The sequence below is a fragment of the Rhinopithecus roxellana genome, chromosome 21 (genome assembly GCF_007565055.1).
Source record: "Rhinopithecus roxellana isolate Shanxi Qingling chromosome 21, ASM756505v1, whole genome shotgun sequence".
Taxonomy (NCBI): Eukaryota; Metazoa; Chordata; class Mammalia; order Primates; family Cercopithecidae; genus Rhinopithecus; species Rhinopithecus roxellana.
Window position 1 is genome coordinate 31498013 of NC_044569.1, and position 72089 is coordinate 31570101.

The 72089-nt window shown below is 35.9% G+C and overlaps 1 long non-coding RNA gene across 1 annotated transcript; it reads right to left on the reverse strand.

The window, feature by feature from the left end:
• Positions 1–25646: 25646 nt before the first annotated feature.
• On the reverse strand, positions 25647–32482 carry LOC104675957. Its single transcript, XR_749856.2, has 4 exons — positions 32338–32482; positions 28663–28699; positions 28188–28321; positions 25647–25880 (listed from the first exon to the last, which is right to left on the reverse strand). It is a non-coding gene; the product is annotated as an uncharacterized LOC104675957 (long non-coding RNA).
• Between the last annotated feature and the right edge of the window lie 39607 nt (positions 32483–72089).

Consider the following 72089-nt stretch of genomic DNA (forward strand, 5'->3'; position numbering starts at 1 on the left):
GATAAGAATGCATTTACAACTTACATGAGATTTGAACTTAGTGGTATCTTAAAAAGTAATACCTAAAATAAAAAAAAAAAGAAAAATTTCCAACAAAATTGTAGTGCCCAACTTAAACAATAAGAAGCTCACAAAATACCTTTTCTGGACAAAAAAATTTAAAAAAGTGTAAAATACAATGCAACTCCCAGGAAAATTAAATCTAATTCAAGAAGCATTTATAGAAGTACAATTACCAGAAAAATAGCAATCTTTTGCTATTCTGTCTTGCCCTTTTCATATTACACCTATTTTTCTCTAAGAAGATCTTCAGTGTAATGTGAAAACACAGAATATTTGATTTTGCTAAAGAGACCATAATCTGACAAAATTGTATAAGAGAGAAATCAGTACATTATTCTTTACAGACAACTATACCTTGCATCCAAGCCATATCCAAGTCCTGAGCATTGCATTTTTTCCTCTCTCCTATGCCTCACATTCTTTTCTATTTCCACTTTGAGCTTCAACCTCTAATCCTCCATCGTCTTTCGCCTGATTGAGCAAAAGCCTCTTTCTTATTTGATTTGTCCACATTCAGTCATCCACTCCACTTCCAATCCACTCTCCAGAGTGTAACTTCAATTACCTTCAACATTTCAAGCACATAGTATCCCCCAGCCCCTTGACACAAATCACTCAGTACTTTCCAGTTCTCCAATGAAAACAAAAACGAAAACAAAAAAATCTGTTCGTGTCCAATACAAACCTGTTAGCTTTTGAACTCTTCTTCATTTCCTGCCATTTCTTACCCTGCTCTTGGCTTTTGAATCACCTGGGTTTTATTTTAGGCACTTGAGCATTCATTGCTTCTTCCTGCCTCTGTTGGAACTCCGTTGCTCATCTGTGGCCAGAAAGTGGGTAAAAGATATACTTTCCCAGTTATTATATTTGGAATGTTTATCTGTCCATAAATGCTTGACTCATGTTGGAAGTAAATGCTGGCTGCTGCCACGTAAAAATAGCACTCAGGCAAAAGTTTTCTCAGCAAGGCAATTTATTTCTATAGACGGGTGTGTCTTGCTTGTGGATGGAGCAATGATGACAGCACACCACACAAGGGAAGGAAAGGGGGTCTTATTCCTAAAGCAGCCAGCCCCTACTGCTGTGTCTTTCCCCCATTGGCTAGGGTTGGATCACACAGTCTAAGCTAATTCTGATTGGCTATTTTAAAGGGAGCAAGGTTATGGGCTGGAGTGGCGGAGTGAGTAGTTTTGGTGGGAGGAAAGGTTACAGAAACAGGTGACTAAGGCTGCCTAAAGACGGAACAGGAGATAGAGGCTAGGAGAGGGTTGTTTACTGAAACTAGGGGCAAGGAGGGTAAAGAAAGAGGAAGTTAAACTTTAAAATGGAGAACAAAGAACAGGGAAGCTGAACATACTGACATAATGGTTCTTTGAAGAAGATCTCAGAACTTATTGTACTTAACAATTTTTCTCCCTCTTGAATTTTAAAGGAAGTTAACAGGCTAAACTTTGAAGAGGAATTTACTGTATCCTACATTTGGAACAGATGTATTCAACTTGTAGTCTTATTGAGGGACAATGCTCGCTTTTTTATTGGGGTGATTAGTTTGTTTTGCCCTTGGAATTAGCAATAAAACAAGGTTACTTTACTCTTTGAAATAAAATATGACATTTTCAAGTCTAGAACTTTCCCTCCAATGAAATTGACTCAGACTCAATCTCCCAATATCATTTTTCCATCTTCTGGTGGCTGAGATCATTACAGTTACTCTTATTAACTTAGTCCTGCTTTTTACACTATTTACAGTCAAAGACACAGAAAAGAGGGGCTGCTTTCAGTTTAGATGAACAATCATTTTGCAATAATAATAAAAAACACTGAAGACAGGACTATGATACCTATTTTAGTCAAACACTGAAGAGCTGTGAATGTCTAAAATAATTAGAGTAAAAAAAAATCTAAAATTATTTTCCAGTTTTTCTAACGAGATAATTGGTGAGGGTCTCACCTGATGAATCTTTGTTACTTCTCGCCGCTGTAAAGTTCCTCCCCACTCCCTGGCCTTTTGGAAGGAAATTGCTGTCTTCAGTCTTCACCTAAAGAATGTTGAAGTTATGCTCCACCTACCTGAGGAAAACCTCGCTCCCCTTCCATTTATGTATTTCTTTTATTATTTGTTTAGACATATCGGGATGCATAAGTATTTATTTTATAGATTGAATTATTCAATATTTATTTATTATGTTGCTCATATTATGGCAGACTTGGCCATTGGGAACTCTATGTTGGATCCTATGTTCTTTTGAAGTAGTCTCATTCTTTTCTTGTTACATATTTGTGTGGAGATTTTTTTCCGAGTATTTCCTGCTTTTTGCCACTACAAGATAGTCCAAAGTTACCGTGTTCATTTCCAGTCCCAATTCTAGAGTCATCCATTTCCTGATGGAGCTGTGGTTACTTTAATTGAAGACTGCTATTTGAATTCAAAATCTGGTTACCAGGTATACTCATTGCCACTGGCATGCCATTTTTTAAGGTCCTTACAGCCATCAGAGCAAGGAAGTATATGCTTGTATACTAACCTATTTATATACGTATTTCTATATGGAGCCGTTGAAAAATTTCCACATTGTATCAAGATTCTATGTGTGATCCTCCAAATCCAACCATTGACAAAATCCAACCATTGACGGTTACAATGGCTTTTCCTGGCAGGCATTATGATGGGGGTGGGGAATTGCACTCTCTACACTAGGCTAAGTGTACAGCCAGTACACTGCAGTTTTCTCAAAGAAGTTGCAGTCAAGGACTCAGGACTCCCTGGGCCAGCCATGCTCATATATAGAACTGCCTTCTGAATCCAGGTGTTTCCATAGGAGGCCTTCTTAGGAGCTGAAGCTGACTCACTTTTCTTGACTTTGACAAAATATGTTTCCTCTGCTAGTCGTTTCCCCTTTTCAATCTCATGGTCCACAGCCCACAAAGAATCAGGAGTCCTTTGTCTGGAGCTCCTCAGCAGGGAGAAGAGCTTCTTTCTCATCTGTGCTGATCCATGGGGAGAAACGTGCACTGGGGAGCCACCACCTGCTCCTCTGACTCTTGCTTGTTCTGTCACATTAAGTGAATAGAGGCTTAGTTGTCACTCTCAGTTTGGCTCTTTGTCCTAATTTACCACCCCACCCTGATTCACTGACTGTATCTATACAAAGATAAACATGAGTTTATACTGACATTTAGAACTCTTACCCATTACTACATAGAAGATTGTAGCCTCTTCCCCTTGACTATATGTCAACTCCCACTCAACAGTGAGAAACCTGGCTGTCACCATCTGCCATTTACTTACTTAATTGCACATTTCCAGTATACATAAGTAGCAGTATCAGAATTGTTAAACTGCACGCCCATGGAGGCAGTGTTATTAACTAAAGTGTTTACATATATGTTCTTTTGCCTTTAGCTTTACAGATGCCACTCATTTCCAGTGTTACTTAGGTCTGTTCCTTTCCCCCGGCATCCCCTTAAAAGACAGGGTTTCATACATGCCCAGTGCAGTTAGATCATTGTGTTTCATTCTGCCTTCTATGCTGGAATTACCGTCCTCCCTAATATTTTTATTTGCATACATTAAGGTTCACTCTTTATATGATAAAATTTGATGGGTTTTGACAAGTGCATAAAAGTGTCTATCATTTCATTGTCATACAGAATGATTTCACTGCCCTAAAATTACCTGTGCTTCACCTGCTCCACCATATCTCACTGCATCTCTTAACACCTGGAAAGCACTGAGATTTTTATCATCTACACAGTTTTATCTTTTCCAGAATTTCATAGTGTTAGGACTATACAGTATGTGTAGTCTTTTCAGTGTCTTCTTTTACTTACCATTACACGTTTAAGGCCTTTCACCTCTTTCAGTGGTTTGGTAGCCCATTTGTTTATCTTACTGAATAATATTCCATTTTATGTTCATATCGCATTTTGTATTTCCATTCATCCATCAAAAGGAATCTTGATTATTTTCAATTATTGATAATTATGAGCGAAACTACTATAAATGTTCACATGCAGGCTTTCATGTCAACATAGTTTTTCAGAGCAGTTGGGTAAATACCTACAAGTATGATTTCTGAATCATATGGGAACACTAAGTTTATTGTCCTCTCATGAATTATAATTTTAGTTATTTTACTTTGCAACTTTGCAATTACTCTCTGGTTCTTTTAAAAAATATTTTCTATCACATTATTGATATATATAGAACTGCCTTCTGAATCCAGGTGTTTCCATAGGAGGCCTTCTTAGGAGCTGAAGCTGACTCACTTTTCTTGACTTTGACAAAATGTTTCCTCTACTAGTCGTTTCCCCTTTTCAATCTCATGGTCCACAGCTCTATGTTTGATGAGATATTATCTTCATGTCTGCTTTTAATCCTTTAGTTTTCTTTAGCTCTTTGAGCATGTTTATAATGGCTACATTGAAGTCTGGGGCTGCTGATTTTACGACTTGGGCTTCTTCAAAGCCACTGTCTATTTCCTTTCCCAATCTATGTATGGGTCACCTGCTGCTGATTCTTTGCATGTCTTATACGTTTTGTTGAAAATTGTTCATTTTTGATAATATGTTATAGTGACTCTATTTATTGATTCTCCCTCCCCCAAGAGTATGGATGTTTTTATTGTTGTTTCTATTTGCTTAGACTTTGTCACGTGTTTAGTGACTGTCCCTGTGAGGTCTATTTTTCCTGGAGTATGCAGTTTCTGATGTTCTAAATTATTTTTCTTGTTTTTCCATTAGCCTGGCTACCTAAGCATTACTCCTACATCATCTAAACTTACTTATCAGTCAAAGGTTGTGCTTAAATCCTCTTAGCCAATTAGGTTTTGACCCTTTACCACTGTATGTACATGAGGCTTGAACACTGCGATCACAATTTAAGAAGCTTACCTTGTTTTGTCACATCCAGCAGCTACGGCTTGGATTTTCTCTTTCTGGTTACTTCTAAGAGGGCAAAGCCTGTTCACACACTTAGTAATCCACGCTGACAGGGATGTGTGTTCTTTTAATTTGTAAGCCTAGTTTCCCACGAGTTGCCCAAGCTCAGCCAGTGGTTGGTCTGAGGTTGTATTTAAACCCCTAGAGTCACTAAGAATTCTGTTGGTTTTTAAATTTGTTTTATTTTGTTGGTTGGTTTTTAACTGATCTGTGTGGAGCTTGAGAAATGTTTTAAGCTTGCCCTGTCCTTCTCTGACTCCTTTAGCATGAAGGCTCCCTGGCACTTCTGCATTATCCTCTCAACCCCTAGGGGTGACTATGACCCTGGGACTGCTGTTCCAGACTCTTTCTCTGTCTCTCTTCATTAAACTTCTGATTACTCTGTCATTTTTCTTGTTGACACTTGTGTCATGGAGCTAAGAGTACCTTTTAATTTCTCTCCAGTAAGATCGTCATTGTTTTTGACGTTATCCTTATGCATTAAACTCTCCCAGCTCTGCTGAAAATGAGTCAGTTGCTCAGGCATGGCTATGAAGCTCTTCCTTTCCCTGGTTCTCCATCCCAGACAGAAACTTCTTGCCACTTCACAAGACCAGGTGTGGAGACAGCAGCCAGCTATAGCTCTATTACCAGGTGTTAACGGGGTTGGTAACCCAAGTATTCTTGTCTTGTTTTTCCCAACATGAGCCAAAGGGCCTCAGTATTCTTGGCCTCCTGTAGCAGAGCTAGTGTTCTACTGTATGATTGAGGGGTCAGGTAGGAAAGGAAACCTCCAAACTTTTTTTTTCTTTTTTTTTTTGAGACAGAGTCTTGCACTGTTGCCCAGACTAGAGTACAGTGGCACATTCTCAGCTCACTGCAACCTCCAGCTCCAGGGTTCAAGCCATTCTCCTGCCGCAGCTTCCTGAGTAGCTGGGATTGCAGGCACCCGCCACCATACCTGATTTTTGTGTTTTTAGTAGAGACGGGTTTTACCATCTTGGCCTGGCTGGCCTTGCACTCCTGACTTCATGATCCACCCACCTCGGCCTCCCAAAATGCTGGGATTACAGGTGTGGGCCAGCATTTTGGGAGCATTTGTGCCTGGTCTCTTTTTTTTTTTTTTTTTTTTTTTTTTGAGACGGAGTCCCCCTGTGTCGCCCAGGCTAGAGTGCAATGGGATGACATCAGCTCACCTGTGCCTCTGCCTCTGCCTCCCAGGTCCAAGCCATTCTCCTGCCTCAGCCTCCCGAGTAGCTGGGACTACAGGCGTGCACCACCACATCCAGCTAATTTTTGTATTTATAGTAGAGACGGGTTGTCATTTAGTTGGCAAGAATGTTCTGGCTCCCCTGACTTCGTGATCTGCCTATCTCAGCATCCCAAAGTGCTGGGATTACAGGCATGAGCCACTGCACCCAGCATGGAACCTCCAAACTTTTGACTACCTAACTTAAATAGACAGAACATAACACTGGGGATGAGAGATGCTCATGGCCTGTTCCTCTCTCTCCACCTCCTATATAAGAAAAAGAGAGCTTGAGGGACCAGTAGCACTCTGTTCAGCTGAGCTTGGGTTGGACCTCATTCAATGCCACAGACTCTCACTGCTCCTACTAAGATTTAATTGATTTTTTTTGAATTTATGTTTCTGTATTTTCTGTATGCATTAGAACAATTTCTAGAGTCTTTATTATTGTTGTTCAAGCAATTTCTTCCAGTTAAATTATTGTTTGGGAGAGAGTCTGTCACTCTTCATTCTTCATTCCAGCAGTTAGACTCTGAATTCCCTGGTGTTTTTTTTTTGGTTTTTTTTTTTTTTTTTTGGTTAGTTTATTTTGAGTTTTCATTAGTATCAACTGATAGTGTACTACCATTTAGTATAGAGAAATCACAGCACTTTTGAGTAAACTAAGGTTTGATAAGCTGTTAGCTGCTGTATTCATATTTCAATCAAAAACATGAAGAATGTTGATATTTCACTTGTGATGCAGAGCAGAATTTGAAGCACAAAACATTAATGAAGGATAACTGGTCAATCCGAGTGATGTTTTTTCAGGTAATACAATTCAGACTGTTATTCCCAGTTCATGTACAAACTTATAAAGACCCTTTATGTGTATATTTAATGAAAATTGAAATTAGGAAAATTGAAAAGAGGAATATTGGTTTTTGACAAAAATTGAAACACAGGGAGTGCATCTCATTTTCCGGCCATGTCCTCGGATGCACTGGAGAATCCTCTCTATGCCAGAGCACAGCGCCAAGCACACAATATGCACACTAAAACTATTTGCTGAATTTAATTGTCAAGGCACATTTTAGACACTTGCTATTGGAAACACACTGACTAAAATTTGACCCTTGAGGGTGGGCAGCTGAAATAGATAGCAGATAGAAAAATTTGCTGATGTTTCAGCAGTAAGATTAAAATTCATTCCATGACCACTGTCGATGTTTTTTTTTTTTTTTTGGTTAGTAAAGAAACCAAAACAATGAGATGTAAGTTAATCTCAGAGTACTTGGGTACCCTCCTAACAATACGTATATTTGTTGAGAACTAACCGAGTACCATACTAAATAGTGCCCACATATGACCTTATGAACTTGGTCATGTTGCCGTTACCCTTTTACAGTAGAAGACATGAAGTTTATCGTCTACAGTCTGCAGTGAACAAACAGTCAACTCAAGATTTGAACAAAGCCAGTCTGTCTTCACATGCAGCATACTTTAATGATATTCAGTACTAGGAAAGACACACTTTATTAATAACTGACACAATCCCTCATTTCCAGGATAGTAGTTATCACTGGATGGGTGCATGTTCTCACAGCCCTCTTGATCAAGGACCACAGGGGTTTTGAACCATTTTTAAAAACTAATATAATTTGATTGCCTTGCTTAAGTATTTATGGGTAGATAAATAGTTGTGACCAGTGAAATAAAAGAGCTAATAAAATCCCAATGGGAAAGTTTGAAATGATGCTTAGTGTATATATGGTAAGAAAAAACTCCATTATATTAAAAATTATATTAAAGGAAAAACATCCAGCCTAACCCGCACATCTGTGGGTATGTGTTTGTGTATAATTAATTTTGGGAAAATATTTTATCTGCTTTACCAAGAATATTCTATTTAAAATTAAGGACGGCATGGTAAAATGTTTTACTAACTTATGGATACATGCAAAACGAAAGCATTTGGACCCTTTGTATACATTATTTTTACTTACTATTTTTAATAGACAATAATTACATATATTTATGGGGTATAATGTATCTGAGCTATACACATTATAGAAAAATTCATTAAAGTTAATTAATATGCCCAACATCTTGCCAGTTTCTCATGTTTTGTGATGAGAATGTAAAAAATACATTTTAGCAATTGTGAAATACACAATATGTTATTAACTGTTGTCACCATGCAGTGTAATTAAAAACAGAGTAGAAACGTCGTTATCGAAGATCTATGGGGAGAGAGAAGGATGAGGAAAAGAAAGATGTTAACCAAAGAATACAAAGTTTTAGACTGAAGGAATAAGTTTTGGTAATCTTTATATTACTCATACAAACATTTTAATGCATTTTGGAATCAACGTTCAGCCATTACCCCCAGGTAACTCTGTGATCTGTCAGCATGCTCCTATAGTTATCATATGAGACCCCATTTGGCTAAATCCTTGTTGAGTTCCCAGTTGGCAGGTGTATTATATGTTCCTAATATCATAAATAATGTAAAAGTTTAACTCAAGGTTGTTAAAATGCTTGCTGATGATATTATTTGTCCTGTGCTCATAACTAGATTACCGTATTACCTTGCACAAGGGCATTAAGAAATGAAAAACATTTGCTTAGTAAAACAGGGGATGAGTGAATTAAGCCCAGATTCTGTTTAAAGATTTTTGACCTTCTTCATGCATCTTATCAATTAGGCTTCCTATTTTTTTTCTCTAATTGTATTTACAATAGTTATCTAGGGACTAGATTCATTTGGTTATTGATATATCTGTACACGGGTTTTCAATGTCATGTGTTGCTTTGTTATGGTTTTGTTCTACTCTTTTTTCAAGACCATCCACTGGAATTTATACAGTTAGTTGATGTTCAGAATGATTTGGACATTCACTTAAATCAAAATATTTGGGAAACTCTAATAGTGAGTCAGTGAAGAGAAACCACTGTCTAGAAAACCAGTGGATATAGTAATATAGTGTTATATGACCAGATTTCCTCACCAAGATTCACAGCATTATAAATGACAGGTAACTTCACCTCTTCACATTCCTGTGACCTTCTGGAACAAATGTTATAGAATGGCACTAACCCATATATTTCACCTTGTCCCTAGATGACTGCATATAATGCTCTGATTGATGACATTTTCTGACTCATTCATGATGGCCCACAGTCCTATCAGAGTCCATTGGTAAGGCAAAGGTACACATCCAGAATCTGGAATTCACACTATGCTTAGAGGATATCTTTATTGTTCAGTTAGACGTGAAAGTATGACAATTCAGTAGGACAACACATATCCCAAAAGATGAGAATTAAATAAGGAAATTCCCAGCTGACTACCTGTTTGAGAATTGCAATGCCATTTATTTTAAAACTTAGATCTGCCATAACTGAAGAAGAAAAAATATATGTTAGCATTTGAAAGAAAAAATTAAACTCTCACAGCAGCAGTCAGCGTGTCAGAAAATGAGATTAAAGCAATTTTTATTGTATAGATCTATCATGAAACAAAAATATAAAAAATATTGCTTCAGTAAAATCTATAAAACCTACAGTTAAATTGTAAATTTAATCAGTATTGATTGAGTTAAAATTTAGAATTCTTAAAAAACTGGTTTCTATTTTTAAATAGGCATTATGACTGGGAAAATAAAAAAGATATGAAATCAGCATTGATTACTTTTCTTTGTAAAACTCATTCCCCTTAAAAAACTGTCATTAAAATATGGCTTTTTTTGCTTTCTTGTCTCTAATTGCTTTCACTGACAATTCCTATGACAGAAGTTGCACCATTTTAATGTTTTAGTTTTATTTTCACACTAGGTTTTAGTTTTATTTTCAATCCATTTCCTCACCACTTTTTCAGAGAAATAAAGACATTTGTTAAAATACAAAGATGTAATTCGAATTATTCTTCACATGCACACAACTGACACACAGGTTCCAAATATTAAAATGGAATATTAATGAGTTTTAGACACAGAGGATTACTTTAGCCTAGTAAAAATAGTTTTATCATTGTATAGTATTACTTTATTCATAATAATTCACAATTCATTACATAAAATTATATGTAAAGCATATCTTTTTTCTTTCAGTGGGTGCCATAAGATGTCAGGAATGACAGCAGATTTTCCTTTTATTAGAATTAGAAAAAAATCATTACATAGACAGTGTCTATATAGATTCAGCAATACAATTATTTCTATGAAACAGTTTAATGTAATCTACATAGCATATAAACATTTTCAAGGCAATAAAATAATTCAGGACTAATTTGTTTTTTTGAAGCTATTCACTTGGCTATTGTTTTTAGAATTCATGTACCGTGAAAGTAAATTTTTATATTCTTAAATGTAAGTGCCTATTTAAGACAGAAACAACTAGCATTTCACAAGAATCCCTGGTAGATCTATCGTATATGCAATTCGCATTCAGTAAACCAACAACAAAACAGTAAATGTTGACAGGGAATTTTTTTCTCTGCTTTCATAGTATTGAATCATTCATTCACTTTTGATTTTATTGGCTAGGAGATATTTAAGATGTTATTGTTAAATTTTATTCTATCAATGTTTAATGTAAATGCAGAGACAAATTTAACCAAACGCTAGTGGGAGTCCTTACTTCCATGGACCACATCCAAAACCCTGGGAAGGAACCCAAATAGTGTCTTCACTTGATCAGATAAATTTGAAATTTTTTAAAAAAAATCTATTTTAACTGCAATGAATTAAGGTTGTTGTCTGTTTTGTGCCCCAGATGCTACTGTATAACACATCACATGTCTGTTATGGCTGGCATTGGAGTGGCTACTGGCATTTTGGGGGGTATCTAGAAAAGATGAGAAGAGATAGATTTAGCATTTAGTGGAACACATTTTTATAGTCTTTCAGTCATATCACTGCTTAGTGTCATTATTCCTGTTTGTCCTGGTGGAATCATGGCTCTTAGGAATGCTCTTGTCCCTCACTACTTGGGAGTGAACTTTGATGTGAATGAAGCTTTCTGCTCCATGCATGGGTAGGACATGGGTCAAAGAGGAGAAACAAGATTTGAAATGCATGTAGCCAGATGGTAGTGTGGGATATTCTTCTCAACTTCAAAGCTCATTTGTAAAGGAAACTTGGTAGTAGGTGACAAAATTCCAAACATTTCATATGGAGTTGTCAATACAAATTGTGAAGCATAAACTAGTTGTTCTGAATCATCACTAATGTTGCAAAAATTAAATAACCATGTCAGAAATTAAGACTAAATATGTCCATATTCCTAATAAAAATATGTAGCAAAATATGTCCATATTCCTAATAAAAATATGTCGCAAAATAATTACCATTTTACTGTAGACCAAAAAGTATCTGAGACACATCTCAATCAACTCAAATTTTATTTTGCCAAGCTTAAGCACACATGCCTGGGACTCAGGTCTCTACCTTCCCTCTCTTTAAAGATAACTTTGAGAACCTCAATATTTAAAGTGGAAAGGGTGAATATTGAGGAAAGGGGAAGAAATTTTTTTAAAAGTCTGGGTAGCTTCAGAAGGAATGGTACCAACTCCTCCTTGTACCTCTGGTAGAATTTGGCTGTGAATCCGTCTGGTCCTGGACTTTTTTTGGTTGGTAGACTATTAATTATTGCCTCAATTTCAGAGCCTGCTATTGGTCTATTCAGGGATTGAACTTCTTCCTGATTTAGTCCTGGGAGAGGGTAAGTGTCCAGGAAATTATCCATTTCTTCTAGGTTTTCTAGTTTATTTGTGTAGAGGTGTTTATAGTATTCTCTGATGGTAGTTTGTATTTCTGTGGGGTTGGTGGTGATATCCCCTTTATCATTTTATTGCATCTATTTGATTCTTCTCTCTTTTCTTCTTTATTAGTCTTGCTAGCGGTCTGTCAATTTTGTTGATCTTTCCAAAAAACCAGCTCCTGGATTCATTGATTTTTTGGAGGGTATTTTATGTCTCTGTCTCCTTCAGTTCTGCTCTGAACTTAGTTATTTCTTGCCTTCTGTTAGCTTTTGAATGTGCTTGCTCTTGCTTCTCTAGTTCTTTTAATTGTGATGTTAGGGTGTCAATTTTAGATCTTTCCTGCTTTCTCTTGTGGGCATTTAGTGCTATAAATTTGCCTCTACACACTGCTTTAAATGTATCCCAGAGATTCTGGTATATTGTATCTTTGTTCTCATTGGTTTCAAAGAACATCTTTATTTCTACCTTCATTTCGTGATGTACCCAGTAGTCATTCAGGAGCAGGTTGTTCAGTTTCAATGAAGTTGAATGGTTTTGATTGAGTTTCTTAGTCCTGAGTTCTAGTTTGATTGCACTGTGGTCTGAGAGACAGTTTGTTATAATTTCTGTTCTTTTACATTTGCTGAAGAGTGCTTTACTTCCAACTATGTGGTCAATTTTGGAATAAGTGTGATGTGGTGCTGAGAAGAATGTATATTCTGTTGATTTGGGGTGGAGAGTTCTACAGATGTCTATTAGGTCTGCTTGGTGCAGAGATGAGTTCAATTCCTGGATATCCTTGTTAACTTTCTGTCTCGTTGATCTGTCTAATGTTGACAGCGGAGTGTTGAAGTCTCCCATTATTATTGTATGGGAGTCTAAGTCTCTTTGTAAGTCTCTAAGGACTTGCTTTATGAATCTGGGTGCTCCTGTATTGGGTGCATATATATTTAGAATAGTTAGCTCTTCCTGATGAATTGATCCCTTTACCATTATGTAATGGCCTTCTTTGTCTCTTTTGATCTTTGACAGTTTAAATTGTGTTTTATCAGAAACTAGGATTGCAATCCCTGCTTTCTTTTGTTTTCCATTTGCTTGGTAGATCTTCCTCTATCCCTTTATTTTGAGCCTATGTGTGTCTCTGCATGTGAGATGGGTCTCCTGAATACAGCAAACTGATGGGTCTTGACTCTTTATCCAATTTGCCAGTCTTTGTCTTTTAATTGGACCGTTTAGTCCATTTACATTTAATATTGTTATGTGTGAACTTGATCCTGTCATTATGATATTAGCTGGTTATTTTGCTCGCTCATTGATGCACTTTCTTCCTAGCATCAATGGACTTTACATTTTGACATGTTTTTGCAATGGCTGCTCCCTGTTGTTCCTTTTCATGTTTAGTGCTTCCTTCAGGATCTCTTGTAGGGCAGGCCTGGTGGTGACAAAATCTCTAAGCATTTACTTGTCTGTAAAAAATGTTTAAAAACTATTCCAATCAATAGAAAAAGAGGGAATCCTCCCTAACTCATTTTACGAGGCCAACATCATCCTGACACCAAAACCTGACAGAGATACAACAAAAAAAGAGAATTTTAGACCAACATTCCTGATGAACATCGATGCAAAAATCCTCAGTAAAATACTGGCAAACCGAATCCAGTAGCATATCAAAAAGCTTATCCACCATGATCAAGTGGGCTTCATCCCTGGGATACAAGGCTGGTTCAACATACGCAAATCAATAAACGTAATCCAGCATATAAACAGAACCAAAGACACAAACTGCATGATTATCTCAACAGATGCAGAAAAGGCCTTTGACAAAATTCAACAGCCCTTCATGCTAAAAACTCTCAATATATTCGGTATTGATGGAACGTATCTCAAAATAATAAGAGCTATTTATGACAAACCCACAGCCAATATCATACTGAATGGGCAAAAACTGGAAGCCTTCCCTTTGAAAACTGAAACAAGGCAGGGATGCCCTCTCTCACCACTCCTATTCAACATAGTGTTGGAAGTTCTGGCTAGGGCAATCAGGCAAGAGAAAGAAATCAAGGGTATTCAGTTAGGAAAAGAAGAAGTCAAATTGTCCCTGTTTGCAGATGATATGATTGTATATTTAGAAAACCTCATTGTCTCAGCCCAAAATCTCCTTAAGCTGATAAGCAACTTCAGCAAAGTCTCAGGATACAAAATCAATGTGCAAAAATCACAAGCATTCTTATACACCAATAACAGATGAACAGAGAGCCAAATCATGAAGGAACTCCCATTCACAATAGCTTCAAAGAGAATAAAATACCTAGGAATCCAACTTACAAGGGATGTAAAGGACCTTTTCAAGGAGAACTACAAACCACTGCTCAGTGAAATAAAAGACACAAACAAATGGAAGAACATACCATGCTCATGGATCATGCTCATGGATAGGAAGAATAAATATTGTGAAAATGCCCATACTGCCCAAGGTAATTTATAGATTCAATGCTATCCCCATCAAGCTACCAATGACTTTCTTCACAGAATTGGAAAAAACTGCTTTAAAGTTCATATGGAACCAAAAAAGAGCCTCATTGCCAAGACAATCCGAAGCCAAAAGAACAAAGCTGGAGGCATCACGCTACCTGACTTCAAACTATACTACAAGGCTACAGTAACCAAAACAACATGATACTGGTACCAAAACAGAGATATAGACCAATGGAACAGAACAGAGCCTTCAGAAATAATACCACACATCTACAGCCATCTGATCTTTGACAAACCTGAGAGAAACAAGAAATGGGGAAAGGATTCCCTATTTAATAAATGGTGCTGGAAAAATTGGCTGGCCATAAGTAGAAAGCTGAAACTGGACCCTTTCCTTACTCTTTATATGAAAATTAATTCAAGATGGATTAGAGACTTAAATGTTAGACCTAATACCATAAAAACCCTAGAAGAAAACCTAGGTAATACCATTCAGGACATAGGCATGGGCAAGGACTTCATGTCTAAAACACCAGAAGCAATGGCAACAAAAGCCAAAGTTGACAAATGGGATCTAATTAAACTAAAGAGCTTCTGCACAGCAAAAGAAACTACCATCAGAGTGAACAGGCAACCTACAGAATGGGAGAAAATTTTTGCAATCTACTCATCTGACAAAGGGCTAATATCCAGAACCTATAAAGAACTCAACCAAATTTACAAGAAAAAAACAACCCCATCAAAAAGTGGGCAAAGGATATGAACAGACACTTCTCAAAAGAAGACATTCATACAGCCAATAGACACATGAAAAAATGCTCATCATCACTCGCCATCAGAGAAATGCAAATCAAAACCACAATGAGATACCATTACCAGTTAGAATGGCAATTATTAAAAAATCAGGAAACAACAGGTGCTGGAGAGGATGTGGAGAAATAGGAACACTTTTACACTGTTGGTGGGACTGTAAAGTAGTTCAACCATTGTGGAAAACAGTGTGGCAATTCCTCAAGGATCTACAACTAGAAATACTATTTGACCCAGCCATCCCATTACTGGGGATATACCCAAAGGATTATAAGTCATGCTGCTATAAAGACACATGCACACGTATGTGTATTGTGGCACTATTCACAATAGCAAAGACTTGGAATCAACCCAAATGTACATCAATGACAGACTGGATTATGAAATGTGGCACATATACACCATGGAATACTATGCAGCCATAAAAAAGGATGGGTTTGTGTCCTTTGTAGGGACATGGATGCAGCTGGAAACCATCATTCTCAGCAAACTATCGCAGGAACAGAAAACCAAATACCGCAAGTTCTCACTCATAGTTGGAATTGAACAATGAGATCACTTGGACACAGGAAGGGGATCATCACATACCAGGTCCTATTGTGGCGAGGGGGGAGGGGGGAGGGATAGCATTAGGAGATATACCTAATGTAAATGACGAGTTAATGGGTGCAGCACACCAACATGGCACATGTATACATATGTAACAAAGCTGCATGTTGTACACATGTACCCTAGAACTTAAAGCATAATAATAATAAAAAACATATGGGTGGCTAGGAGGCAAACGGTTGCATTCTTTTGAGTCTGTGATCAGCCTTTCACTGATACACTATTTAACGTGAGAGGGGTACAGAGAAATAGTCACTTATGCCTTAACTTAGCTCAGTGAGTCTGCATTTTTATCTAAGATAAAATAGACCACAGGGGAGGGGAAGCAATCAGACATGCATTTGTCTCAGGTGAGCAGAGGGATGACTTTGAGTCCTCTCTCTTTTCCCGCACCTGTGAAGATAAGTTGTCAATTTACATTGCCAGGTGAAATTCAGCAGAATACAATGGGAGACAGGTTTGCCTGACACAGTGCCCAGCTTGACTTTTTCCTTTAACATAGTGATTCAGGGGTCCTGAGATTTATTTTCCTTTCACTATATGAAGAAGAGCTAGATACCGCAGCCAAAATAAATAAATACAAGAAAAAGACAAAAGTGTCTCATAAAAGCATGACAATTAAGTAGTATAGCTTATTCTGCTTTATCTAATTTTGCAAGATTTTTTAGAATAACATTTTAAATGTTTATGCTTTTTTTTTCAGATATTGGATTAATCTGTCTTTATAATGTTCATACTTAATTTTCTTGTTGCCTCAAAGTACTCAGATTCATGTATACGTCATATTGCTTGTACACACTTCAATTGCTGCTGGATTGTTAAAATGACTGCTTGGAGAAAAAGATAAATATTTTTAAAATATAAAAATAAATAAAGTACTTAGTTCTAGTCTCACTGTAATTATATCAATCTCTCACAGTTCCTTTCTATTATGACAAGAATAGTTTTGGAAAAATAAACAAAATAATGTTTTGGGAATATATAAATATTCTATCACAATTACAGCTGGAAACTGATGATAGTTCATTTCATATCCCAAAACATCATGTCTTTGTTATGTAAACAGACCTCTTCATTGCAATGTAAATATTTTTGGTCCAAAACAGTTGACCATGGGGGACCACCAGAGACAGCAAATATTTTTCAGTCTTAAATGACTTGCCTTAAAAAGAAAACATGGGGGACCATAGAGTCCAAACTTTGGGCAGAGGTTGCACAAGACAGTGATTCCTGAGAAGGAAAACAAAGGCAGTGAGAGCATCCCTAGGCTGCAGTGCAAAGTCCCACAGTTTCCATGAGCTGAGACGAGAGATTAGAGTTCAGCAATACTGAGGCACATAGAAACTGGAGGGCAGGGTATCAGAGACAAGTGTGACTCAGAGATAGAGAGTTCTAGATGCTTCACATCTCCAAAAACCGATCAGCTCATATGTATGAGGAAACTACATGAGGCCAGAAAACAAAAAGAAAACCTAAAAAGAGTTTGACAGAACAGTTACTGGGGCTGACAGAGGGCTGAGAAGAACTTGTGATTCTGTCTGCTAGATCAAAAAGAAATCCTAACACCAGAAATATTGAATGGGGTCTGTGGCAGGGTAGGGCCTTCTAGCTCAATCTAAGAAGTCCTATGACAACCCTCAAAAGGGTTCAAACTGTTCCCAAATGACTTAACTGAGTCCCAAAACAAAGTTTAACATGATTTAAAGATACACAAAATAATTCATCACTTAGCAAAGTGAAATTCATAAGGGTTGGATCCCAATAAAACATTACCAAGCATGCATTTAAAAAATGAACGATTCCATCAAAAACTGGGCTAAAGACATGAATAGACAATTCTCAAAAGAAGATATGCAGATGACCAACAAACTTATGAAAAAATGCTCAACATCACGAATGATGAGAAATGTAAATTAAACCACAATGCAATGCCACCTTACTCCTGCAAGAATGATTATAATAATAAAAAACAAATAATAGATGTTGGCCTGGATGCGGTGAAATGGAACACTTCTACACTGCTGGTTGGAATGTAAACTAATAAAACCACTATGGAAAACAGTGTGAAGATTCCTTAAAGAACTAAAAGTACAACTACAATTTGATCCAACAATCCCTCTACTGAGTATCAACTCAGAAGAAAAGAAGTCATTATTTGAATAAGATATTTGCACACGCATGTTTATAGCAGCACAATTCACTATTGCAAAAGTATGGAACCAGGCCAAATGTCCATCAATCAACAAGTGGATAAAGAAAATTGTGATATATATATATATAGATATCTATATTATATATATAGATGTAGATATATAGAGTTATATATATATCTTTATCTATCTATAGATAGATAGATCTATAGCTAGATAGGACAATGGAATACTACTCAGCCATAAAAAGGAACAAATTAATGGCATTTGCATCAAACCTGTAAGGAACTGGAGACTATTATTCTAAGTGAAGTAACTCAGGAATGGAAAACCAAGCATCGTAAGTTCTCACTCTTACATGGGAGCTAAGCTTTGAGGGTGCAAAGGCATAAGAATGATACAATTCACTTTGGGGACTCGGGGGAAAGGGAGGGAGGGGGTGAGGGATAAATGACTACAAATTGGGTTCAGTGTATACTGCTTGGATGATGGGTGCACCAAAATCTCACAAATCACCACTAAAGAACTTACTCATGTCATCAAATACCACCTGTTCCTGAAGAAACCTATGAAAAAAAAATATTAAACAACTTGCTATCAGATCCCAAACAAGCAGAAAATTACAATTAATAAAAAATCCATATACCAGATTTGCAGTATCGTTGAAACAATACACTAGAACATTAAAAATCAGCTGTTTCAAATACATTTAGGAAAGCAGAGCAAAATATGAGCATAATAAAGAAATACATGGATGATAAATTGAAGACCCAAATTCAACTTTAAGAAAGGAAAACTAAAATGTTCAAGATTGCAAACACAGAATGGGATTAATAGTAGATTAGACACTATGGAATGAAAGATTGATGAACTTGAACACATAGCAATATAAACTATCAAAAATGAAAAACAAAGTCTTTGATCTGAGTGTATTAGTCAGCGTTCCCTAGAGGGACAGAACAGTTAATACTATTAAATAGTATTAATTCACACAATCACAAGTCCCACAATAGGCTGTCTGCAAACTGAGGAGCAAGGAAGCCAATCTGAGTCCCAAAGCTGAACAACTTGGAGTCTGATGTTTGAGGGCAGGAAGCAGCCAGCACAGGAGAAAGATGTAGGCTGGGAGGCTAAGTCGGTCTCATCTTTTTACGCTTCTCTGTCTGCTTTATATTCTAGCCATGCTGGCAGCTGATTAGATGGTGCCCACCCAGATTAAGGGTGGGTCTCCCTTTCACAGCACAATGACTCAAATGTTAATCTCCTTTGACAACATCCTCACAGAAACACTCAGGATCAATACTTTGCATCCTTCAATCCGATCAAGTTGACACTCAGTATTAACCATCATACTGTGAGATAATATTACATGGTGTAATTTATGTTTCCTTGTAGACCCAAACGGGGGGTCAGAGGAATGTGAAAAATAATTCACATTGGTAATATTGGCTGAAAAATTCTTAATTGTATTAAGACCACAAAACCACAAGTCTAAGATGTTCAACAAAACAGAAACGTTGATGGCAACTGAGGGACCTCGGTGCTTATCTTCTTGGTTTAAAAGAATTTAAAGAGACACACAGCAGTAGAAAAGGGCAGAAATCAGTTTGTTGGAAAAGAAAAAGAACACTCTGAAAGCCAAGTGTAAAAGTGAAAGTACACTCTGAAAGACAAGTTAGAGATGGCTGATTGAGAGTCTGCAAAGACTGGCACTAGGGAGACCCCCTTTATCGGAGTCTTACCTGATTATTCCTAAGGGAGTAATAGGTGTTACTGGTAAGCATGTTGTGGGTGGTCCTCTGGGTGCACATGGACAGTAGCTGTACGTGCTTGTTCACACATTGTGTGGCTCATTAGCATCGTCAATCTCCACCCAGGGGTGTGTCTTCATTATTATAAAGAGCAAAGAGTCAGTTTGAGGACAAGAAAAAACAAAATGTGCATTCTCCCTAAAGGAGATAGATAGTAGCAGAAGTCCCTACTGAGATAGTTCAGCATAGATGAGCTTGACCGCAATGCCAGTGCTGGGGCTCTTGGTGTTGACAGTGCTATGGACGTGGTTGCCACATCCAAAGGACGTGGTTATTTCCTTGACTACCTATCCTGCCTCAGAGAAAAAAATGCAAAGAAATCACAAAAAGATATAATACATTGCTGACAAGAGTGATTAAGAGAAAGACCCCAGAGTAACCAGAGAAAAATAGTACCTTACATCCACAAGAGTGAAGAAAAAAATAACTTCAGGATCTTAGAAAATAGAAAGTGAGAAAATAAAAGAATGAACTCTCTAAAGTGTGGAAGAAAAAACAAATCAGTGAAAGTGTGCTTCAAAAATGAGACAAAATAAGTACTTTGTTTGAGACAAGCATGAAGAGAGAATTTTTTAACAGAACGAATGACAATAACTGTGGAAGGAAGTTTGGTGGGTGAAAGAAAATATTCCAGCTGAGCACTTTAAAGAAAAGACAGAAGAATGTGAAAAATAGTAAAATGGGGTAAATAGAAGACATTTTTCTCATTTTCAATTTATTTCACAAGTACCTATTGAAGCAAAAAGTATTACAGTATTTAGCAGAATTTATAGCATATCTAGAAATAAAATATGACACAAAATCATAAGATCAAGGAATCAAAGCACAACGTTGTTAAGTTCCTATATTATATTTATAATGGCATAACATAATTAAAAGTAGGCCTTCTTCGAGTAAAAATCTATATTTCAACTCCTAGAAGTTTCACTAAAAAAAAAAAAACAATGTATATATAATAACTACACATAATAGTAGATGGTGAAAATAAAAATATTCTAATAAAAAAGACAAAGAAAAGAGTAAAACAAATGTAATAAATAGGACATGAATATTCACGTTGAGTATTTCCCAAAGCTTAATAGTTATTAAAAAAATAAATGTTCTAACATTGAGTTAAAAAAACAGATTTTCAGATTGGATGTAAAAGCATCTCACAACTGTATATATGTTAACTAATTTGATGTAATAACTATTTTACAACATATAAGTGCATCAAATCATTACATTGAGCATCTGAAATATATGCAATTTTTATGTGTTCATTATATCTCAGTAAAGCTGGAAAAATAATTTTTGAAACTTTTTTTTTTAAAAGAACAAAAATACATGCAGAGGTATAACGGGCAGAATTCTGAACATGCCAAACCCAGGATTCTTATACCTTAGCAATTCAATTAAGCACTAATCTACGTAATGCTGAAGGAACTTTGCAAATATAATTAAGCATCTAGACTTTGAAATAGAAACGTCATTTTGGATTATGCTAGTGGATCCAATTTAATCACCTGAGCTCTTAGAGGCAGACTTTCTTTAGCTGGAGTCAGAGATACAATTGGCCAGGAAAGCCAAGAGGAGAGTCAAAGATTCGATTCTCAGTGCTGGCTTTGAGGTTGGAAGAAGTCGGCTGTAGGCCAAGGGTGCAGGTGGACTTGAGGATCTGAAAACGAGTTCTTACTGCAATCCAGCAAGAAATAAGGACCTCCGAACTATCACAAAATACAAATACTTAGGCTATTGTTCTGAATTTCATATAAAAATAGACTTATGAGAGTGATGATGTTTTGTGTCACAATCATGAAAAATTTATCTTAACTCTTACACATTGTCACTTTTAACCAATAATAGAAAAGTGAATGTAATCTTTAAGTTAGTGGATCAAGGAGCGTATTTGAAAGCAAAGAAGTAAACATTTTAAATATTGAAATTGATAGCATACAACATGAATGTGTTAGGATACATTTAAAAGTCTGTGTTTTGTAACTTCATGACTTTTTTGGCTTATGGATAAAATAAGCATTCATCATGGTACCTGCAGCATTTGAAAAACGCAGAAATGGACTAAGACAGAAGGGAAAGGAAGGTGTTGGATTTGGCTTAAGAAGACATGTTGAGTTTAAAATGATGGTGGAACATCCCAGAGGAAGTGTCTACTTTGCAGTTAGAGAACAAAGCAAGCAAGCAAAGAAATAAACAAGTATTGGAAAGGAGTGTTGGAAATTGCATGTTAGAACGGGCTGCGAGATATTCATTTGGAGTAATTAGTCAAGTAATAATAATGGAATACATCAGACTGAGTTCCGTGAGAAAGAAAAATAAAACTATAAAAAAGAGCAGAGAATTAAGGCTCATGACTTAGAAATTACTCACACTTTTCTCCCAGTGATTGGGTTCTGGATTTGGCCTTGCTGCTGGACTTCTTGGTCCCATATGTCTAGGGTGAGGTCTTCTCCTGGCTGCTCACCAAGTTCATCCTCACCTCCTACGTCTTTCAATGTTGCTTATTCTATGCTGGGGCTTCAGCCTCTACCCAGGTTTACACACAAGTAGCTGAACCTAAGCTAATGTTTTCGAGGCTTTTTTTCCCAACAGCTAGACCCTAGCCCAGGGTTACTTAGCTATAACTAGAATCCTAATTTAAATGAGATTAAAACTCTCTCCCCACAAATTCTCAGACTGTGCCAATTCCAGACACCTGTATTTCACCACGGCCTAGATATTTCTTCTGTTCTTTTCACACCAGACCAGATGGACTGGACACAAATGCTGGGACTCACCGATGTGATCTGCCTGCCTTACTGCACCCTGTCCCTTGCCCCATTGATGTTCATGTCCACATTTCAGACCTGCCCTGGTTTTCCTCGTATCTTTTCCCTCCGGCCCCAGTTAAACTGCTCTCTTACCTCCAAGGTAGGGGGCAAAATAGAGAATACACGATTCTTGGCATGACCTTCCTCTGGTCCTAGAGAAACGAGTCCCCACTAGGATTCTGTGAATCTGTCTGGATTATTTTATCTTCTTCCTTTTTTAAATTTGGCAGTCATCTCAGTAGCTTTTGAGAAGAACCACCTTTTTATGATGTTCCCACACAGCCTGGAAATCTTTGCAAAATGTTGTGGCCTTTTTGACTCTCAATTATCATCTGAAAATTCGTCAGTGCTTATCACAAATGAGATGACAATCTAATTTGGAAGCTTGACTGTTCCAAGGATGTCAACTTTCCAGAATAGAAACAAAGGAAATCATCATGGAAACAAAAAGCCATTATGTTTTAGATTTTCTGAAAAAGGTGTAATGTAATTTTTTAAATTAGTTGTGGATTTTTCTGAATGTTCCAGTCATTATCCATCAGTGAAGTAACCTAAAGTTGTGATGGGAAATCTCATTTGTCAATTTTGCTTATAGAAAATTATTTTTGAAATATGTTTATGAATAAAAATTCAAAATGAAAAAAAAAAAAAAAAAAAAAAAAAAAGAAAAACGCAGCCTTCAGAGGTAATTTCAGTTAACTTAGATTGTGTGTTTGGGAAGCCCTAGTCACTTATTCCAGCATTATGTTTAATCTGGAGACAGTAAGCCAAAATTGACGCAGTGTTTTTTTTCTCTCTCTAACTCCCCAGTACACCCAGTACATAATAATTATTTTATAAATCATTTCGTTATAGTCTTATCAGAAATAAAATACATTGCATCTAGTTATCTTTTAAAGATAATTTGAATGGCTTCATTATCCTGTATATACAACTTATCAAACCTATCTTGTAAATCAGTATGCACTTCAATACCAGCAAGGCTTGCGTAAACAAGAGTTTTATGAGTCTTAAGTGATAATTACCACAATCTAATGAATTGCATAAATCATTTATAATGAAGAGAAATAAACAAGTACTCTGATATGTGCACATTAATAACTTAGGTTTTTCAAAAGCTGTGAGTAATTTAATTTAGATGGTGTGTCCACAGACAGTAACAACTTGAATTTTATTTGTGAAATAATTAGTGGTAAATCTAAAGGGATACAACTTATCTACTGGCAATACATTAAACTGAAAAATGAAGATTAATTTTGTCTTTGATGGAAATTATTCTGATAATATCTCATGACTTGAAAGTCACTGTAAAGAGGGAAATATGAAAATTGATTTAAGTTCGTTCTGACAAACCTAGAATTTATTCCAAAATATGAATTAGCATGCTTTGCAGTTCCAAGTAATTTGTGATATGCTGTAATTTTTAGTGATCCTCTCACTGAAGTGCTAATTGGAATTGTATTTATATATATTTATGAGTGGAGATAGAGGTTCATAACTTCTCTTCTACCTGTAACATCTTAATTTGGGTTACAAAAATACATTATTCATTCTTGAGGTTCTTTATTGGTTAAAAGGATATTCATTCAGGTAACAAAAAACTGAAACTAGCAAAAAACTTCTTTCTTCTTCCAGTAATAGGCTTTATCTTTGTTAATACATTTTTTATAAGCATTTTATTTTCCTTAACTTTATCTAACCATCATCTTCTTTTCTGCAATTAAGTTTGAAAGCTGAATTGTTTCCAATCTATTAAGCTTCCAGTTACTTCCTTCTTTGAAAGATAAACAATATATTAGAGTGGGATGGTCTCAAATTTGAAATCTATGCATTTACTCATCTGTTGGTTTATTCAAAAACATTTACCACATCCTATGGTAAAAATGGTGATTATTATGATGAAGATATAACTAAGGACATAACAGCCAATAATGAAAAATGATTATATCAATACATATAATACATATTATATTATAATAATTGTTAGATGATAATCATATATTAGCATATATTATCTATTATATAAAATAATTACTATATCTGTAGTATATAAATATATAATTATAATTAATTATATAATATTTGCCATAAATAATTACTAATAATCAATACTTTATTGTAAACGTTGTTTTGGGAATGATTTATGCCTACAACTTAGTATTGAAAGATGAGTCATACCCTGCCTAGGCCACTGAGATTTTATTCTCTAAGGAGTTTTCCAATTAAGTCAATTGCCAACTGGCAAAATCAACAGTATAAATGGAATCCAGTGTCATTTAAAAAATGGAACATACCACTGGGCACAGTGGCTCACATCTGTAATCTCAGCATTTTGGGAGGCTAAGGCGGTTGGATCACCTGAGGTCAGGAGTTCAAGATCAGCCTGGACAACATGGTGAAACCCTGTTTCTACTAAAAATACAAAAAATTAGCTGGGCGTGGTGGCGTGTGCCTATAATCCCAGCTACTCTGGTGGCTGAGGCAGGAGAATCGCTTGAACCCGGGTGGAGGTTGCAGTGAGCAGAGATCATGCCAGCACTCCAGCCTGGGTGACAGAGTGAGACTCTGTCTCATAAAAAGTAAAATAAAATAAAAAATAAAAATGGAAGATATCACGCCTCTCATTACAACAAGTGCATATGGACATACAACCAACAGCAAAATAGCAATAAACTTTAGGACTTCGTGGCCTTCAGAAATAACACTGAATAATGCAGTAGGGTGGAAGGAAGAGAATACCCGAGAAAGAACGGCCAGTTTATGGACAACCATATTAAAGAGTGAGAGATGATTACCATTTTAAAAAGTGCTACTGTTCGTGACTTACCTCCATAAGTCAGCCTACTTGTAGAGGTAAACCAGTTAGGCTTAAAAACAGGAAATGAATAGACACATTTTGATACTTGGAGTTCGATGAAAATGTGCGTTCTTACAGTATTCTTCTCCACAAGTGCTTTTTACATCATTTCTGGTACCAACTTATTGACTGCAATTTTATTCAAGCTGAAAGGCATTAGAATACATATTAATTTTATTTCATATTTTTATTGTTTTTCCATAAAATAATTTACCAATTTGAAACTATAATTGACTTTATTGATAAGTTTTAGGTGAGCAGTATCTTTTTAAAAATTTAATCTTTTCGTGGGGAGAGCTCCAGGGCCACTTCTCTTTGATCACTCTTTCTTCAGATGTGTCAAAATCAATGCATATCACTCCAATTTGTAAAACTCATATATTCTACTAAGTATATGGAATAAACCTCTGTGAAAAGAAAAACAGTAAACAAATTAAATTTAAAAGAGTTTAATTGCGCAAAGAATGGTTTGTGAAATGGGCAGCCCCGAACCCGAATAGGTTCAGGGAAATTTCAGCCTGCTTAGTGGTCAGAGATTTATGGACAGGGAAAGGAAAGTGAGGTACATAAAACAAAAGTGAGATGTAGAAACAGCTGTGTTGGTTACAGCTGTGTTTGCCATATTGGAACACGATTTGAAGAACTGGCCACCTTTGGCTGACATTTGGTGGTTGGCACAAGAGTAGATTGGCTAAAGATTTAATTAATCATGCCTGTTAAATAACAGTTCAATAAAAACTTTGAAACAATGAGGGAAGAGGGCTTTCAAGTTGGCAAATACATCTAAGTGCTAGGAAGGTGGCACACTCCAACTCCATGGAGATGGAATGACCCGTCCACACCTTGCCCTAACCTCTTCCTCTTGCTGTACTTTGATCTTTCACAATGACCTGTAACAGTAAGGAGAGCATTTTCCTGTATTCTGTGAGTCATTATAGCAAATTGCCAAAGCTGAGAGAAGGTCATGAGAACCTTTGAATTTGTACTCAGCAGATTACTTAGCCTGGGCACACATTTCTGGTTAGTGTCTGAAGTGGATCAGTTTTGTGTGACTGAGCTGTTAATTTTGGGGATCTGTACTAAATCCAGGGAATTAAGTGTCAGAATTTAACTGAATTGTAAGACAACCAAATGGTGTCAGGGAATTGTGGAATTGCTTGGAAAAATCACAGAGGCATGGACAAGAAAGCTGGGATGCAGTGACAGAGCAGTAGGTAAGATTACATACATAGATTAAGAAAATTAAATACACAGAAACCATAAAATATTAATATTAAAATATTAATAAAATATTAAATATATTTATTTAATAATAAATTAATATTTATTTAATTCATAAAATATTAAGATATAAAATATTAAATTTTAATTAATTATATTAATTAAATTATATTAATATATTTTATATTATAAAATATTAAAATATATCTTAATAAATTTAATTTACAAATATTAAATAAATTTAATATCAATTATTAAATTTATTTTAATATATAATATTTATTATATTAATATTAATAAAATATTAATAAAATATTAAAATATAAAAAATATTCATATTTTTATAAATAAAATATATGTTAATAATTAATAATTATTAAAATATTAAAATATTTTATTAATATTTATAAAATAAAATTATTCAATAAATATTAAAATATTAAAATATTAATAAAATTAAAATATTAAATATTTTTATATTAAATAAAATAAATATTAATATTAATAAATATATTAATAAAATATAAAATATTAAAATATAAAAAATTCAAAATATTCTTAATAAGGGCAGTATTTGGGAAAATAATTAGTCAGAATCAGAAATACTGATCCCATGTGGTTTGCCAAGGAGTTTCACTGAGCTCCATTTGGAAGGGTATATAAGAAACCAAAGAAAGCAAAGATGACAGCTTTTCCCTGCATGTGGTAGAGAAGAAAAGGAAAGCATTTAGGGAGCAGTTTAAGGTTTTCGAAATTTGGCAGTGTCTACATTAAAGAAGACTGGGATGGAAAGGGAACATCAGAGGAAGCAGATGTGGGGACAGTGCTCCTGGAATACAGGTGGGAGTGAGGGATTCAATCCTTTTGCGATTGAAGTTCTAGGAAATTCAAAATTGAGAGAAAAAGTTTTAGGAGAGAAAGGATTATAAAACTCTAGGCATGGAGGCCATTGAGGACACAGAGTTCAGAAGTTCCAATAACAGCCATAAATCAAAAATATCTGAATGTGACTTCCAACTGAGACGAATGTGGAGACCAGAGACAATTCCATCTTGAGGGAAGGGACACAGAGATGCTTGGAATCCTGGACCAGAAGGAAGTGCAGGTTATTGTGTTGAAATGTGAAAGAAGCTTTGGTTTATTTGTGAGGTTGGGGAGTTACAGAGCTAATATAAAACACAAAAGGCTAAGAGTGATTCCAGAACAAAACATAAGCCCTGATATTAAAAGACATAGAAAACGTGTTTCATCAAACCTCCATCCAATTTAGCACCATGGTGAAAGAAAAAAGGGATGAAAAGGGAACTTAGTAACTAGATAATATAGAAATATTATGTGGGTTAGTAATAAAAAGAAGAAGTCACAAAAGAGCATTCATTATGAAGAATTACTAAGTTTTCAAGAAAACTGGACTGTTTAAGATGCCATTTTCTGAGAGTAAAAATGTGTGTTTTGGTAAATGCCCATGATACTGTAATTAATATAATAGAAACCTATTAGTTGGTGATTTTTCCCCACTTTGTTTTAAGTGAGAAGAGGCCCTGAGCATTAATAGAGCATCATTCTGGCAAAACTGAAAGCTATAATTTTATAGGTTGTGTTTTATTTTGTCTGTCTTCACACTTCCCTAGAAAAATATACACAGAAAAATAACAAACACATACACATCAAAAACAACAATTAAATTTCAGTTAAACGCTGGGTAGCAAGGGAAGATAAACTCCAAACTCCAAACAAATGTCTTAATAAGATATATCTTCCTGCGAGTAATTAGAAAAAGAAAAAATGAAGAAAGGGATATTTTAAGAAGGTAATTTATTCAAGACAGTACAGGTAAATTGAGTTATTTCTATTAATAGAGTATATTCTTAACTATGTTAAGTGAGTCAGGGAACTAAATTTGATGACAACTTTACATGATATTTTCTGGAATAACTCCAGAGAGCTCTTATTTTACACTCCACACACCTCTTCCCTTTTGCTTGCAGTGGTTTCACTAGAAGAGCTGAGAAGAACATGAGAAAGACGTAACAAAAGGGAAGGAAACAAAGTTAACAGAAAGAGAAGAAAAAAATGTTTGAAAATATATAAACAATTTTCTGGATATCTGTTTTTAAATCTTTGATTGAACCGATACCCATTTTTGACTTTGTGACTGTGCAACGAAGCAACAGTGGGAATACATTGACAAAGTGCTCATGGTGAATGATGTTGATATTTTAGAAGCAAAGGGAACAAGGTGTTTCAGCACATCTTTGAAACCTGGTATTTTGTATCTTTATTATGTGTGTGCTCTAATAAAAAGATGACTGCAAGCTGTTCTAAGGTATTGACAAATCAGTTAAAAATCCATTCCAATAATGCCTACCCAGTTCTGTTATAAATTCCTTTGTGTTAGTTTTTCTTCTGCAAGCAAGCATTTCCTCAGAATAAGAAATTACATCAATTATAACTGTGTATATGATCAGAAGCATATGCATACATAATATTATAAATAAAATCCTAAAAAAAATTTAATAAAAATTTGTAAATATATAATTTGATATATCCAAGCCATGTGTGAAGATTTTATTTACCAGATGAGAAGTTGAGGCGCACCACGGAAGTCTGAATAATTCATTCAAATTTATGAAGGTTCTATTCAGGTGGCCTGAATAGAACTTCCAGCCCCATTCTCTTCCACTACAAATACTGTGACTATACATTGAATGTGTATACCAGTCAATCTCTTTAAAAATTTTGGACACAGTTTGCAAGAGGTATTGTTAATTCCCTACATAACTTCACTGCTCAAAGCGAAGCCTTCTGTCTGTTCTTTGCTTCTGTATTTGGCTAACAGTTTCTAGCACTCAGCAGTCAGGGTGGGCTGCCACCCGTGAAGACAACCAGAAAATCAAAACGTTCAGTTGTCTTATCCACACCTCCAATCTAGCTCCCTTTGATGGCAGCCACAGCCTGCCTGGAGCAGCCACTGCCAAGAGGCCGGCTTCGCTGGCGGAGGCGTAACAGGGGCTGCATGCTCCAGCCAGCTGGAGCAGGGAAAAGGCGGGAGACCTGCCCACTTCCAAGTTGGAGGGGCGGCAGCCCCACACTTCCAGGCACAGCTGCAGCCGCCCAAGCCCAGCTGCAGACATGGGCATTCCTGTGCTCTCGGGGGCCCAGGAATCCCCCCTGCCCCAGCAGGCTTGAGAGTGCCTCCTTCTGCTACGTGGACTCTCCCTGCTCCCAGCACCCACTCAGATTTCGGAGCAAAGTTGAAGCCGAGCCCGGATGCTGTCATGACCCAACTGGGTGTGTGCATGCTCAGGGAGGCTCTGACAAGTCAGTCCCCTGCCGCCTCAGTCCCCTCTGGGCTTTGGGCACTGACAAGCACAGGAGAGGGGTCAAGGGGAGGCTGAGGGCACCTCGGCTCAGGCCTGCAGGCACCCCTCCATACAAACAGCCTGGGCTCCATAGATGACATACAGATGGTGACAGGAAGCAGACAGGCTCCTGGGCAGAAAAAGGCAGGTACCTGTTGAAGCCCCACCGTCAAGCCAGTGAGGGCCTGAAGCATGAGAGCTGGACTGCCAGTTCTGCAGACCAGAGTGAGAACTTACGGTGCTTTCTCTGGGTCCACCTATGGGGGGTGCATGGACCAATCAGCACAAACTTCCTCTCCTCTGAAGCTCATACAAACGCTGGACTCAGCTGGACTCAGGCAGATGATGGATGGGAAGACCTGCCTGTGGATAGGAGCTACCCACTCCAGGTCTCCTTCCCGCTGAGGGCTACAGGGCTACAGAGACAGTAAGGTGACCTCCCTCTGGATTGGAGCTACCTACTCTGGGTCTCCTCTCCACTGAGAGCTGCACTCGTTGGGATGACTGGCCTGTGGATAGGAGGTACCCACTTTGGCTCTCCTGAGAGCTGTACTATTGCTCAATAAAGCACCTCTTTGCCTCACTCATCCCCTAGTTGTCTGCATATTTAATTCTTCCTAAGAACTGGGGACCTGCTGAATGGTGGGACTGAAAGAGCTGTAACATAAACTGCTGAAACACACCCACCCCCCACCCACCCACCACTCACCTCTTGCAAGCAAGGACAAGAGAGAGGGAGAGAAGAGGTGCAGCCTTTCAGGGATCCCAGACCTAGGAGCTCCCCAGGCCAGGGCTATGACACCTTGGTGTTCTGCAGTTCCTGGAGTCTCCAAGCTTCCAGGCACCACGACATTCCCAGGTGTCCAGTGGAAGCCACTTGCAGTAGGCCTGGTTCAGCGGCAGCCTCACAGGGAACTGGTGCCTATGCTGTCACCTGGAGCTGCCTACCCCACTGCAGCTGGTGTGCCTGGCTGTGAACAACAGCCAGACACCATGCTCACTCACTCATGCATTCCTTGCTGCTCCATGCCTGGCTCACCCTTGGCAGGGCTGGGATCCAGCCTGGTAGCGCAAGCTGAGAGCAGATTGCAGGCCAAGTAGGCAGAACAAGTCCAGCTGGCCTGAGCAAAACTCTGGCAAAGGCACCGCCAGCCACAGAGGCTTCTGGCTGGCAAAATGACACCCCAAGGATCCCATCACACCTTCCTATTTTCTCTGCAATATTTTGAAACAAATGATATTCTTGACATTTAAAAAGTAAGATTATATTTTACTAAAGGTCCTTTCCTTCACATAGTATCATATTTCTATTCTCATCTAAGTATTGTATAGATGAAATAAATTTGAAGTGAACAGGGAAATTGCAGACACAGGGAAACTGCTATCACAAACACCTACACACACACACACACACACACATATCACAGGAGATGAGGTCCCTTCATTTGTAGCCTCATTACAAAACTAAAAAAATAAATAAAGTGAACCTTCTCTTCTGAATAAGTTTTGCAGTAGGAGTTGTATAAAAGGTAAATTTTTGGTTTAGTTTCCTTAGGCTAGAAATTACTATTCCAATCATTTTCATAGTAAAATAACATGCAAACGTAGGTCAATGGTGATAGCATTTGTTATATGAGAAAGTGTTAGAGGATTCCTTAAACAATACAATTTCAAGAGAGGCTGGTAAAATATAAAGCATGAAAATGGAATTTTTATTAGGATGTTGAAGAAAACAGAATTGTGTTATTTTATGTTTAGCTTTTCACCATAATAAATTATTTCACTAACTGGTAGTAGTTAGTAGAATAATAAAGCTGGCAGGGTTTTTGAAAATAATATATTAGAAGCATCATTTTTGTTTCTATTCTCATGCATGACTAGCAAAAGAAAAGGGTCTGTCTACAGTCAACAAAGATGAACAAATGGCTTCCTGTAAGTTTCAGATCTATTCCCCTTGAATAGCTCACACACACACACACACACAAAATAGTAAAAAAAAAAAAAAAAAAGTCAACCCTATTCATGAGTTGTTCTTTTCCCCTTTAACTTCTTTCAAATACATAAGGAGCATTCTTGTGGGATTCATTCAATTAAATTTTACACGCATTTTCATTTACCTATACAATACTAAATATAATTTTTCAGCAGAAAATAAGTTGCAAACAATAAACAGCATACTTGTTAACTATGAAAAATTAAAGTGCCATGTTTGTCCAGGGAGTAAGCACTTTCTATACTTGAAAACATTAATCCAGTAATTCAAATATTTATTGATACTTACTGCATCCCAGAAACTGGAACATAATGGATACACTTTTTGTTCTCCTGAAGTTTACAATCTAAGCCAACTAAACACAGTGGATTTCCAAATGTGCATTAAAAGTTCAAGAACTGGGTCTCTGGTAGAGTCAGCTTCTAAAATATTACAAATAAAATATTGAATTCAGAGATCTGTAAAGTGTTTATGGTTAACTTTTACATTAAAACATTGAACATTAATCTTAAAGTCACAAGTGAGCACACATATACATTTCACAATGTTGTCCAAGAACATGTTTCTGTTTTTTTTTTTCTTTCTAGAAATAATTTATTTTTATGTTATTTCATGGTTTCCTTTATACTTCTGGCTTTTGCAATTTGTTTTAAAAATTTATCTTTATTAACAAACAATGTAACAAATGCTCTGCAATATCTTCTAACATTTTATCACTTTTTTATAATATTTAAAATATTGAACCACATAGGATTTATTAATAAGTATAATGATTAGTCTTATGTGTCCTGAATGGGCTTCAGGGTGCCCAGATATTTGTTCAAACATTATTCTGGGTGTTTCTGTGAAGGTGTCTTTGAATAAGATTGACATGTAAGTTGATAGACTGAGAAAAATCAGAATCCATTCCCTAAAGGAGGCAAGCTTCATCCAGTCAGTTGCAAGCCTGACTGGAACATAAAAGCTGACCCTCCCTTGAGCAAGAGAGGATTCAGACTCAAACATCAGGAAGGAACCAGACCATCAACCCTCCTGGTCGAAGGCTATGCCATTGCGTCTCTTGGGTCTTCAGCTTGTCAGCTCGCTTTGTAGAGCCTGGGACTTTTCAACCTCCATAATCACGTGAGCCAATTCCTTATAAGAACTCTCTGTCTCCCTCTTTCTGTCTCTCTCTGTCTCTCTCTCTGTCTCCCTCTTTCTGTCTCCCTCTCTCTCTCTCTGTGTGTGTGTGCTGTTTCTCTAGAGAACCCTAATACATATGTGATTTTGATGATACTATTTTTTACTTTAATGAACTACTATTTCCTCTCTCTAAATTGGATGTCATTTTTATGACATATTAAGTTCTCACGTGGATCTGTCTTCAGAACATTTTATTCTTGTTTACTGATCTATTTGTGTTTTTCTGAACTCGTACGATATGTTTGTGTAGACTATTTTTATGGTAACGTTTAAACTTATTTAATATAGTCCCTTAAATTCTTATATTAAATATAATTAGCAAATCACATATATTTACTCTCCTATATATATTTTGAAATCAGCCACTTCCTATTTTAAAATATTATGTCAAGTTAAGTACTTGAATTGTTGGTGAGTATCCTTCTTCCTGATATTACTGATAGCAATTTTAACATTTCACTATTTAAAGTGGTGTATTGAAACAGGAGTCAACATGAATGTGCTCCCATTGACTAAAAGCTGGAATAATATGAGCAAAACATAGCTGCCATAATATTGCATTTTAAACATAAAGATACAATACATATTCATAAGCCCAAACTGATATTAATAAATACTTAAAGAAAGAAAGAAATGGGGGAGAAATGACTCATATTCCTTAAAAGTGAATACTAAATAATGCCTATAGAATTTATGAGTAAAATAGAGCATCACTTTTTTAAACCTCAGTGACAATTGCTTCAAGTAAAAATCTAACTATGACTTCTAAAACTGGTGGTTGAATCTTGAATCAACAGGTTATTTATATAGCCTCTAAGTAAAAAGTCCAAAATATTTATTAACATAATGGCCTTAACATATGTCTTTGCTATTCCTCAGCCAACCTTAGTAACTAAAGCAACATACTAAGAAAAAATGGTAAATTTATAGTAGAGAAACCTGGGAGAGACATCATAGCCAAGTAATAATAAGTCATGATGATATTAGGTATCTCGTAATACGATTTAATCAGAAAGGCACTTCATATCCATAGTACCATTGTCTTAAATTCCAGTCTAACCATGAGAAAAGATTGGATAATCCAAATAAAGGACACTTTATAAAGCGAGTCATCAGTAGTCTTCAGAACTGTCCAATCATAGACACACAAACACACACACATACAAGTTACTGAAAACTGTCATAGGTTGGAAGAGACAATAAGTAAATAAATATGACTGATATAGAAAATGTATAAGTACAAATTTTACAATCTAAAATATTAATATGACAAATGTAAAGGCATTAAATCAAAAACTAGGTCGATTAATAAAAATCAATCTTGGTCACAAGCCTGATCTTCACTCTAACATTAATATTGCCAGACATTTAAAATTTATATATTTGAATGATAGTTAAAATTTACATGAGCAATATATAAATTTGCAACACTTTAATATGAGATTACTTTTGATTCTATTGTTTTATTTTCTAAAATAGATTATTATTTATTATGTTAATTTAAACATAATAAAATTATTCTCAAAGTAATTTATGTTTTCTGAAATTGTATTTATATTTTCAGAATTATTCACAAATCATAAGAAATGTTTATACTTGTAAGCATTATTCTAAGGTTTTCTGAAAGGTCATATCTAATTATAATAAAGAACAATTCGAGAAAAATATAATCATGAGACATAAAATAATGATTTTTCTAACTTATACTCACAGCAAAATAAGTTAGAGATAGCTAAATCCTTTCCTTACAAAAATTAAATGAAATAAAATACAAGTCCACATGAAGTACCCAATGATATAAGCATATTATATGATCCTGATGCTGGGTAAATTCTTATCTGAATTAAAGCATGATGTAAAAATAGAAAATAAGATTTTTAAAAGTATATAATTGAAAAGACATATTTCACTTGCAAAATTAATCATCACACTTCCTTTTAAATTATGAATAGACTAATAGCAAACAATTCAACAAAAAGGCCTAAAATAATTATACTTTTATTTACAGTTTTTGAGGCAGAGTCTCACTCTATCAACCAGGCTGGAGTGGTGTGGCATGATTATAATTTACTGCAGCCTCATACTCTTAGGCTCATGTAATCCTCCTGCTTTAGCCTCCCAAGCAGCTGGAACCACAGGTGTGCACCACCACACCTGGCTAATTTTAAATTTTTATTTTCTTAGAGATGGGGTCTTGCTACATTTCCCAGGATAGTATTGAACTCCTGACCTCAAGCAATTCTCTTCCCTTGGCCTCCCAAAGTCTGGGAGCACAGGCCTGAACCACTGCAATGGGCCAAAAATAAATAATCCATAATATGAAACAAACACAGTAAAAACAGCTAAATACCAACTAGTCTGTTGTTCACCTTGTCTATTCCAAAGAGTAGAAACACTGACAACATTCAACAATGATATAGGGATACCAAAAATAACCCTTTAATGCTTAGTAGTAGTCCCATGTTGGAGTTATGCACATTTATATTTTAAGCAAACAAAATTAAATGTTAAGGTTGCAACAAGAAAGAACATTTCAATAAAATCAATGTTTGCAAGAGGTCTATAAATCACACAAATATAACTTTTTCACTGATAATGGGTTCTTTCCTTGACTAATCTTTCCAAATTTATGTTTATCTCTGTAGAAGTTAACTCTTTAACAACAATATTTGACATATAAAAAAATTTTGCCAAATCAGGGCAAAGCCTTTCAAATTCTCATATTAAATAGTTGATAGACAACAAAGAAAGTTTAACTAACATTATTACCCACATCTAAAAATCTTTCACTTATATAGATTTGACCTGACCCAAATTTTGCCTTCCAAATACCAGATGCCACCAATCACATTAGTATGTGAAAGTTCTGGTATTCATTAATTTTACCAACTTCTACTCCCACCTTTGTGTTTTCTTAGCTGATATTATGAGTCAATACAATACCATTTTTTAAATACAAAAATTAGAAGTGCTAGTTTCTCCAAGTGCAAAGAAACCAGCACAAGAATTCTGGCACTATGAAAAATCTAAATATAGTGAAACCACCAAAAGACTGCACTAGCTCTCCAGCAATGGTCCCCAACCAAAATGGAAACTCAAAATGACAGATAAAGAATTTAAAGCATGGATTTCAGGAAGTTCAATGAGATCCAAGAGAAAGTTGAAAATCAGCATAAATAAACTCGTAAAGAAATCCAAGGAAAGAAGGAAGAAATAAACAGTAAGAAAAAAAAATTCTGAACTTCTGGAGTTAAAAACTCATTTTAGGAGGTTTTATAATACATTTGAAAGCTTTATCAATAGACTGAACCAAGCAGAAGAAAGAATTTCAGAGCTTAAAGACTATTCTTTCAAACTAACTCACTCAGACAAAAATAAAGAAAAAAGAATGTAAAAAAACGGTGTTTTAGAAATATGGGATTATATAACATGACTCAACCTATACAAGCTATTGGTATTCCTGACAGAGAAAGAAAAAGTTAAAAACCTGGAAAATATACTTGATGGAAAAATTAAATAGAATATCCCTAATATTGCTAGAGGTTGACATCCAGATACCAGAAATACAGATAACACCAGTGAGATATTATACAAAACAAACATGACCAATGTATATAGTTACTGGACTGTCCAAGGTCAACACTAAATTAGAAAACATTAAAGGCAGCTGGAGAAAATGGTCAGATCAAATACAAAGGAAACCCCATCAGGCTAACAGCAAACTTTTCAGCTGAAACCTTATAAGCCAGACGAGATTGGGAGCCTATTTTAAGCATTTTTAATGAAAAGAAATTTCCACCAAGAATTTCATATCCTGCCAAACTAAGCTTCCTAAGTGAAGGAGAAATAACATGTTTTCCAAACAAGCAAGTGCTAACAGAATCGGTTACCACAAGACAAGCTTTACAATAGATCCCTAAGGGAGTTAAACATGTAACAAAAGAGCAATACCTCCTACCACAAAAACATGCTTAAGTACATAGCTCTCAGACCCTATAAAGCCACCAGCCTAACAACCTCACATTAGAATCAAAACTTCAAATCTCAGTGTTAACCTTGAATGTAAGCCAGTCTAAATGTCCCACTTAGAAGGGACAGAATGGCAAGTTGGATAAAAAAATAAAAGCATCTGTCTGCTGTCTTCAAGAGACCTGTTTCAAATGAAAAGATGCCCAATAGGCTCAAAATATAGGGTTGAATAAAAATCCGCCATGCAAATGGAAAGCAAAAAAGAGCAAGTAAGAATGATAAGATATTACTACTCTTATATCTGATAAAAAAGACTAAACCGACAACATAAAAAGGCATAATGACAAAGGGTTCAAATCAACAAGAAGAACTAACTGTCCTAAATATATATGCATGCAAGATGGGAGCACCCAGATTCATAAAACAAGTACTTCTAGACTCACAAAAGGACTTAGACCATCCTACAATAAGAGTGGGGAACTTCAACACCCCACTGACAGCATTAGACAGATCATTGAAACGGAAAACTAACAAGAAATTCTGAACGTAACATTGACACATAACCAATAGGACCTAATAGATTCAGAATACACCACTTATCATCCACAAAATACACATTCTTCTCATCCACACATAGAACATATTCCAAGATCAACCACATGATCAGCCATTAGGCAAGTCTCAATAAATTCCAAAACATTAAAATCATACCAACCATAATCTTGCTACAGTGGAATAAAAATAGAAATCAATATCACCCCCCCACAAAAAAAAACCCTCCCAAACAATACAATTAGATGATAGTTAAACCACTTGCTCCTGAAAGATTTTTGGGTAAATAACAAAATTCAGGTAGAAATTTAAAAGTTCTTTAAAATAAATTACAACTGACATTCCAAAATTTCTTGGATACAGCAGAAGCAATGCTAAGAGGAAAGTTTATAGTGCTAAATGCCTACCTCAAAAAGTTAGAAAGATCTCAAATTAATGATCTGACATCATACCTAGAGGAACTAGAAAGACAAGAACACACTAACCCCAGGGCTAGCAGAAGAAAAGAAATATCTAAAGTCAGAGCAGAACTGAATGAAATTGAGACTCAAAAATCCACGCAAGGAATCAACTAACCTAAAGTTAGTTTGGAAAGGAGAAACAAGATCTATAAAACACTGGCTAGATTAACAAAGAAAAACGAGAGACAAATCCAATAAGCACGATCACAAACAACAAAGGTGACATTACAACCAGTCCTTCAGAAATACAAGGATCCTCAGAGACTATTATGATCACCTCCACATTAACATTCTAGAAATTCCAAAAGAAATGGATAATTCCCAGAAATGCACAACCTACCAAGCCTGAATCAGGAAGAAACTGAAACCCTGACAGACCAATACTGAGTTCTAAAATTGAATCAGTAATAAAAAACCTACCAACCAGCCAACCAAAAAAAAAAAAAAATCCCAGGCCAGATGGATTCACAGCCCAATTATAGCAGACACACAAAGAAGAGTTGGTACCAACCCTACTGAAACTATTCCAAAAAATTGAGGAGAAAGGGCTCCTCCCTAACTCATTCTGTGAAGCCAGCATCATCCCAGTACCAAAATCTTGCAAAGATGCAATGACAAAGAAAACTGCAGGCCAACATGACTGATAAACATAGATGCAAAAATCCATAACCAAATACTAGCAAACCAAACTCGACAGCACATCAAAAAGCTAATTCGCCATGATCAAATAGGCTTTCCTCCTTAGGTGCAAGGTTGGTTCAATGTATTTAAATCAACAAATGTGATTCACCACATAAACAGAATTAAAAACAAAATCCATGTGATCATCTCTATAGATGCAGAAAAGGCCTTTGATAAAATCCAATATCCATTCATGGTAAAACTCCCAGGAAATTAGGCTTCAGAGTAACATATCTCAAAACATAAAAGCCATATATGACAAACCTAAGGAAAACATCATACTGAGTAGGCAAAAATTGGAAGAATTTCCCTTAAAAACTGGAACCAGACAAATATGCCCCTCTCACCACTGGTATTCCGCATAGTACTGGAATGCTAGCCAGAACAATCAGTCAAGAGAAATAAATAAAAGGATTCCAAATAGAAAAAGACGAAGTCAAACTATCTGTCTTGACTGATGATATAATTCTGTACTTAAAAAATCCTAAAGACTCTGCCAAAGGGAACTTGGAACTAATAAATGTCTTCAGTAAACTTTCAGGATACAAAATCAATGTACAAAAATCAGTAGCATTTCTATACACCAAAAACTTTCAAACCGAGACCCAAGTCATGAACACACTTCCACTTACAATAACCACAAGGAAAAGGAAATACCTAGGAATACATCTAACCAAGATGATGAGATCTCTTTACAAGGAGAACTACAAACCACTGATAAAAAATATCACTGATGGCACAAACAAGTGGAAAAACATTCTGTGCTCATGAATTGGAAGAATCAATATCATTAAAATGGCAATACTGTCCAAAGTAAGCTATAGATTCGATGCCCTTCCTATCATGCTACCAATGTCATTTTCTTCACAGAACTACAAAAAGCTATGCAAACATTTATATGGAAGCAAAAAAGAACCCAAATTGTCAAAGCAATCTTCAGCAAAAAGAACAAAGCCAGAGCATCACGTTACCTGACTTCAAATTATAGTATTTGACTCTAGTAGTCAAAACAGCATAACACCGGTTAAAACAAAAAAAACAAACAAAACAAAAAAAAACAGAAACAAAAACTGATGGAACAAAGTAGAAAACTGAGAAATAAGGCTGCACACCTACAGGTGTCTTATTTTCAGTACAGCTGACAAAAACAAGCAATCGGGAAAGAACTCCTTAATTAACGGTGCTGGGATAGTTGACTAGCTATATGCAAAGAGTGAAACTGGACTCCTACATTTCACCATATACAAAATGTAACTCAAGATGGACTAGAGATTTAAATATAAGACCTCAAACTGTAATAACCCTAGCAGAAATCCTAGGAAACACCATTCTGGACATTGGTCTTGGAAAATAATGTATGTCTATGTCCGCAAAAGCAATTGCAACCAAAACAAAAATTCACAAGTGAGGCCTGCTTAAACTAAAGAGGATTTGAACAGCAGAATAAACTGTCAACAGAATAAACAGACAACCTACAGGATAGGAAAATATATTCACAAGCTATACATTTGAGACAGGTCTAATATTCAGAAATTATAAAGAATAAGCAAAAAACAAATAACCCCATTAAAATGTCAAGAAAAACATGAACAGACACATCTCGATAGAAGATATAAAAGCAACCAAAGAAAAGAAGACAAAAATGCTCAACATGACTAATCATTGGCGAAATGAAAAAACCACAATGAGACACCATCTCATGAGAATGACTATGATTGAAAACTCAAAAAATAAAACACAAACCAACAATAAAAAAGATAATACCATTTCTTATGAAAGTTTCATTTATCCAATTAAGAAATGTTCACTGAGTACATGTGAGTTAGTACTATTTTTGTATTTTGGAGAATAAAAATGTAAGCAAGATTATTTCTTTGTTCTCGAAGATATTACAATACAGTTAAAATATAAGGCAGATGTATGTATCGTATATAATGAATGCTTCAACAGGTGTCTATACAAATGTATATGCTGGAATAGGCATTGGATAACTTGTTTTAAAATGCAATCACAAAGAATAATTAATTTGTAATCACCCTTGTTGAGGGGTTTTAAATGCATGCATATACTAATTTAATAACTATAGAATATTCAAAGACCAAAAATATAGATCAATCAACAACATCTTGAGAAAAAGAAAATATTAGCTGTGTTTGACAAATGAGATGTCTGAATGTGTTGGATATAAGATGCCAACTTGAATGAAAACAGTTGTTTTTGGAAGCTTAAACCAATAATCCCCTTGATAGCCATGATCACAAATTATTCTATTACTTTTAGTGTTACTGAAAATATTGCTGAAAATAAAATGCATACTTAGCACTGCACCATCTATATTAGTAAGTTTAATCTGGTAGAATGAGTTGGAGAGTGATGCTTCTTCTGTATGCCAATTGCGGTAATCAGGGAAAAACTGAAGCTTTCCCTTTTTATTCACCGTGAAGTTTTCCACTCCCCTGCCTGTCTTTAAGTCTCTGTCAAACACAAGAAGGTGATGCCCTTGGTTTAGGAAGCTCAGAATAAAATCTCTGCTTGTTCTCATTTGTGTGGTCTTTGTTTATGTCCACAATGGAAATGAAAGCAAGGATGTCAAAAGAGGCAATGCCAAAGCCACCAAGGAGGTTTTAGTGATCATTTAAATGAAAGGCTTAGAGAGTGGTTGAAATAATGGTTAGACTATTGCAATATTCCAATTGCTCATAATATTGTAATTATGCAATATCAGGGAATATTGCAATTATACAATATTAGGGAATATTATAATAGCAATGTCACAGAATATTCCATAATAATTGTGATGCAGAATTATAGAATATTATAATTGCAATATTTTTATAGTTACAACATTATGAGTACTGGAGTGTCCCAGCAGGCATATTTAAGGCAAACATTTTCTATATGGTAAGATTGGTTAAGTCAAATTTTTAGTCCCAAATATAACTCTTTGAATATATAGTTATTTTCCCTAATCCAAATACTTTAATATTTATTTTAAAATGTATTCATTAAAGGTATCGTAGACTTTGACATTTTCTCTTATAATTATTCCCAATATGAATCACATTAGTGCAAACTGATAAGAATCCAATCACCCTTCCTCACTGCATGTTATACCCTGTCCTCCTCTGGAGTTCTGATACATAAAAAGCATCTCGGGGGACAATTCACAATAGTTTTATTCAAAAATAAGAAAATATTATATACATAGACCTAGAGTGGGCACAAACTCAAATTTTAGAGGTTCTGTTTCTATCTATCTGAAAAACAAGTATTTTTAAATGCTTTATCTGTAAAAAGAAAATCACTTTTTCCTTTCAGAAGATATTAATGATGATACCATAAAGCAGCTGATATCACACGTGGAGATGGTCTTGCTTGGTCACATTTACATGACGAAGCTCTCTAAGGCTGCACGAGAATGATCAGTTTAGCGAATAAATGTTCTAAATGTCCAGCTGTGATACTGATCAAGTTTGCTGGTGGCTCCTGGGTTTGCATTTTCCTGACCACGGGAAGAGACCACATGGAGGTGCCCTGTTTGCTTTCCTGAGGCTGTCTTTGGACATGGTTGTGTCTTGTGATTTTTTTCGTCTTTAATCAGGCACATGACTTATACTCTAACACACATATAAAATCTCTGTCTCCAACTCTATGCCCATTTTGGTCCTTTTATGAGCATCTGTTAAGAGTCCAAAAGCAGTGGAAAACCATTTAGAAAATATTTTTTCACAGTTGAATCTCATTTTATATATATATATATATATATGAAGTTTATGAAACACTAAATATAATGATGTAAATATTCTGAATTTAAGACAATGTTATTACATAAAATCACATATTCTTCCTGTTTCCACTCAAAGAATACGCAGAATCCATTTACAGTGAAAAATAGCAATATGGTTTTTGAAAATGATTGAAATGCTTTAAACATGTTTATATTAATATATATCTTATTTTAAGGAGATATTTCAAATGTTTATTAATATTTTGATTGGCTTTAAAACGTCAATTTCACAAGGATAGATCATTGTTAATGTATATTCTATTGAATTTATGTGTACTGTTTTTGAAATAAACAAAATGTTTGTTTGAGGTTAATATATGTGGTAACCAAGGAAAATGTGTATTGCATTCACTGTTCTTCATCTTGTTTTATTACTTGGGGAGTTTTACCAAAGATTATGAGAAGCATAAGTCCCTGGATGATTTTTTGTCACCTAAAAACTATTAAAATTACAGTTATTCAAATGCCATTTTAAAACTCATCAATTTAAATGATTCTTTCTACCTCAAATAAATTGTTCTGTGCAATGAAGCAACATCTTCAAACATAATTCACCTTTGCTTTATTGATTCAGAATCAAGTCGATACACTATATTTTCCTGGAAAAATGTTCACTTGAAATACTCTAATAAATATGTCCTGCTTTCATTTCCGAAAAGCTTTAGAAAAACATTTACTGAAAAATAAACATATGTACCTATATTGTGAAACCAAGGATCATTTAGTAAACTTTATCTGAAATAAATACCTCTTTGGCTAAAATTTATGTTTGAAATTACATCTAGATCCCTGGCTTTATGTACCTCAAAATAAATAATTATTTTGTGATATATTTTGCATTTTTAAAATGTCTACAATCACATAGCCTGACAACTTATTATACTTAAACAGGCAAATCTAAAAACACAGAGCAGAGGTTAAACCATCTGTATCGGATTAAAGAGTGCTATATAATTTATCCACATATATACTTTTTTCCCCCAGGGAAAAGGGACACAGAACTTAAACTTTAAAATTGCTCTCTTATTTGATGTGTTATTAAACCTATCCTTGATCCCAGTATAAGTTTTCAAACATCTGACATTGTCAATTCCCCAATCCATATTTTTATTATTCATTCCCTCTTTAATGGTTCAAGATTTTCTTTTTTTTACAGGTAGCCATGTGACCTTCGAGTGATATTCTTTGGACGATATTCCCAAATAAACTTCTTTCTAAATCATAATGGCAAACATTTTTATGACAAAACAAATATGTACCATTATATGCTGAGAAGTAAATTAAAAGTTATTTATCTCTCCCTGATTTTTTAGATGTTTCTTATATACTCAAAAAGAAATTACCTTGTTAAAAATTTGCGTCTTTTTTTCTATATATTTTATAAAATCAGGATATATGTACATATTATTAAGGATATGGCTTTATTATTTTAAATTATTATGGGCATCTTTCTTGGTAATCATATGGATATATATGATAACTATATCACATTTCATCTTATGAGTTACTATAATAGGTTAACTTTTTACCCTTTGGTGGGTATTCAATTTTTTCCAGGACTGGATTATAATTAACACTGCAACAAACATTGTTAAGATAATTATCTATGTATTTTGTATCTCTAAGTCTTATTAAAAGTGGATGTATATGTTTCATTGAACAGGCAAGGCTAAATGATAATCCTAAAATCATTTTATTTTTGTTTCCAACACTCTCTTAATACTTGCACTAGGGTATATTTATTGCCCTGCAACTGGAAAAAAAAAAAAAAATAGTAGCCTGAATGAACTTTATGATCACTGTTAAGTAACAAAAAAGTTCCAGTTAATTGAATTTATAAACCATGTCATTTCAGTAATTAAAATTGTCCACATTATAATCAAGCCTAAATTTGATTATTTTCCATGTAAATCAACTTTCCTTTCTGTTCTTCCTTGCCATAATGAAAACTGAATTTTCTGACTCTTTGGTGTACAATAGTCAGATTAAATGCAGGATGTCCAGTTCACTTTTAATTTAAGAGAAAATTTCTTTAGTGTTAGTATGTCCTACACAATGTTCAAGATGTACTTATAATAAAAAATATTTTTCTCTTTTATTCAGGTAAAGTCTCGCTCTGTTGCTTAGGCTGGAGTACAGTGGCACCATCTCAGCTCGCTACAACCCAAACTCCGCATCCTGGACTCAAATGATTCTCCTGCCTCAGCCTCCTGAGTAGATGGGATCACAGGTATGTGCCACCACAGCTGGCTAATTTTTGTATTTTTTGTGGAGACAGGAGTTTCACCATCTTGGCCAGGCTGGTCTCAAACTATTGACCTCAAGTGATATACTCTCCTTGGCCTCCTAAGGTGCTGGGATTACAGGTGTGGACCACTGTGCCCAGCCAAAATCGTCATTTTTAATCTACAATTTATATTTAAATAGTCATTCTCTATTTTTATTTGCAGATTTTATTTATTTATTTATTTATTTATTTATTTATTTATTTATTTGACACCGAGTCTCGATCTGTTGTCCAGGCTGGAGTGCAGTGGCATGATCTCAGCTCACTGCAAGCTCCGTCTCCCTGGTTCACGCCACTCTCCTGCCTCAGCCTCCCGAGTACCTGGGAGTACAGGCACCCGCCACCATGTGCGGCTAATTTTTTTGTTGTTGTATTGTTTTTTGGTTTTTTGGTTTTTTTTTTTTTTTTTTTTTTTTGTATTTGTAGTAGAGATGGGGTTTCACCGTGTTAGCCAGGATGGTCTCGATCTCCTGACCTCGCAAACCGCCCGCCTCAGCCTCCCAAAGTGCTGGGATTGCAGGCGTGAGCCACCGCGCCCGGCCATTTGCAGATAATTGATCTGTTATCCCTATTTTTGGAATGATTAGTACAAACCGGGAGAAAGAAGGAGAAAAAGTAAACTGTTTATTTGACTGATATGCTCACAATTTGATTTCATGCTTTTACAGCCCCAGCTGTGCATCCCCAAAATTCATAGGAATGTATTTTGAGATAGGGATTTTAGGAGGTTACTAAGGTTAAATGAGATCATAAAGATGAGGTCTTAACCTGATAAAATTGGTAGCCTTTTAAGAAGAAGATGAGGGAGAGAACTCTCACACGCTCTCTCTGGTCTCCATGTGCGTGCACCGAGGAAAGGCTATTTGAGGCCCTAGTGAGAAAGGAGTCATCTGAAAACCAAGAAAAAAAGATGCACTAGGAAATGAATTGGTCAGCTGATCTGGACTTCTATCCTCCAGAACAGCAAGAAAAATACATTTCTATTATTTAAGCCACTCAATCTCTGGTATTCTATGATGGCTGTTTAAATGGGTTCTGTAGTCCATGTAGCTCTCTAGTCAGAAAACTGCCCTTTCTGCAGCGCATGGACTAGGTGCTGACTCTATTGCATGGACCCTTCCTAATCCTCTTGGAGAGGATCTAAACTAAGAGCCAACTTTCCCATTAGAATTAGTATTGAGCCTGGTTCCCGGTTTCATGGAATTTTGGTTCATGGTCAGGAACAGTCTGTTATTTTTCCAAAGCAGCTCTTTCACGGCTGCCAGTGTCTTCTGTCAGTTCAATTGTTTCAGACCTGAATTAGGCACAAATACAATATAACCCCCAACCTGCAGAAAACACTTCTCAGATTCCATGAGTTTCCCCTGAAGCCCTTTTTCTAGACTTTGAGTGTTAGCATCAGATTGTTCTTATTATCCTTTCTCAAAATTAAATGTAACCAGTTTTTGTTTTATCCAAGACTTTACAAATCCTTTCTAATTTTTTTTTTTAAAGTTCTTTCTAAATTAAAACCAAACAGACTCATTGGACTAAAAACGTCTCAAGGAATTACTTTTAAATCTTCACATGGTAGCAGCGCATGGTGTTACATGCCTGTAGTCCCACCTCTTCAGAAGACTAAGACGAGAGAATCACCTGAGCCCAGGAGGGTGAGGCTGCAGTGAACTGTGGCTGCACTACTGCACTGCAGCCTGGGTGACAGAGTGAGACCCTGTCTCAAAAAATAAATTAATAAAAAAAAAATCTTCGTATGGTATTCTATCTCCCACCTTATATTAAAACATCCAAATTGATAGTCTGATGCAATGGGGTTGTTAAGTCAAGGTATGTGCATGTCTGTATATTAAGAAAGCATTTGGCTGGAAATATAAAAACTTTCAAAAATCAATCACCAACAGAAAGGTGCACATGTTCCACTTGAGGGATATGAAGGTGGACATTTCAGATTAGCTTATGCGTGTAAATATGTTAAGAAAAAACTCTGCTGTTTCTGGTTTCTTGCTTTTGATCTTTATTGTGTTGGTTTTGTCTTCATGGGTACAGACTAGATCTTCCATCTTGAGACAGTGTTTCTGCATTTTAGGAAAGAGGCTGAAGAAAGGAGGAAAACATGGAAGTTAAGTCTTTCATACAACAGGTTTTGATTTTGCTTTTCATTAATAAATATTTCCTACGTAATTATATAATACGGTATATAAGAAACAGAAATACAATCCTACCCTATAGGCTTGTACTATTGATTTTCTTTTCTTTTTTTTTTTGAGACGGAGTCTCACTCTGTCGCCCCGGCTGGAGTGCAGTGGTGTGATCTCAGCTCACTGCAAGCTCTGCCTCCCAGGTTTACCCCATTCTCCTGCCTCAGCCTCCCGAGTAGCTGGGACTACAGGCGCCGCCACCTGGTCCGGCTAGTTTTTTGTATTTTTTAGTAGAGACGGGGTTTCACCATGTTAGCCAGGATGGTCTCGATCTCCTGACCTCGTGATCCGCGCGTCTCGGCCTCCCGAAGTGCTGGGATTACAGGCTTGAGCCACCGCGCCCGGCCTTTTGATTTTCTTAATTGTAGATGAGGTATGTTAGGTCAATCTTCTTACTTCACACAACTAAAAAGGCTAGATGTCATATTTTAAAAATTCCTCTCCGAAACACTAGAGGATAAACATGATAAAGAACTGTTACCTGGAAATACATGGATTTCAAAAATAGTTTTTACAAAAAATAATTGAAAACCAATCTAAATGGCTATCAAGTAAACATTTAATAAACTGTAAAGGTTGATAAATAAAAGATTCACATACCAATATAGATAAATATAAAAATCTAATTCTGAGGTTGGGCACGGTGGTTCACACCTGTAATCCCAGGACTTTGGGAGGCCGAGAGTGGTAGATCACTTGAGGTCAGGAGTTGAAGACCAGCCTGGCCATCATGGTAAAACCCTGTTTCTACTAAAAATCAGCTTAGCATGGTGGCATGAGCCTGTAGTCCCAGCTACTCAGGAGACTGAGACATAGAGAATTGCTTGAACCCAGAAGGCGAAGGTTGCAGTGAGCTGAGATGGTGCCACTGCTCTTCAGCCTGGGCAACAGAGTGAGATTCCATCTCAAAAAAATAAAAATCTAATTTTGAAGTAATATGTTGCAAATGAGCACTTTATTCAGTTCTTTCAATGTAAATGTATTGAGGACCTATTATAGTCCAAATTTTGGGTCCAGGGTTGGATATAAAACAGGTAGGAAAAAGACATATATCCTAACAGGGTGGGTAGAAATTCTCTCCAAGGTAATAACTATTGAGGCTATTATCAGACAAAATGAGGAGAACCGATGAAGGTACATCTGGGAGAAATACATGCCATGCCTGTCTAAGGAGGATGAGGACCAGCATGTGGCCAGAGAAGAGGGAGTTTGGGAGAGTGGTGGCCAGACTCTGGAGACAAAAAGACAGAGGCTAGACCACACAGGACCTTGCAGGCCATGATAGCATTATTGCATATTGTTCTAAAGCCTTCAGTCTATCTAAGACCTAACTAATAAAGTATTTTGGTCAGGGAAAAACCAAATCCAACGGGTATTTTAGAAGATCGAATTTTTATTGTTTCCTTTTTTCTGTTTGCTTTGGGCTTAAATTGCTCTTACTTCTCTAATTTGCTAAGGTAGAAGATTAGCTTTTGATTTTTGATTTATTGTTGGCATATATATGCACTAAATGATATAAGTTTCCCCTCTGCTAGAGCCATAGGGTATTATTCATGTCTCTTCACAGTGAAATCTTTTTTTTCTTTTCTTTTTTTTTTTTTTTTTTGAGACGGAGTCTCGCTCTGTCGCCCAGGCTGGAGTACAGTAGTGGCTCTATCTCCACTCACTGCAAGCTCCACCTCCCGGGTTCACGCCATTCTCCTGCCTCAGCCTCCCGAGTAACTGGGACTATAGGTGCCCACCACCACTCCTGGCTAATTGTTTGTATTTTTAGTGGAGACGAGGCACAGTGAGATCTTGTAAGATCTTTACTTCAAGGAAGTAAGTAAAATCCACGAACTTGAAGGGACCACCCTAAGCCTACAGCCCCAGGAAGTTCTCCTCTCTCATGAGTCCATTGAGTCCACACTTGGCCTCCAGTAAATTATCCAATGACCATTTACCTGTTCCTATCAGTTTACGCCTCTGGCAGCTTTGATCCAGTGAGCTAATCTCATGTGAGAGTCTCTGTTTCCACCTATCTCTTCAGATGGTGTGGTGGTAGTTTTTACTGTGCCTTCAGTTATTTGATGGATCTAATAAAAAGTTTTAATATTTAGCTATTTTACCTCTTCTCTTCTTGCTGTAAGTATGGAACCGACACCTTCTAAGCTCTTTACATATTGGAACTGAAAAAAAGAAATCTCTTAACTTTTACTTGTCATGTGGAGTTTCACGGAAAGTGTCATCTTGGTTTAATGTGTGCTAGAAAGTGTTAGGCCTTTGTGCAGCGTTACGGTTTTCAATACAAATTGCTTCATCCACTTATGTCCACCTACAGGCTCCACAGCCTTTACAAAGTAAGTATCCAATAAGTTTCACTACTGGCCCTGCTCTTACTTTAGTATTTGGTCTTTGTGTTTGGACAGTTATATCCTTTGGTGCAGTTCCATAAATTCTACTTGCTTGGACCTGCCAGAGATGCTGCTTGATCTTTCTGAACCTTCCTTTGGGAATTAGTTTTCTACCTCTGAACTCCCTTTGTTGTGGATGACATCCCTACCAGTTATTGCCAACATTTCTATGTAAAGCTGCTCACCTACTTTGATGTTTATCTAATATCTAATGCCATAGGTCTCATGACTAAGTCCCCCTGACATATTCCCAGAAAGTCTCTCCTGATTTGATGAATTAATCTATTCTTCAGGTATGTTATCCTTCTCACAATTGCGTGAGCCAAAATATTTATGCATCATCCCTTTTCTAACAGAAAAGTTAACTTTCAGTGGGGAAATTCTACACCCATAACAGTTCAGTTTGTTGGTTGATGAATAAACCTTCTCTCTTGCTCTTTATTTTCTTTGCATTCACGTCTATCTCAGTTCTTTGCTAAGTTAAAACGATCAATAGTGGTATTGTTTTGTGCCTTGTCTGTGCTCCTGGAGCATATGTGACATTCCTATTTATCCTTTCAAGGGCTTTGCCTAAATGAATAAATCATTGGCAACAACATTTCTTTCTTTCCTTTTTTATTGCCTAATATATATGAAGCTCACTCATGTAGTGTTCATTATTATGCCTTCTGTATTAGCAGCAATGACATGGATAACTGATTCAAGAGTATCTGTTCATTTTCTGCTTCATTTAATAGGTAATAGACATGTTGGTAGATTTGTGCTGCTTCAAAATCCTCTCATGGTTTCTGAGTTGGTGCTGTACAACAAAATATCATGACAAATGCCTGATTGAAACAATAATTGCATTTTCACACAGTAACTTTCCTTGAGAAATAAATAAGTTAGAAAGCAAACATTCAAAATGATTTTTAATACTGAAAACAGAAATTTAAACTAATATGTGGATGCTGAAAAGCAATTAAAGGCAATAGCAGAATTGTGGATTCTTCATGGTGGATAACTAACACGTGATTTGATTAAATTGCAGATTTTTTGGGGTGATACTGGAAAACATTTCTAAAAACATTTTTTCATTTCATAGACTCATTGAACAAAATATAGTCTCTTAAATGTCTAGAAAGTGTCATATATAAAATCAAAACTCCAAAGTAACTCATCTCCATTATTTTGAGCGGGTACACATGTTAATAGAACATATTGCCACATGGAAAACTGTGTCTTTAACTTAACTTATGCCACTAGTAAGAACTTAAAAGTTTTTAGGTGAACCAGTTAAAGATACATTTTAGTTTTAAACACCTAATACATTATATGTAAATATATAATGTTACATAATATATTATATACAAACATATGATATATATTATGTACAAATATATATATAATATGAGAAAACTACAGAAGTTTTTAAAAATATGGAAAATTCTTGTTACATTTTTCTCATGTTGCAAAAATAATGCGAGGTCTCATACTAGCATTACTTTTATTATTTTTGTGTCCTTATGTATTGAGATTATTACTGTATTAATCAGGACATGCTAGTACATCCTACAAAAACAAAGAGTGTCAAACACTCAGTAGCTTAACACAAAAATGTGCATTTTTTTTTTCCTTTCAGACTCTCAGAGAAATAAGCTATGAATTTCTGTTTTGATGTGTGTTTTCATATCTATGAAGGTAAGAAGTGTGTATGTGATGAAACAGTGATTATTCTTAATGACCTCCTAAATGAGATACTTGCTATGTCGGCTCTTACTTTGTAGTCAAAGTCAGCCATGACCTTATCTAATTTGAAGGATGCAGGACAATGAAATTCTACTATGTGTCTGAAAACTGGAAAGTTGAAATATTTGTGAAAAGCCCAACACTACTAACTTGGGATAAGTTAAAAAGAAACAAATGAACATACATTAGTTGTTTTCTCAATTTTCATGACTTCCTCAATGAAAAAGAAAATTAAAATGAAGGAATACAGTAGCTGTTACTGGAAAGGTCCCTCTCCATGGCCAAGTGTCCCTGGAACCAAGTGGAATCAGAGATTTCAGAACAGTCTTTACAAGTAATGCACTTGTAAGTGTTTACATGACTGCATAGCTGCTGATAAGGCAAAGTCATATCCAAGCTCTCAGGTTTTCATAGACATTTACAGAACACTCCACCCCGAAACAACAGCATAGACATTTTTCTCATCTGCATATGGCACACACTCTAAGATAGACCACATGTTTGGCCATAAAACAAGTGTCAACACGTTCGAAAAATCAAAATTATACTAACCACTCTCTCAGTCTACAGCACAATAAACATAGAAATTAATAGCAAGAAGATCTATCAACACCATACAATTACACAGAAGTTAAATAACCTGCTCCTAAATGACTTTAGGAAAAAACATAAATTAAAGCAGATATCAAAATATTCTTTGAAACTAGTGAAAACAGAGAAGTAGCATATCAGAATCTTCAATGCCTGGACAGCAGTTTTCAGAGGAAAGCATATAGCGCTAGATGCTTACAAGAAGTTAGAAAGGAAGGTGGAGCAAGATGGTAGAAAAGAAGGCTCTGTCAATCAGATCCCTAGCCAGGACACCAAGTTAACACCTATCTACACAGAAATAACAGCTTAATAAGAACCGAAAATCAGGTTAGCACTCACAGTACCTGGTTTTAACTTTGTATCACTTGGAAGAGGCACTGAAGGGAAGGAATTGCCAATACCACCTCTCCTCTAACCCCAGCAACAGTGGTGTGGTGCTTGGAGCATCACTAGGCACTGGGGGAGGAAGAAGAAAACAATTGTGAGGCATTGAACTCAGTTCTGTCTTATTGCAGCAGAAAGGAAACCTGTACCAAACTAAGCTGATGCCCGTCCACAGAGGGAGCATTTAAACCAGCCCTAGCAAGAAGGGAATCATCGATCCCAGCAATCTGAACTTGAGAGGCCTGGGGTGGTAGGGGCTAGGAGCTGAGCCTCCTCTGACTTTGGAAAGGGAAGGAAAGAATGGGAAGGACTGTGTATTATGTTCGAGTGTCAGCTCAGTTGCAATACAATAGAACTCCAGGTAAACTTATAAACGTTTTGACTCAAGTCACTGACACCCAGATGGCAATTCTGTATAGCTGTGCTGAGGAAACTCAAACAAATTCAGGAGAATACAAAGAAGGAGTTCAGAATTCTATCAGATACATTAAACCAAAATATTAAAATGATTTTAAAAATCAATAAAAATTTCTGGAGCTGAAAAATGTAGTTGGCCTATTGAAGAATGTATCAGAGTTCTTTAATAGCAGAATTAATCAAGCATAAAAAAGAATTAATGAGCTTGAAGACCAGCTATTCGAAAATTCACAGACAGAGGAAACAAAAGAAAAAAGAATTTAAAAAACATGAAACAGGCCTACAGAATCAAGAAAACAGCCTCAAAAGGACAAATCTAAGAGTTACTGGCCTTAAAGAGGAGGTAGAGAAAGAGGTAGGGGGAGAAAGTTTATTCAAAGGGATAGTAAAAGAAAACCTTTCAAGCCTGGAGAAAGGTATCAATATCAAAGTTCAAGAAGGTTATAGAACATCAAACAGATTTAACCCAAAGAAGATTACCTCAAAGCATTTAATAATCAACCACCCAAAGGTCAAGGATAAAGAAAAGGTACTAAATTCAGCAAGATAAAAGAAAGAAATAAGATACTGTGGCTCTCCAGTACAACTGGGAGCAGACTTTTCATTGCAAACTTTCCAGGCCAGGAGAGAGAGAGTTGTATGGCATATATATATGGCATATATATATATGTGTGTGTGTGTGTGTATATATATATATTCTTTTTTTTTCCCCCGAGACGCAGTCTCACTCTGTCACCAGGCTGGAGTGCAGTGGCACAATCTCCACTCACTGCAACCTCCGCCTTCCAGGTTCAAGTGATTCTCCTACCTCACCCTCCTGAGTAGCTGGGATTACAGGCGCACACCACCACACCCAGCTAATTTTTGTATTTTTAGTAGAGACTGGGTTTCACCATGTTGGCCAGGATGGTCTCAGTCTCTTGACCTCGTGATCCACCCGCCTTGGCCTCCCAAAGTCCTGGGATTACAGATGTGAGCTACGGCACCTGGCCCTGAATGACATATTTAAAGCGTTAAAGGAAAGTAATTTTTTTTCTCTTAGAATAGTATATTTGGCAAAAATATCCTTCAAATGTGATGAAGAAATAAGCACTTTACCAGATAAACAAAAGCTGAGAGATTTCATCAATGTCCTGTCCTACAAGAAATGCTAAAGGGTGTTATGAGCAATTAATAATCATCTGAATAATTATCTGATATTAATGAGCAATTAATAACTATGAAGGTACAAAATTTACTGGTAATGGTAAGTATACAGAAAAACACAGAATAACACTGTAACTTTAGTGTATAAACTACTTTTATCCAAAATAGGAAGACTACATGATAAACCAGTAAAAAATAATAACTGGAAATAATTTTTTTCTTAGAATAGTACATTTGGCAAAAATATCCTTCAAACAAGAAGGAGAAATAAATACTTTCCCAGACAAACAGAAACTGAAGGATTTCATCAATTTCCTGTCCTACAGGAAATGCTAAAGGGTATTAATAAGTAATTAATAATTATATGGATAATTATCTGATATTAATGAGCAATTAATAATTATCTGAATGTACAAAACTTACTGGTAATAGTAATAGTAATTGAAATAACAGAGAATGTTATAACACTGTAACTTTAGTGTGTAAACTACTCTTATCCTAAGTAGGAAGACTACATGATAAATCAATAAAAAATAATAACTAGAACAACTTTTCAAGACATAACCAGAACAATGAGATATAAACAGAAACAACAGAAAGTTATAAAATGAGGGAATGAACTTAAAACCTAGAGTTTTCATTTGTTTCCTTTTTGCTTGTTTGTTGTGCAAATAGTGATAAATTGTTATCAGGTTAAAATAGTGGATTCTAAGATGGTGTTTCCAAGCCTCATGGTAACCTCAAACAAAAACCATACAGTAGATACACAAAAAATAAAAAGCAAGGAACTAAATCACATCATCAGAGGAAATCACTAGAGGAAGACGGGTAGGAAAGAAAGAAGAAAAGACCATCAAACAACTAGAATAAGTCCTTACTTATCAATAATACCATTGAATGTAAATGGACTAAACTCTCCAATCAAAAGGCATAGAGTGGCTGAAGAGATGAAAAACCATTGATCTGTTGCCTAAAAGAAACACACGTAACCTATAAAGACACGCATAGATGAAAAAAGGTATTCCATATGAATAAAAACCAAAAAAGAGCAGGAGTTACTATACTTATATCAGACAAAATAGATTTCAAGAAAAAAACTGTAAAAGGAGACAAAGAGGGTGACTATATAATGATAAAGGGGTCAATTCAGCAGAAGGATATCACAATTTCAAATACATATGCACCCGACACTGAAACATCCAGATATATAAAGGAAATATTAGAGTCAAAGAGAAAGATAGGCTTCAATACCATAATAGCTAGAGACTTCAACACCTCACTTTTGGCATTGGATGGATCTTTCAGACAGAAAATTAACAAATAGGCAAAATTTTAATCCGCACTATAGACCAAATGGATTGAATAGACAGTTAAGGAACATTTCATTCAAAAGCCACAGAATACACATTATTTTCCTCAGCACATGAATTGTTCTCAAAGATAGACTATATGTTAGCTCATGAAACAAGTCTTAAAATATTTTTAAAAAATGAAATAATATCAAGCATCTTCTCTGACCACAATGGTATACAAGTACAAATTAATAAAAAGAAGGATTTTGGAAACTATAAAAATACATTGAAATCAAACAATATGCCTCTGAATGACCACTGGGTCAATAAAAAAATTAAGAAGAAAATTAAAAATTTATTGAAAGAAATGAAAATGGGAACATGACATACCAAAACCTATGCGATACAGCAGAAGCAGTACTCAGAGGGAATCTTATAGCTATAAGTGCTTACATCAAAACAGAGGAAGCTGGGCATGATTGTTCACACATGTAATTCTAGCACATGGGGAGGCCAAGGTGGGTGGATCACCTGAGGTCAGGAGTTTGTGACCAGCCTGGCCAACATGATGAAACCCTGTCTCTACTAACAGATACAAAAAATTAGCCAGGTATGGTGGCAGGAACTTGTAATTCCAGCTACTCGAGAGGCTGAGACAGTAGAATTGCTTGAACCTGCTAGACAGAGTTTGCAGTGAGCCAGATCATGCCACTGCACTCCAACTTGGGTGACAGAGTGAGACTCCATCTAAAAAAAAAAAAAAAAAAAAGAGGAATAACTTCAAATAAATGATCTAACATTGCCCCTTTAAAAACTAGAAAAACTAGAAAAACAAGAGCAAACCAAAGCCAAAATTAGTAGAAGAAAATAAATTAAAAGGATGAGTAGAAATAAATGAAACTGAAATAAAAAACAAATAATCAATGAAATGAAAAGTTGATTTTTTAAAAAACGTCTTAAAAATTCACAAATCTTTAGCTTAAATAACTAAGCGAAAAAGAGAAAACTCCAGATAAATAAAATAAGAAATGAGAAAGAGACATTACAACTGATACTGCAGAAATTCAAAGGATTATCAGTGGCTACTGTGACCAACTATATGCCAATAAATTGGAAAATCTAGAGGATATGGACAGATTCTTAGATACATAAAATCTACCAATATTGAGCCAGGAAGAAATCCAAAACCTAAACAGACCAATAACAACGAATGAGGTTGAAGCTGTAATAAAAACTCTTTCAGGACCTGATGGCTGGACTGCTGGATTTTATCAAACAGTTAAAGAAGAGTTAATACCAATCCTACTCAAACTATTCCAAAAACTAGAAGTGGAAGAAATACCTTCAAACTCATTCTATAAGGCTATTATTACCCTGATACCAAAACCAGACAAAGAAACATGAAATAAAAGAAAACTACAGGCCAATACCTCTGATGAATATTTATACAAAAATCCACAACAAACTACTAGCAAACCAATTTCAACAATACATTAGAAAGATCATTCATCATGACCAAGTATAATTTATCCCTGTGATGCAAGTAAAGTTCAACATATGCAAATCAATCAACTTGATACATCATATCAATAAAATGAAGGATAAAACCAATATGATCATTTGAACTGATGCTGAAAAGCATCTAATAAAATTCAACATCTCTTTATCATAAAAACTCTCAAAAAACTGGGAAAAGATGAAACATAACTCAACATTATAAAAGCCATGTATGACAGAACCACAGTTAGTATCATATTGAAACGGTGAAAACAGAAAACCTTTTCTCTTAGATGTGGAATACAATAAGAATGCCCAATGCCATCACTGTTCTTCAACATAATACTGGAAGTCCTAGCTAGAGCACTTACAAAAGAGAAACATATAAAAGTCATCCAAATTGGAAATGGAAAAGTGAAATTATCCTTGTTTGCAGATGATATAATTTTATATTTGGAAAAACCAAAAGACTCCACTGGAAAACTATTAGAACTGATAAGGAAATTAAGTAAAGTTGCAGAATACAAAATCAAAATACAAAAATCAGTAGTATTTCTATATGCCAACAGTGAATGTTGTGAAAAAGAAGTAAAAAAGTAATTCCATTGGCAATAGCCACACAAAATTAAATACCTAGAAATTAACTTAACCAAAGAAGTGACAGATTTCTATAGTGAAAACCATAAAACACTGATGAAAATAATTGAAAGGACAAAAAACATGGTAAAATATTCCATGCTCATGGGTTCAGAAAATCAGTATTGTTAAAATGTTCATACTACACATAGCAATCTACACATTCCATGCAATTCCTATGAAGATACTAATGAGATTCTTCACAGAAATAGAAAAAAAAATCCTAAAATGTTTATGGAACCACAAAAGACCCAGAATTGCCAAAGTTATCCTAGGCAAAAAAGATGAAAACTGGAGGAATTATATTGCCTGACTTCAAATTATACTATAGAGGTATAGTAACCAAAACAGCATGGCACTGGCATAAAAATAGACACATAGACCAATGGAACAGAATAGAGAACATAGAAACAAATACATGTACCTACAGTGAACTCATTTTTGAGAGATGCTAAGAACGTACACTAAGGAAAAACAGAAGTCTCTTTAATTAATGGTACTTATTAATTAACTGGATATTCATATGCAGAAAAATGAAAGTAACCCCAATCTATCACCATATACAAAAATAAAATCAAAATGGATTAAAGACTTAAATCTATGACTTAAAACTATGAAACTGCTACAAGAAATCATAGGAAAAACATTCAGGACATTGGTCTGGGCAGAGATTTCTTAAGCAATACACCACAATCACAGGCAACGAAAGCAAAAATGAACAAATGAGATCATATCAAGTTAAAAAGCTTCTGTACAGCAAAAGATGCAATCAACAAAGTGAAGATACAACCTACAGAATGGGAGAAAATATTTGCAAACTACTGATTAATAATCAGGATATATAAGAAACTCAAACAACTCTGTAGGAAAAAGTCTAATGATCTGATTTTTAAAATGGGCAACAGGTTTGAATAGACATTGCTCAAAATAAGATATACAAATAGCAAACCGGCAAATAAAAAGGTTCTCAACATCATTGATCATCAGAGAAATGTAAATCAAAACTACAGTGAGATATTATCTCAACCCAGTTAATATGGCTTATATTCAAAATATGGGCAATAACAAATGCTGGTGAGGATGTGAAGAAAAAGGAACCCTCGTATACTATCGATGGGAATGTAAATTAGTCCAACCACTATGGAGAACAGTTTGGAGTGTCCTCAAAAACTAAGAATTGACCTACTATATGATCCAGCAATCCTATTCCTGGACATATACCAAAGAGAAAGCAAATCAATGTATAAAAGGGCTATCTGACTCCTGTGTTTGTTGCAGCACTGTATTCTAAACAGTGCTACCTAAGTTGGAAGCTACCTAAGGGTCCATCAACAGATGATTGGATAAAGAAAATGTTGCACATATACACAATGGAGTACTATTTGGCCATGAAAATGAATGAGATCCAGTCATTTTCAACAACATAGATAGAACTAGAGGTCACTATGTTAAGTGAAATAAGCCAGGCACAGAAAGACAAGCATATTTCTTACTTATTTGTGGGATCTAAAAACCAAAGCAACTGAACTCATGGAATTAAAAAGTACAAACATGGTACCTGATAATGTCAAGTGTAGTGGGGGCCTGGGGTTAAGGTTAACAGGTACAAACCATTATAGAAAGAATAAGTAAGACCTACTATTTGATAGCATAATAGGGTGACTGTAGTCATCAATAACTGAATTGTACAATTTAAAATAATTTAAAAAGAATAATAAGATTGTAACTCTGAGGATAAATGCTTGAGGAGATGAATACCTCATTCTCCATGATATGTTTATTTTACATTGCATGTCTGCATCAAAACATTTCATTTGCCCCGTAAATATATACACCTTTTATGTACCCACAAAAATTTTAAAAAGTAATGAAAAAAGAAGTTAGAAAGGTCTGAAATTAATCACCTAATGCCACAGCATACAGGAACTAGATAAACAGCCTGAAACCAACCCCAAAGCTGGAAGAAAAGAAATAACTAAAATCAGAGCTGAACTAAATGAACTTCAGATGCAAAAATTCAGACAAAGGATCAATGAAACCAAAGTTGGTTCTTCAAAATATTAATAAGCAAGATCATTAGCTAGATGAATAAAGGAAAAAACGATAGAATACTCAAATAAACATGATCAGAAATGACAAAGGTGATATTATAACCAACTGAAGAGAAATACAAAAAATCCTCAGAGACTATTATGAAGACCTCTAAATGCACAAACTAGATAACCTAGGATAGATGGATAAATTCCTGGACACATTCAGCCTCTCAAGATTGAAACCAGGAAAAATTAAAATATTGAACAGAGCTACAATAAGTTCCAAAATTGAATTAGTAATAAAAAGCTTTCCTACCAAGAAAAGCCCTAGACTAGATTGATTCATAGCTGAATTCTACCAGACATACAAGAAGACATAGTTCTAATCCTACTGAAAGTATTCCAAAAAATTAAAGAAGAAGGAGTTTCTGTGAAACCAGCATGATTCTGATACCAAAGACAGGCAGAAACACATTGAAATTAGAAGACTTCTAGGCCAATTTATCTAATGAACATAGATACAAAAGTCCTCAACAAAATACTAGAAAATTGAATTAAACAGCACATCAAAATGCTAATTCACCACAATCAAGTAGGCTTTATTAACAGAATTAACAACAAAAACCACATGATCATATCAATAGATACAGAAAAGGCCTTTGCTAAAATGCATCATCTCTTCATGTTAAAAACCTTCATCAAATTAGGTATCAAAGGAACATACCTCAAAATAATAGAGTCATATATGACAAACCCACAACCAACATCATACTGACCAGGCAAAAGCTGGAATCATTCCTCTTCAGAACTGGAATAAGTCAAGAATGCCTCTCTCGTGCCTCCTGTTCAGTGTAGTTCTGGTAGTCCCAGGCAGAGCAATTAGGCAAAAGAAATAAAAGGTATCTAAACAGGACAAGAGGAAAGTCAAAGTATCTCTATTTGCAGATGATATCATTCTATACTTAGAGAACCTCATAGAATCTGCCAGAGGCTACTCAAACTCATAAACGACATCAGTAAAGTTTCAGGATAAAAAAAATGTAAAAAAAAAAACCAGTAGCGTTTCTATACATCCATAACATCCAAGCTCAGAACTAAATCAAGAATTCAGCTCCACTTACAGTAGTCAAAAAGTAACATAAAATAAAATACCTAGGAGTATAGATTACCAAGGAGATGAAAGATTTCCACAGCCCAAGTTGCAAAACACTGCTGAAAGAAATCAGAGATGACACAAACAAATGGAAAAACTTTTCATGCACATGCATAGGAAGAATAAATATGATTTAAATGACCATACTTTTCAAATCAATTTACAGATTCAATGCTATTCCTATCCAACTACCAACATCATTTTTCACAGAATTAGAAAAAAGAAACTATTCTAAAATTTATCTAGAACCACAAAAGAGCCAGAATCACTACAACAATTGTAAGCAAAAAGGAAAAAACCAGAGGCATCACACTACCCGACTTCAAACTATACTACACAGCAAGAGTAACAAAAGCAGCATGGTACTGGTACAAAAACAGACATATAGATCAATTGAATAGGATAGAGAACCCAGAAATACAGCCACACAACTACAAACATCTGATCTTCAACAAAAGCAACAATAGCAAACAATAGGGAAGGGACTCCCTATTCAATAAATGGTGCTAGATAACTGGCTAGCCATATGCAGAAGATTGAAACTGGAACTCCTACTTTCACCATATGCAAAAATCAACTTCCAGTGCATTAAAGAACCAAAAGTTAGCTCTAAAACAATAAAAACACTAGGAAAACAACCTAGGAAATGCCATTCCTGGGTACGGCCTTGGCAAAAAAATTATGACTAACCCCCAAAAGCAATTGCAACAGAAACAAAAAGTGACAAGTGGGAGTTAATTAAACTAAAAAATTTCTGCACAGCAAAAGAAACTATCAACAAGGTATTCAGACAACCTACAGAATAGGAGAATATATTCACAAACTATGCATCCAAGAAAGGTCTAATATTTAGAATCTATATAGAACTTAAATAAGCAAGCAAAAAATAAATAACCCCATTAAAAATGGGCAAAGGACATAAACAGACTCTTCTTAAAAGAAGACATACATACATCTAACAAATATATGAAAAGATACTCATCATTGCTGATCATTAAAAAAATACAAATCAAAACATTAAGACGACACTATCTCACACCAGTCAGAATGGCTATTGTTAAAAAGTCAAAAAACAGCAGATAATGGTAAAGTTGTGGAGAAAAAGGAACACATATACACTGTTAGTGGGAATATAAATTAGTTCAGCCACTGTGGAAAGCAATGTGGAGACTGCCCAAAGAACTTAAAACTACCATTCCAGCCAGAAATCCCTTTACTAGGTGTATACCCAGAGGAAAATATATTGTTGTAACAAAAAGTTACATGCACTCTTATGTTCATCACAGTGCTATTCACAATAGAAAAGACATGTAATCAATCAAGATGCCTACCAACAGTCTGGATAAGGGAAACACGATACATACACACCATGGAATACTACACAGCCATAAAAAAGAATGACAATACGCCCTTTGCAGTAGCAGGGATGCAGCTGGAGACCATTATCCTAAGGGAACAAATCCAGAAGCAGAAAACCAAACACTACGTGTTCTTACTTCTAAGTGGGAGTTAAACATTAAATACAAATGGACACAAGGAAGGGAACAAATAGACACTTGGGGCTGCTTAATGGCGGAGGTGAGGTGGTTGGAAGGCTGCCTATTGGGTACTATGCTCACTACCTTGGCGACAGGATCCTTCATATATCAAGCCTCAGCAACACACAATTTACCCATGTAACAAATCTATGTATGTAACCCTGAACCTAAAATTGAACCAAAATTAAAAATTTAAAAATTAGTATATCATTCTGTCAAGAAAATGCATAATTAACACATTATTTCCTGATTTTATGTAGTAGCCAGTTGAATTATTTTAACATCATTTATGAAATTTATGACCCAATTTTAGATACATTAGTTGTTTTATTTTTTGTCATTTCAGTGTTGCATTGAACATACTCACCCACCTGTCTACTAAGTGTTGACTCAATATAAATTCTTAAAATTACAATTCTTAAGTCCAAAATATGGTCTCAGTTTCCAATATGAAAAAGTAGACATAGCCATTTATCTCCACTGCCTCTGAAAAACGCAGGGCTGCCTCACTTTAGGTAGAACATTTTAGTAAACCATGGTTTTAACCCCTTTTTGCCCCGGTATTTTAGCCCAAGCTCCTTAAGACATGAGTTCATTCAGTTATTTTGTCCTCTAGAGGCAAAGTACTTTTAAGAAAAAATATTTTGGCCATAATTGAAATTTTCCTACTTTCCTTCTTTCTTTTTAAAAACAGATTCTCACTGTTTTCCAGGCTGTAGTGCAGTGCATAATCATAGCTCACTGAAGCCTAAAACTCCTGGGCTCAAATGATCCTCACACCTCAGCCTCCTGATTAGCTGGGACTATAAGCATACCCTAATATGCCTGGCTGTTTTGTAAAAAAATACCTTTTTTGTAGAGATGGGGTCTCACTAAGTTGCCCATGCTGGTCGTGAACTCCTGGACTCAAGTGATCCTTCCACCTTGGCATCCCGAAATGGTTGGATTACAGGCATGAGCCTTCACCCCCAGACCTGAAATTTTTCTTGATTTGTTTTGTGACATACCCTTCTTATATTGTTTCCCTATTTATGGAAGCTGACTGCTTTGTTCAGCAATTAGACACTAAAACATCTTAAGTATTTTAATTATCTGAATTTAAATAATTTAAAATTTAAAACGCTCCTTTGCCTATTAAGTGTAAATATCTGAAAAATGAGTGCTCAAAATTCTGATTTTAGCTTTTTAAAATCAAATGACTGAGATGAATTAAATCATAAGCCTATTATTTTTATCAGTTTATGAAAATGTAAAATAATAGGACCATTTTAATTTTACCTAATAAAGATAATCAAATGCAGGAATGTTTTATCAGAAATAGCATGAGTTTTATAATTTTAAACAATTGGATTTAAATTCCCAATTGACAATGCGTACTTTTGAATAAATTTATTTTCTGTGATCTGAAACAAATTATATAGCCTTTCTGAATCTCAATTTTCTCATACAAATAATGAAATCATATTTTTTAACACGTAAGGGCCATCAGTGAGAGCACTAAATGATATTTTAGGTAGAAAAATAAACACTGTTGGAAACATAGTAGATGGTCAATAAATGTTTCTTTCATTTTTAACATTGTATTTCTGACAGTAAAAAAAAAATATTGATATTACAAATGAAGACAGTGAGTTTGCTGCACTAAAGAACGTAAAGCAACGCACTTATTCACATCTCATGTCCCTCTCAGCAAATAACCTTATTCCTTAAAAAAAGTATAATACACAAGAGGTAAATTTAAATAGACAGTACATTAGGCCACTCCAATTACCAAAGGGATGGAGAAGCCTGCTACAGGGTTCGTTCTCTCTAAATATAAAATGGTTATTGTTTTCTACAACTACATATTCTTCAGTTTATCAGTTCCAAAAAAGTAGGGCTAAGAAAAATTAATTTCTCTGAGTTATTCTTTCAAGATTTTCCTGAATCCAGAAAGCAAGAAATAGCAGCTGCAGCATTCATTAGTGCTTTAGGCAGAGTTGGTATTATGTGAAGTTGGAAGAGCAATGAGTGGAAATAAATCCAGTTTTCCTAGTGGAGCTTATGGTAACTCAAATAGAAATCAGCTCAATTCCAGATAGGACATGCTAATGGATCTGATTTCTAAAGCTCATGCTGATAATAAATCATTATTTTATAGAGATAATTGCAATTTACCTATTGTTTTCTTCTTTTGACCTCCATTTAGGTAAAACAGCTAAGGACTCAAGAAACAACAATTTTTATGCTTAACCAGATAATTTAAGCTAGTATTCCTATTTTGTAATTAGGTAGACACTCATCATAATTTTCTTGATGATTTTTACCTAATACCTGAATATACTTAAGCTTGCAAATTAGCAGGTTTCAAGGTGCTTAGCATATTTTTCATGTAACATTTGATTTTTTAAAAGCATTTCTAATAAAAAACTTTAAAAACTGTCCTTGAAATGTTAGTACAAGTATTATGTATCCATTTAACATAAGGTAAAGTTGAAATTCATTATTTATGTAACTTACCTAAAAATTCCTACCCACACATTTATTGACCTAGATTTTAAAACCACATTCCTAATCCAGTATTATATTTATTGAAAAATATCTTATGTGGTGTATTCTTACAATAAATGAAGCTACAGAAAATAAAATGTTATTAAGAAAATCAAAAGGAAGAAAAAATACATTTACCATACTGCATTTATTGATACTGTAAATTGATGCCCTCTGTTTACAAGAAGATTCATCTGTCTGAAATGGCAAGCAGTTACAGCTACAGATCTCAATCTATGGTGCATATTAAGCAATTCGACATTTTTGTAATGTCATGACTTTTATCTGCTTCTTGGGAGCACTTTCAGCACCCACAGGGCTTAGTATGGGTCCCAAGGCGTTATTCAGGGTTTATGGTATTGCACCAAACACGGTGGGAAAAAACACAAGAACCTCGAGAGAGCACTTTTTACTGTGATGTGCAATTTACTGGAGAGACAAGTGCTCACACGAAGGTGATTAGCATGAAAGGCGTTTTAAGCAGATACTCACAACACTTGAGCTCGCCACAACAGCAGTAGGATATGGCTACAAAATTATTTTAGTAGTACTGTATTTACCACAGTTAATTTCATGCTGTTATAATTAATGCTGCATCTTTACATTTATTTACCTTTCTCTTGATCATTAATGGTACTATGTACAGCCTGTGTATGCATAAGTTTTGATAAATTTGACTCTACAATAGATTTGTACACAGTTTTTGGCAATAAATTCAATAATAGATTTTATCTACATATATTTTATGCATTCATGGCATATCTACATTTTTCATAATTTTCTCAATATTTCTTGGCTACATAGTTAATCTGTAAGTTTTCCAAATTATTGTAAATCCCCACCAATTATTTCAATTTATGTATTGGAAAAAAATCCTATAATTGTGTCCACACAGTTCCAACCTGTGTTATTAAAGGCTAAACTGTATACTTTTTGGGAGAAAAAAAGTCAACGAAAAATACATTGGAATAAGTTGGTACTTTTGCCACTGTTTTTCAATCATTTGATCTCCTATCTTTGTATGCAGGAGAACATCAGAGGAAACAAGACAACAGAAACTAGCGAATGTTAAAATTTGAAAAACAATGTAGCAGATCTTTATCAAGCACCTATGACATATGAGGTACTATACTAAGTGCTGGTGAATCAGTTAAAGCCAGTCAGAACCCAAGCTCTGTGGAACAATAAATCTAGAAACAGAAAAACAGTAGACTGTGTTTACTGGCTCAATACCAAGAAGAGAGAATGATGCATGACCTGTTACAGGATTCTCTTTGACTGGAATCCAGATGCTACAATTCTGCAGTACATATTCTTTAGCCGTAAACAGTTACCATTGTTTAGACAACACTGATTTACACATATACAGTTGTCTTTATCCTCAAATGTCTGACAGTTTATTCTGTTTTTTTTTTTTTAATTTGTTTTATTTCCATAGGTTATTGGGGAACAGGTGGTGTTTGGTTACATTAGTAAATCCTGTAGTGATGACTTGTGAGATTTTGGTGCACCCATCACACGAGCAGTATACACTGCATCCAATTTGCAGTCTTTTATGCCTCACCCCCTTCCAACCCTTTCCTCCTGAGTCCCCAGAGTCCATTGTGTCATTCTTATGCCTTTACATCATAACTTTGCTTCCACTTGTGAGTGAGAACATACGGTGTTTGGTTTTCCACTCTTGAGTTACTTCACTTAGAATAATAGCCTCCAATCTCATCCAGGTTGCTGCAAATGCCATTAATTCATTCCTTTTTATGGCTGAGTGGTATTCCATTGTATACACATACCACAGTTTTTTTATCCACAGGTTGATTGATGGGCATTTGGGTTGGTTCCACATTTTTGCAATTGTGAATTGTGCTACTATAAACATGCATAAAATATTAATTATGAATATTCCAAAACAGTGCACCTGATTTCTCAAACTCGGTTTTCTGTGAAATTCTTTCAGAAGAATGGTGTCTTATGAAACAAATTTCAATTGAGTCTTATCTGTAACATTTCTTTTACCAAACTTGTTTGATCTCTTATTACTCAGTCCTAGGTCTTCTCACACCAGTTTTACTGGCTTCCTAAAATGAGTTATCACCTATCCAGAAATTATTATGTTTTCTTACTTAGGTTCACAATATCATTTTGAAAAGAGCAAACAGGTAAAAAAAAAAAAAAAATACAGATAGCATTTTCAAAACAGATTAAAATTCTTTAGTATACTTTTTAAATGATAAGAACAATTCAAAATATATACTGGTTAACTTCTTTATTTCTATTATAACCTTGTCAAATAAAATAAATATTTACTCTGGCACTGCCTATTTCAATATGGTATATTACTTTGTAAATTGAAAAATAAATGAAGAACTATATTAATGTAATTTAGGGTAGCTGAGTAGTATTCAAAGACTTGATTCAATATTTACATATAAATCTTTTATAATTTCAAAGCACATTTTAATACTACTTTTTAAAAAAACTTATAATTTTACAAACTCTGAACTAATCTTCAATGGAATGATTGAGGCATAATTGCTTCTCTTTCCTGTAGCACTCTTGTATTAGTCCATTTTCACACTGCTGATAAAGATATCTGAGACTGGGTAATTTATAAAGGAAAGAGTTTTAATGGACTCACAGTTCCATTTGTCTGGGGGAGGCCTCACAATCTTGGCAGGAGATGAAGAAAGAGCAAAGGCACATCTTACATGGCGGCTGGCAAAGAGAGAATGAGAACCAAGTGAAGGAGGTTTCCCCTTATAAAATGATCAGATCTCATAAGATGTATTGACTACCATGAGAGGAATATGGGGGAAACATCCCCCATGATTCAGTTACCTCATACTGGGTCCCTCCCACAACAGATGGGCATTATGGGAGCTAAAATTCAAGACGAGATTTGGGTGGGGACACAGCCAAACCATATCACCTCTACTTTTAGTAAATAAACTAAGTGCTGTTTACTATACTTGGACATTCATTACTGCTACTTTCATATTTTAGTCCTGCATAGTTTTATTTTATGTAGTTTCATATTTTTTATTATGGGTTTTGCTATCTCACTATCCCTTCCGCATGGGTTGTTGTAACTGACTGAAGACTTAGAAAGTAGAAATACATAAATCATTATTTTTTACTCTGCCAATAAAGCCATCATGAAAAAACAGAATAAGGGAGTGTGCTCCAGTCCATTTACTAAGTGACCTGAAAGGACTGCCAGTTTTGTGTAGGGTCCACAACAGAATAAAGCTCTGCAATAGGTCCAGACTGCTGTGCAAGCTGCTCTGCCACTTGGGCCATATGCCCCAGCAGATCCAAGGTGCTTGAGGTGTCGGTAGGCAGATAGGGAGGCTGTTTGGAGCCTTTGGCAGGTCCACATAGGTGAATCACAGTGGAGGCCTCTAGGATTTTGGAGCAAGGCTCTGCCATCTTCTGCAGATAACTAATCTTCTTTTGAGAGACAGCTCTTGGTTTGTTACTGAGCTTTTGTAGAAACTGAACGTTTGACTATGGGTCATCAAGTCACCATGCAACCTGAACCACCTATTAGTGAACTGGGTGCTTTCTGACCCATCTAGCCATAAAGTTGGGCATTCACAGCAGCACATCATGGTCAAACGGAAGTGGAATATACATGATTGGGCTCAAGCAGGTGCTGAAAGTATAAGTAAGTTACATGAGGAAGTGGCTCCAATGCCCATGGTCTCCACTCCTGCCACCTGCCTTCTCTCCCCAGCCTGCACTGATGGCCTCATGGGGAGTTCCCTATGATCAGTTGACAGAGGAAGGGAAGACAAGGGTCTGGTTCATGATGGTTCCACATGATACGCAGGCACCACCTGAAAGTGGACAACTGCAGCACTACAGCCCCTTTCTAGGACATCCCTGAAGGACAAGCGTGAAGGGAAATCTCCCCAGTGGGCATAACATTGAGCAGTGCACCTGGTCATGTCCTTTGCATGGAGGGAGAAATGGACAGAAATGCAATTATATACTGATTCATTGGCTCTAGCCAATGGTATGGCTGGATGGTCAGGGACTTGGAAGGAGCATGATTGGAAAATTGCTAATGAAGAAATTTGGAGATATGTGGAGAGACCTCTCTGAGTGGTCAAAAACCACTCAGAAGCTATGAGAAGATATTTGTATTTCATGTGAATGCTCACCAAAGGGTGACTTCAGCAGAGGAGGATTTTAATCATCAAGTGGACCGGATGACTCTCTCTGTGGACGCCACTCGGCTTTGTTTCCCAGCCATGCTTGTCATCACCCAATGGGTCCACGAACAAAGTAGCCATGGTGTCAGGAAGGAAATTACACACGGGCTCAGCAGCATGGACTTCCACTCACCAAGGATGACCTGGTTATCACTACCACTGAATGCTCGAGTTGCCAGCAGCTAAGACCAACGCTGAGTCCTCAATTTGACACCATTCCTCAGGGTGACCAGCCAGCTACTTGGTGGCAGGTTGATTATACTGGGCCTCTTCCAACGTGGAAAGGGCAACGGTTTGTCCTCACTGGAGTAGACACTTCCTCTGGATATGGGTTTGCCTATCCTGCACGCAATGCTTCTTCCAAGACTAAAGTCTTATCACATAAGAGATGCCTTATCACTCACAGAATGCCGTATCCACCGCCATGGTATTCCACACAGCATTGCCTCTTCAGAGCTGGGGCAAAGTTCTCCAGGAGGCTGCGTATGCTCTGAATCAGTGTTCAATATGTGGAAGAAAATTATCTTGGTAGCACTGAGGAAAACTGAAGCTGAAACTACTTAGGCCAACGCTGCCTCCCATTCTACTCATTCTACTCAGTCACCCCTCTGCTCACTGATTTGTCTCCTTTGAAAGGCTAATCAGAGACAAAAAAAAAAAAAAAAGTAACCATTTATGTATCACCTAAACGTGACCTGGAAGCTCCCTCCCTGAGTCTTCCTGCCTTTGTTTCAAGTTGTCCTGCCTTTCCAGACAGAACCAATGTGCTTCTTACTTATATTGATTGATGTCTCATGTCTCACTAAAGTGTATAAAGCTAAGCTGTGCCCCACCCGCCTTGGGCGGATGCCCTCAGGACTTCCCGAGACTGTGTCATGGGCGCGTCCTCCACCTTGGCAAAATAAACTTTCTAAATAAACTGAGACTTGTCTCAAATTTTCAGGTACTGTTTCTCCCACAGCCAGGACTCATGGGTCCAGGAATCAAGGGGTGGAAGTGGAAGTGGCACCCCTCACCATCACCCCAATGACCCACTGGCAAAATTTTTGCTTCCTGTTCCTGCAGCATTACGTTCTGCTGGCCTAGAGACCTTAGTTCCAGAGGGAAGAATGCTGCCACCAGGAAGACACAACAAAGATTCCATGAAACCGGAGGTTAAGATTGACACCTGGCCACTTGGGGCTCCTCCTACCTCTAAGTCAACAGGCTAAGAAGGGCATTACAGTGCTGACTGGGGCGATTGACCTGGACTGTCAAGATGAAGTCAGTTTACTACTCCACAACAGAGGTAAGGGAGAGTATGTATGGGATACAGGAGATCTCTTGGGGCATCTCTTAATATTACCATGCCCTGTGATTAAGGCCAGTGGGAAACTACAACAACCCAATCCAGGAAGGACTAAAAATGGTCCATACCTTTCAGGAATGAAGGTTTGGGTTACTCCACCAGGAAAAAAACCACGACCTGGTGCTTGCTGAGGGCAAAGGGAATACAGAATGGGTAGTAGAAGAAAGTTGTCATCAATACCAGCTACAACCATGTGACCAGTTGCAGAAACGGGATTGTAATTGTCACGAATATTTCCTCCTTCTTTCTTAAAAACATGTTTGTGCATGTATACACTTGTACTAAGAAAATATCTGAATTTTATTTCCATTTTCCTTTATCGTATGACATAAGATTTATTGACTTCATATCAGCATTTTAAATATTGTTAACTTTATGTAATAGCATTTGGGTTGGGAATTGGTGCTTTTCTGGTTGTGTGAATGATAGTTGTATTATGTTGGGTATAATTATTACCTTACTATTTATTTGAAGATTATGTGTGATCTCAGGAGGATGTGTATGGGTTCAAGTCGACAAGGGGTGGATTTGTGATTGCTAATATTGAGTGTCAACTCGATTCGGTTGAAGAATGCAAATTACTGTTGCTAGGTATGTCTGTGAGCAGTGTTGCAAAAGAAGGGTAACAGTTGAGCCAGTGGACTGAGAGAGGCAGACCCACCTTTAATGTGGGTGGACACCATCTAATCACCTGTCCAGCATAGCTAGAATTAAGCAGGCAGAAGAAGTTGGAAGTCCTAGACTTGCTGAATCTTCTGGCCTTCCCCTTTCTCCTGTGCTGGATGTTTTCTGCCCAGGAATATCAGACTCCCAAGTTCTTCAGCTTTTAGACTCCTGGACTTAAACCAGTAATTTTCCAGGGGCTCTCAGGCCTTCAGCCACAGACTGAAGGCTGCACTGTTTGCTTCTCTGCTTTTGAGATTTTGAGATTCAGATTGGCTTCCTCGCTCCTCACCTTGCAGACGGCCTATTGGGGTACTTCACCCTGTGATCCTGTGAGTGAATACTCCTTAAAAAACTCCCTTTCATATGCATCTATCCTATTGGTTCTGTTTCTCGAGAGAACCCTGACCAATACAGTGAGCATACAATGTGTCACTAAATATCTTAGTTTTATTTTCCCAGAAATAAAATCTGTGACAAAGGTCTATGTCTGATTATCTTATTAAAGAGTTAAATTTAAGGTAAACCAGAGAGAAGAAGAAGAAGAAGGCAAGTGAAAGGGGAGAACCAATGATATCATGAAATTCTTTACTCAACCCTCTCAACTAAGGTGAAATGACTCCAGAACGTACAGCATGTTCTCTCTAGTTATTACTCTAATATGTAACCTCATATTTGTTTTTCTATCAAAATTTTCTCATCCTATTAATTTATATTCTGCAATGTTTCCCCAAATTATTTTAAAAGACAAATACAAAAAGAATAAAACGTTTGATTTCTGACAGGATCCATTAACCTATAGCAGATTTACCATCTACTGAAACTACTAAAATAATAGTAATAACTAACCAAAGTATATATATATGTGTGTGTGTGTGTGTGTGTGTGTGTGTGTGTGTGTGTGTGTGTGTGTGTGTGTATATATATATATATATATGTATATAAATGTGGTCCAGACTTTGGATGTCAAACAGTGTAGGAGAGCAATCCCTGAGAAATAGTTTCCAAAATGGTGACTTCTACAATTATCCTACTAACTGCCCTGAGCAAGCTTCCAGGCCATTGCTTAGGGAAGAGCTCTGGTCCCTCTTAGGTGAGGATACAAAGCTGTTGGTCTAGGGAAGCCATGATGGCTAGAGTTTGCAGAAAAGAGTACCAAATAGGAGAGAACTGTGCACAAAGAGAGGAGGATGGCGAGGGAGAAGAGAACACATGTGCTAGCTTTTGAGTCTTCAGCTGAAAAAAAAATCAATGCCTGTGCATGTGAATAAACTACCAAGTGTCAGGAAATAACTACTGAAAAGCATGAGCAAAACAATCCTTAAAGTTTACAAAGGGCCAGGGATAGCTTGTATCACCATAAC